General features: G+C 41.8%; 2 protein-coding genes across 2 annotated transcripts in view; both read right to left on the bottom strand.

Moving 5' to 3' along the window:
* The window catches only part of LOC117767784 (ras GTPase-activating protein 1-like), a 27,931-nt gene extending 18,031 nt beyond the window's left edge, over positions 1 to 9,900 (bottom strand). The window contains exon 1 of the mRNA XM_034595640.1: positions 8,657 to 9,900. Within this exon, the coding sequence (XP_034451531.1) occupies positions 8,657 to 9,195 (539 nt within the window). The 5' untranslated portion in view covers positions 9,196 to 9,900. The remainder of the gene's footprint in view (positions 1 to 8,656) is intronic.
* A 33,171-nt stretch (positions 9,901 to 43,071) lies between these two features.
* On the bottom strand, positions 43,072 to 45,619 carry LOC117768396 (cytochrome c oxidase subunit 7C, mitochondrial). The gene is made up of 3 exons (XM_034596701.1): positions 45,442 to 45,619; positions 43,583 to 43,730; positions 43,072 to 43,171 (listed from the first exon to the last, which is right to left on the bottom strand). Exons 1-2 carry the CDS (start codon positions 45,514 to 45,516, stop codon positions 43,614 to 43,616), a joined length of 192 nt encoding a protein of 63 aa, XP_034452592.1. The 5' UTR covers positions 45,517 to 45,619; the 3' UTR covers positions 43,072 to 43,171; positions 43,583 to 43,613.
* Positions 45,620 to 72,089: the final 26,470 nt, after the last annotated feature.

The raw sequence follows: 72,089 nt of genomic DNA on the forward strand, positions 1-72,089 counted from the left end.
TGCCTACGCACAAAACGTTTTGTTTCAATATTTTTAAATACGTGTCTCAAATTCTAGAGCGAATAACAAACACAAAGTAATCTTAAATACTATACATGTCCGAATAATAATAAACACCAACACTAATGAGAAGTTAAAGTGTAAAGTGAGCACAGATCAGCAGGGGCGTGAGGAGAGAGGACATATGGCAGGGTAATACAGCACGGTACAAGGTACCCGGGCTGCTGCTACAAAATGAACATAGCAGAAACCCGACAGGTTGTGAATGCATTGGGGGGAAGCATTACCCAAATTAACTGACATGAGCAAGAGGTTATAAATGTCGGTTTCGATACATTTTCGGTGTCCTTCTGATAACTTCACTGAGCCTGTTTACATCACCAGCCATAATACACACCTCTCGAACACATGAGCCACTGTCCACCACCTGTTACACACACTGAGTGACCTGAGCCTCTTCATGAAGTAGTCTGCTCAGTCTCCTATTATAGACGGCATCGGATTTACCAGAGCAGTCAAGTTTGTTGTTAAGGTGCACCCCAAGGAACTTGTGTGACCTCAGTGCACCCACTTCCTCACCCTGCGTGGTGATAGGTGTATAGGACATTCACACAGGCACCTGCTCTGTAGAGAGGGCGGAGATGCTCTGGAGTCTGACGGCAGCTTAAGAGAATAAACAAGGCTGGAAATATTTGTATTTGTTGTAAATAGTAAATGGATCCATTGATCACAACCAAATGCTGGATTTGAGGGTGCTAGAGGGTATTCTGTTGCAGTTTAGGTTACTGTTAATCTTTAATGCCTGTGGTATTCCTGACTTACTTCATGGCCTTGCACTATAATTTTGTGTTGCCATAGCAACTTTGGCCATGTGGATTTGTTGTAGTATAGTACCTTGAGGTCATCTTTGTAGCCTGGCTGATTTGACTTACACGAAACTTTCTATAGATTTGAGGAAAAACTTAATATTTCATACTATTATTTCACTGCCCATAAGGAAATGGGATGTGATTGGGTCAACAAGACTGAAAGGGTGCTCTGATAAACAGACTGTGAGCTTAAACCATGACAGTAGTGACAGGATACAGTTCTAGTATCAGCTTGAGGAATGTCCCATCATGTCAGTACATGAACAGCGAGCAGCCCACTGACATCTTGCTTCCCTCTACTGACGCTCATCTCAAAATAAGGCATTTCTTCCTCTGCCTACAGTTCCCTCACAATCAAATAAAACAAGCCAACTCATAGAAACTGCAATACATGTCCTTACTCACATAGCTGATCACTATTCTTACAACCAAGTCATAACTAACCTGTATGTGACACCACACAACACCCACAGTGTCATCCTTTCACCAGCCCAATGCCCACATCCTGAGTTTCATTTTCACACAAGTCAACCATTTATTCACTTCATCATGAGACAAAGGGCGAATACAATCCTTTCTCACAACTCATGATTTGAGGCATTTTAGACAGCGCCTGAAGCAAGCCATACCGGTACAAGCACGTTGAATACTCGAGGCAGGAGATATTAGGCAACTACCTATAAATAGATAAAGAAAATGACAGACAATAACATAAACAGATTAATCTGAGTTTAAAAAAAATAATTTCTATAAAAGCTGTATGGAAAATGAAGGAATCAAAAAATCTCCAGGGTGAAACGCATCACCCCAAAGTGGATAAAATATCAAATATATTACAGTTGGAACAAGCTACTGTTTGAAAAAGACCAAGTCTTTGAACAATCGTTCTCTAAATGAGGACACCACATAATCTACTGGCCAAAATCATTAAAGAATAAGCATTTTTACAGGAAATGAAACCCTAACTATATTTGGCAGGACTTAACCATTTAATAAGGTTCAGTTAATGGACTGCTGAAACACTCACAGATCATCCATTCTTAAAAATACTGTGGTGCGGAACATACTTAAATCAACGTTTGATTTCAGGTAGGCAAAGATTCTACGCTTTGTATCTGTGCTTTAATGTTATCATATCCGAGACAAATCTGACAAACCGCTTGCTGTGATGTCTCTCTCAGTCTGTCTATCTCTCATTAAGCTCTTTTGTGAGCTCTCGCTCTCTCCAGCTCATGTCTCTCTTCTTCATTTTCTTTTGTCTTGATGGATGTTGCTGTGCTCATGCATCTCCCCATATGTACTGTCAGTCCACATCAGTATCAAGAAGTAATGAAACATTGCCTTACTGTGCCTTAGCAATACGCCTCAGTCGCACTGCCAACTTTCTATGGGGGGTACTTTTCTACACTGGAATTTAATGCCCAGCAAACACCCCATTGAAATTCTTAAACAGAGCCAATGCACTCCATTCAGTGTCTGGAAATCACATGTACCATGTAGCTAGTATGACCCTTACTGATTTCTTTTATGTGTAAGGTCTGTAAAATATGTGGTCAGAAAATATATTTACCTATTGACAATATATCTATCCATTTGATCTAATAACAACATTGTGCACAATAATATGATTTAAGCAATATTTTTTTTAAATCTACTATCAAATTAAATAGTTGACAAACTGGAATAATCAGCCCACAGTAGAGATGGCAAGGTACTAGTCGTGGGGGGGATTTGATGCCCCACTTACGCCGAGTTCGCCCTCTGCTGCATCTCCCTGTGCCGTGTCCCGTGGTCTCACAAGGTGCACCCACTCCACTGATACAGCTGCTGGCCAAACAAAAACTGTGAGCTTCGATGTGGAAAGTAGAGCAAAGGCAGCTCCAAATCCATACAAGGCATGATGATGTGACCCTGCTGCCGCCCTGGTACAGTCATCTCCCGTCACTAGGATCAACGAGCAATATCCACTGAAGCAAAATGAAGAGGAGGACCCGGAGATGCGGACTGTTACCCCACATGCATTAAGTTGTGCTAACTAATTTGAGGAAAACTGGATGACCATGTTCTATCCTGTCCTGAAGAATTACACAGGTTGATCTCCAAGACTTAGACTGTAGCCCCGTAGTCTTTGCTCCCGCTGCATCCTCTGACTTTCTTCTTCTCTTACTCTGTTCTCTTTCTCTCTCTCATAAACTACGCATCATGAGCATGCTGCCGATTGGTTTTTGAAGCAGTGGGACAGCATGGGTAGGAGTGGCATCTCTGCACACACAGGGACACTCATGTCCCGTGAACACTCAGATACAGACAGACATGCGTTAGTGGAAACAAGCCATGAAACCATGTGACCTTTGAGAGTATACAGTATATGCACCTGGGTTCAACCATGCTTCAAAATCGAAACACAGGGTGACGTCAAGATTGTTCACCCTGAAAGTTTCCATCAGGTTTTTGACCACACAACAGGCAATCTTTAAGCAAATGAACAAACATCACAGCAATTCATGTAAACTGTTTGGGTTTATGTGCCAACCATTTGGCCAAACAAATCTCATGCAAAATTTGTCCCCATAACCATTTACTTATATTTGCATGCTCAAGTTTTCAAAATGGAAAGAAAGTGGACTGGCAGCAGCTGTGGATTGGTTTTGTTTTTGCTTTACACACTATGAACTGCCACAGCTTGTTAGACTCAGCCAGGGTGTTGGAATGGCAGCACAAATGGGCAGAGCTAAACCATATAGATGGAGAGATGGGGAAAGGGCATCCATGCATCTTCAGCCTTGCTCAGTCTGAAAACTAACCAACCACCATTGTTCGTAAGCCCACCCAGGCACACGGGGACCAAAGCAGACATCTCGGCTTTCCTGCTGTGAAAAAGTCTCCCTGAAATAACATCATTACATCAGTGATAATAGGCTTCACTGTCATCTACCCATACAATATTCCTCCTGAATTTTTTATATCTACAAGCATGGTAGTCCAGTTAGGAACATTCACTTCCAGCTGAATTAAAACCATCATTGCATGTCTAACTGTATATGGAGTAATTAATACAAATGTCCAAAGTGTAAAACTAGTTGTTTTGTTATAAGTAACAATGAAGCAACAGCCCTCTTAAAAGAAAGACCTTTATTATACTTGCTGTGTCTGAGGTTATGTCTGAAGTGCTATAACACTAAAGCCTAACACTCAAACACTTCCTGTGCAAAGTCAACTCAATCAGCACACCTAACTAATGTGAAAAGTCATTCATCATCTTAAATCCCTGGTATTGTCAAACAACTGAAATGCTTCTGAGGATTCCGTTAATGCCACAGTGAGTGGCTCAGAAGTCTTGAAAACAGGATGTAGGAGAGAAAAGGGCAGTGTGGGTATTGGAAGGGCATGACAGGACATTGCATAACACAATGAAAATGCATGGAAACCATAGGCTTTCCCTTATCAATGCACAACACAGATCTTACACTAATAAAAGCGACTGGTGGGACATTCAATGGGTCCAGTAAACCAACAATAATAGGGTTGGGCACCAATAAGGTAATATGGTAACTCAGGATATTTGAAAAAGGCAAAAGTTTCAGTTTCCTCGCTATTATTTAACAATCCTGCTATATAATGTGCTTATGATAAAAACTTATTTATTTATGCAGTCAGACTATTGTGGCGGCCCACAATAGTCTTATTTGTCCCACTACAAGTTTCATGTCAGTGCCCTGTCAAAATGATCCATTAAGTTTTTACATCTTTGGACAGAATTCGTCATTGCTGTGCACATACTGCTTTTGCTGTGTGTGTTCCCACGACAAGCATTCAGTTCTAAGCAGGCTGACAGACCTGCCCTCGCTATGCATCAGGTGTAGCTTTCCAGCAAAGTATACTGCAGTAATTAAAAAAAGATGACAGGAAATCACAGGTTTATTACTTATTGTTGGGCTCACCAGTCCTTAAAGAATTGTGTAATTCAATCCCACTAATCAAAACCTGCTTTGTTATAAAAGTGTTGTAACTGGTATGAACAACCTTCATCATAGTTAAGCTATGCAACATCATCCACGTGCCCCTTCAGAATTCCATTGTATCTGCCACCCAACACAAAGTGAAATTGGGTAGTGTGGGTGCTCAATTAACACTGCCGTTACAGCAACGTTTCCACAGCCAACTGCTAAATCTGGTAAACTCATTCACACAGCCACTGATCTTCAAATCCAAGTTTTCCTTCCCCCTTTTCTCTTTTCCTCCTAAGGGAAACTCTTTATGACTTGAAATCCTCTCTAATCTTCGTGGAAACTCAAAATCAACGACTCATTTCCCAACAAGCTGTTTGTTTAAGCTCAGGCGCTGGGCCGGAGGCTTCTAAAGGCAGCAGGAACGCTCACTGCATGGGGCCCAGTAGATATCTTTGCGCTTGCCTCATTGAGCTATCATCTGTGTCAACTTCTTATCGCATTTCTGCATTGTTTATGAATGGCACCCTGGTGTACAGAGGTGTGAATGAATGTCACTGCTGTTTGTGTCTCTCCCACTTGCACAGACATTTTCACTGTACTGCACATGTGCCGTGTTTAGCTTTCACAATTACTGTGCAACCCACACTGGGACCACTCAATAGTGTGGAAGATTTCCACTATCACTCTTCAGATATGCACTTAACAGGCTGCTAACATAACTCAAAGGAATACAAGATCAGTCTTGGAGCCCGATTACAGAAGGCATACACAGCTGAGGGGGCAGGGGGAGATTCAGAATCACTCAGACGAGTGTGGGTAGTCAGCTGTGAATGCAACACCCATTGCTGCCAATGCTACATTTGCCAGTGGCAAATGCTATTATAGGCAGAGTGAAAAGAAGTCAAAAAACAAATGTATACGTCTTGTATTACACATACAAGAGACGGGATGTTCGCATAAGAGTCACAAAGTGTGACACAAGAGAAGTGGATTTTATGCCATTAAATTTGGCCATTAGGTTCACTATATTGCCTGCAGGCAAAAACTTCAGCTATGTCTATGACTGTGATTCATTTTGCCTCAATCCTTGTATACCAGATTAGGCACCTACTACAGGACAGCACCGCTGGATGAGACCTAACAGCGCCGTCTATCACAGTGCATCAGTAAAAACATTGTAGAGTGACATACCCTTGTTTAAACTGGGTCATCATTTTTTCACTGTGAAAGAAAAGGCAGCACCTTATAACTTGTCTGTTATAGAGAGTGGTGCACTGCCAGAAAAGAGGATGAATTAGGCTGTGTACCTAACTCTGTCTAGCCTTGCTTATATATAGTGGCAGGTGTGGCGACGATAAGCACACGAATATACAACATGGAGCATTTGACCTCAATCTTTCTTTAAAGCAGAAGTTCGCAGTGTACATTTCTATGATAAAAGTAATTTCATATTTCATCGCTCATTTTAGCAATCAATAAAAAGTGCCAGTATCGCTCAACACTTTTAATTCAGTGTCATAAGGGTAGGTCTCTTTTTGAAAGAACAGGGTCATAATAACCAGAAAAATTTGCATTAAGTCAATGTAAGAGAATATAGCTTGTGTTGTGTATGTGTCTTGATCAATTTAGTCAAATAACGCATCTCAGGATAGGCCAGATAGTCAGTGACTAGATTTACTTTGACTATCAACAGTGTGAAGAAGTTATGCGTTCGTGAATGTGATGATACACAGTTGACTACAAGTCACTCATTGTGAAACAAGCAAGACCAAAGAAAATCAATGTCATTCATGCACAAGTGACAACTGTTACACTGCCTCGCTGCCAATCCTGCAAGTTGATAAACTGGAATGCAAGGACCCCCCAAAGAAGTCCATATTTCCTTAGCAAAAAGTCTACTAACAGTACAGGAGTGCTCTGTAAGAATTTGGAGCAAATTCCATTTAGGGTTTTTCGTTCCCAGTACAGGCAAGACTGGTGAATTGCTGGCCTTCAGCTTTCCCAGTAATCTGACAGGGAGATATAGGGTGGCTTCTAAAATAAGAGCTGAATCCACACTCCAGGCCCAGTCACTTCCATATTTCACAGTATGAGGGCAAGAAATGACAAAGCTCAGCAGTTCTCTAATGAGACTGTAACAAATGGGAGGGCTGTATTTGGGTTATTACAACAGCAGCACACGCACACAGGTTTGGAGACGTGCTTGTTAGCATGCTTGATAAATTCATATAAATGCCTATAATTATAGATACGGGTCATAAATACTATGAATAGGATGCACTTGCCATGCTTTGATCAAAAAAGGTACAAATACTCATTCAGGCATGTCTCACCTTAATCTCAAAGAAAACCTACTTCTAACATATTGTGCCCATGAGGTCAAAGGACTGTAAATTAGCTGCAAGTATGCAACTGTGCGTCGAAACAGAACTATTGGATTTCTATTCTTCATGTTGCATGATAGAGCACAATCCATAACTGACAATAATCTGGCTAATATTGCAGTGACATACACATGAACAGGTATTTTATGGGGCTGAACAGTGACACTGTACCAATCACACCAGCTATAAATGTACCTTACTGTAGATTTGAGATGTAAAGGGGCTAATTGCTCAACCATTAATAAAAAACGCATTTAACACATTAAGAATATAAAGTAGTTGGAAGGGCAGTATTCAGTGCAGTATTTCCCAGCATCTTGAGTCGAGCTAAGCTTCATACAGTCACGAGCAATTGAGATGAAAGCCAATGATGTAGGTATGACAAATGGATAAAAATGTTGTGACTGAATATTTGTATGTATGTTACTTATTGAGTTAAGCTACAACCACATAAATATGTTTTGGTTTTAAAACGACAACAAACAAAACATTGATACTCTAAAACGATTGAAAACGCATCACATGACCATTCACGTACAGGGGTCATGAGCATGCTGGTGTAAACAGGAAGTAGATTGTCCACTCTGCAGTTTGTTGCTTGGTAGAAGAAAATCCTACAAACGAGAGCCATGAGTGGTGGAAAGTTCTGAGCAAGAAGCTTTTCAAGAATCTCAGTTTTAGGGGCTCAAAAACTGCAGAGCGGTATGGACACCAGGCATAAATGTAGAAAACACTAGGCATTTCAAAACTAAAATGTATTACTGTGGACTCAGCCTTAGGCTCTGTTTTGAGTGCCATGTATCACTGGTATTCCCTCATTTATATAGTCGAAACAAACTTGCAAGTTATGCACAATTATTGCAGTGCTTCTTTTTTAATTTTGTCAAACAGGTGTGTTATGACGATGGGATAAAGAGCAGAGGAGGGAATGGTTGTTTGATGGAGTTGTTTTGCGTATTCATTGTTGATTCGTCAAATCAAGTGCTTAAGTTTATTTTTACATACAGCTTCCGCAAAAGATTACAATGCACTTCAGAACATTCAATACACTTATTGAATCTATTTAATCAATGTCAGTTCAGTAATGAGATGTATAATCCAGCATTCTGCTATAAACAAACCAAATCTAGTCGATTTGAGTAATTGTATTTCGGGCATTATAATTTTTCAAATGTCAAAGAGAACAATTTGGTCAAACTGGGATTTCATGACCACAACTGGGTTATTAAAACTCCACAGTACATGGAGCAGTGATAATGGTCTGTAAATGTAGATGATAACTGATGATGAGTAGCACAAGTTACTGATGAACATGCATGAGTCAACGTTAAGTCACATTCAGAGTCCAGGGATACCGCAGCAGAGGAAGGTTGGGAACCAGCAGAAAGTGCGGGATGCTTCATAAATGTTGCTTTCTGGGTTTAGATCATTTTCTTACTGGTAGTATACTTACTGGTTGGTGGGAGGTGCAGACAGGGGGAACACCACCTCCTCTTCCTCATACTCCGGTCCATCCTGCAGGTCGCTCTCATCCGTAGTGCCGCCGAGCCCCCCGTAGCCCGGAGGAGGGGGAGGAGGTGGTGGCAGCGGGGGGAAAGCGGAGGGCCCATCCGGCCCGGTTGATGTGGGTGAAACCCGACTAGCCGGACCCTCCGAGGTGGGAGAGCCACACACGCTGCCCGCGGTCCCTGAGCTTGTTCCTTGGGAAACTGAATGCCCACCTCCTGCTCCGCCACTCCCTGTTGCGGTCAGCACCGGTCCGGTCAGATCCCCACCAGGCACGGGATAGACCATGCTCATGTCGGGGAGTGAGTCCGGCGATGTGTTCGAATGTTGCCGGACCGCTGGTGCGGGTCCCAAATCAGGGACTCTCACTCTGGCCGGCTTGGGATAGTAGGGGAAAGCTGCCGTCTCCGGGCCTCCTCCGCCTGCCACCCCTGTCCCTGTCGTGACCGAGCCCGTATCCTCACTGCTGACCTCCGCAGCCATCATTTTGGGGAAATGCGTAGAGGGGAAAAAGTCCAGAAGGGAACCTGCCCTTCCCCTCCGTTCTCACAACACTCCTTCCGTGTTTGGGCTCCGGGGAAACAACACCAAAAGTTTCTCAAAAACGCGTTTAGCTAGCGTTAGCCAAAGAGCTAACTTAGCCTACTTAGCTGCACTAGCGGGCGTTAGCTTCACCGCGCATTCGCTCCCTGTGAGTTAGCCACGCTAACGCTAGCGGGACGGCTAGCAGCGTCGAAACACTTGATGAGTCCTCGCTCGCTATGTCTTCATTGTTTCCTGAGTTTAAAGTTCACATAGAGACGCTGTCTGCAAAGTAACATTCAACACGTTCCAGGTAGAACATCAAGTCACCGGGGTTTCCTGTTGCTTTTCCTCGGACTTCACCCTCCGCAGACACACCACTTGTCGGGGAGTGTTGTTTTATTGTCACTGTTGTGTGTAATCCTCGTCTTTTCTTCCAGTGTTGTTGTTGTTTTCTTTCCTTCTGAGTTTCCAGCCGCCTCCGGTGGACTCCACAGCCGACCCAGCCTCCCCGCCTACATCCCCGGAGAGGGATATCCCCCCGTGCGAGCTGCCATGTCTTTAACCAAAGTAAAACACGTTTACCAGCGAAGTTCGCCTCTTTTTTTTCTGGGTTTGCGAGCTGGTGGCTGCTCGCTGCTCTCTCTCTCTCTCCCCTCCCTCTCTCCCACTCCTCACCCAGCAGACGCATCCAAGTGAGCACCGAGCGGCTCAGCTTCAATCCATGACATCTTCACTCAGCACTCCGAGACATGGGATCTGGATCCCAGATTCAATATGACAGGGTTCACGTTCATTAAATATCAGTTCCTAACTATTATACTCAGGGAACTACAATTTTTTTTAATTACTATAACTACAATTCATCAAACTATCCAAAGATAGAAAACAAGAAGAAATATTTATGTATGTTTTGTACCTATATTTGTATCAATATATGTAGCACATACAATTTAATACAAATGTTTATACTGTGTAGTTCACCTCCCTTATAAGGCATAATAGTGTATATGCATATGTGTGGTTCTATTTCAGTATCTCCTAATACATAATGCACAAATACAGCACACATCCTCGTTGAATCATCCGGTGCCACTGCACTTTAAGTTTGTCTCACTACATTTGTAGTAAAATGTGTATATTATGTACATATTCTCTGTATTTTCTGTTCAATTTTATTTTAAATGTCTATTTTATTCGTTTTTGTACTTTCACTTGTTCTCATGTCTACCGTATTCTGACTATCAGCTGCTGAAACAAGTGAGTTTCCCCGGCGTTGGATTAAAAAAAACATCTTATCAGAAATATAATTTGATCCAACCACTTGCCTTTACTTATTTATTTATATGCAACATTTTCAAATAAATAAAACAATGCAGACTATTCATTCTTGTAAATTGTATACTTCTAATTTGGAAAAATGTATCTCCTCCAACTTTTAACTTGCTCTTAGACCAAATTTGGAAACACTGAACTTCAGAGGGGTTAACTCCTACAACAGTGGACATGTTTTTGAGGAAATATGACTTCCTTTATTGTCTTGTTTGAGAACTTGTTTAAACATGATCAGTGAGGGAAGAGATCATATTCACGTGGTGGCATTTTCCGTTTGACATCACACTCAGGGTGGGAGGCTCAAATGCTGTTATGTTATGTCGTACTGTGATCCATGTTAATAGGTTATATAAACAGAGAATCTGTCAAACTGATGAAGGATTCCCTCATGTTCAATGTACATACGATTTGTTAGTCTACTGGATTCACATCAGTCAGTTTATGTAATATTCATTCTTTGCTTGTGACTGAAGGAAATATGCATATGCTCTAGTGGGAGTTTTTAATTACCGCTGTGACACGCTGCTGAAGACGCTCTGAACGCAGCTCTGGCTCTGTGACAGAAAGTCTGTCTGCTCATTTAAGCTATGCTGGGAATTTCATTTTAATATAAGTCTTGTGGTCGGGACATCCTACGCACTTCTTGCAGTCAGAAAACATTATGGGACAGTGATGGGTTTTGGATTGTTTGGGGTGTTTAGAGTGTTGTGATTTCATTTTGTGTGAACACTATGGGGCCATACTAATTTGCATTTATAATTGTCTAATTTTAGGACGATGATCCTAAACATGCAGCCACAAGGCAATCAAGCAGTCGAATGCTTGACTGGCCAAGTCAGACAAATGACCACAAAACAACTAACAACCAGACTGAGGACGAAAACACAACCTGAAACAAGCAAGGAAGGATGGTAACAAATGTCTGCTGAGGTTTGTTGTGAGTAGACTTGGTTTCAGGGACCACAAATAAAGTGTAGAGTAAAATCATTTTAATTTCCTTTCTTTTTTGGGCTTCGAAACTCACTATGAATTGCAGATATGCTTATACTCTGTAAGGATGCATAAATTGTAAATGTGCTTTTTGAGCTACCTAAAGCTTTACGTCATATTTCATACAGGCAATATTCAGCATAAGATTTGAATGGCAATTGCCAGCTGTTTAAGGTATTCACATTTAATTTTATGCACAATGTATTTAACATATTTCCTTTAGGGCACTGTTTAAACTAGCCCTCAAAAAGAAAATGGAAGGGATAACAAAGTGAAAAGTGAAAGGGCATTTTTAACAAGGTATACATCAAACTCAGCTCACATAACTCAAACTCATTGGCATCTGGAGGGAGCGGAGTGAAATTGCCTTTTTGTAAATTCTGATGGCTCAGCTTTAAAGATCCCTTTAAACATCCATCTGCTGTTTGCAGGCAGGGAACTTGATTTGTCATCTCCAGTAAGTCAGCCACGGTCTAACCTTGACCCAACTGTCGAGCAGCTACAGTGGTGTGGAGGCCACAGTTGTTCTCCGCCTAAACCATCGAAAACCCTGCCCTCAGAGAGAGAGAGATAGATAGATAGATAGGTAGGTAGGTAGGTAGGTAGATTAGATGGATGGATGCATGGTTGGATGCATGGATGGATAGATGAGATAGATATTTGACATCTGCTTATCCAAACCTTTCCTGATTCGCATTGACCTCAGATCTAATTTGAGCCCATCAGTTCCCTCTCCTCCTCCACTCATACCACTGGAGTGCTCCTCTCCTGACAAATGGCTTCTGACGTGCGCGATGACAGAGGCGGACAGGCCCGGGTGTGAAAATACTATCCTGCCACTCAGGAGGAGGCCCCCCCACCTTGCTGTCCCGTGGGTCACTCAGGGAGCTGATGCCTGTGTCCCCCACTAAAGCACAGGCTCCCCCCTAAGTCCTGTGACACAGAAGATCAGTGAACTATGAAATCTCAGCGCTGACACTGACTTGACATGCAGCCATAAGAACCACTCCACATGAAACACACAAGTACCCAGTTGTAAACACGCAGACAAACATGTACCACAAGCTGTAGTTATATTCTCAAGCATGCCCATTACGTAGGACACTCGAGTGTAAGCAGGCTCTATTACAGCCGGTTCCTTTTTTCATCACAACATCATAACCTGTGTGTTTGTTTGTTAGTCAGCATTATCACACAAAATCTACTGGACAGATTATCATGAAACTTGGTGGAAGACTGTGGAATGGGTCAGGGAAGAACCCATTCAATTATATTTTACATTTTTGCAACATTTCCATTGATTTCTCAGAGTATATTCCATGGATCTTGATGAAAAAAGTACAGCATGTCTAAAATGCAAATCCAAATAAAAATCCAGACCTAGGGAATTCAAATGTGGTTTAATGAGGGGACTGTCAGGCTTTGTATGTGCTCTCTCCAATTGTCCTTGTAGTTGCAACTGCATTTCCTGTAAGGCCAGGCTGTTAGCTTCAAGGCTACTATGGGTCCTTTAGTCTCAAGTCCTCGTTTGGCCTTATATGGTGCAGTAATCTTCAGGGTCAGCCTCTGTCCAGCGGATCCTCTCGGACTGAGTTTAATGAGATTCCAGACAGGATATGGCTATAATTGTCTCTCCCAGGCAGATAGCACATATGAGATGGTAAGTTTCACACCTGCTAAGAGATGGAGTGACCATTCTCCACCATGTTTGATTTAAAACACTGACTCTGTGCGTTTGTGTAACAGAGGATGAAAATGGAGATTTCAAAGCTGCAGAGGTGGTAAATGATCCATTCCAAAAATCGACAAAATGTGTGTCGAATTCATTGTGCACACCTTCACGTCTTTGTCTCCATCGCTGTATCTCTGCAAGAGTGTCACAGGAGGTGGTCGGTTGGGGGGGGTTGCTGGTGCTGACAGGCTGCTGAGGGGAGGAAGAGTGTATGATGGGGAATGGCGGAGCAGCCTGGCTGTTCTGCTCCGTTTCACCATAACTGTGTTGTCAGATATGAGGATGGGCACTGATTTGAGTACCATGGGAGCCTGACTGGGTGTCAGCTAAGGGCTCTCATCCATATTCATTGTCATAGTATCGTAACACTTCATTGCCTTCAAAGACAGCACGTGGAAAGACCTCCACCCTCCTACGCTATTGAAGACAATTATGGATTCTTTGCTTATTGCTGATGTGTTTCTTGTGTGAGGCTGTTGCGGAATGTCTTTAAATGTAATTACCTCAGCAAGCAGGTTATGTTTTCATAACATGTTGGTTTGTTGGTTTGCAGGATTATGCAAAAACTACCACTACTGAGGGGTGGGAGGATCTACCCATCCATCCATCCATCCAAATCTTTTGTCATAGTCTCCAAAACTTGAACTCTTAACAGAATGTTTAAAGGGGACATAGCATGCCCATTTTACCACAAGTTGATATGGTTCCTTGGGGTCTTAATGAAATGTCTGTAACATACTTTGGTCAAAATACCACAAGGATCATATAAAACAGCACCCTTTTTACCCTGTATAAAACAGCCCTCCACAGAGCGACCTGTTTTGAGTGCCTGTTCCTTTAAATGCTAATGAGCCAGCTCCCCCCTCCCCCCTCTCCCCCCATGATTTTAAACGATATAAATTACATATTTTATATGATATAAATTATCAAATATGCATCCCATACTTTGTATTCCCCTTGTTGTCCTGGAGTTTTAATTTTCCCAATCACATAATTAAATGTCCCCCTCTGCCCATCCACTACAAGCACACAAGCAGACAGACAGAGAGAGAAAGAGAGGGGTGGGGGTGCTATGAAGACCATCATTTACCCCTGAACCCCGACATTCAACGGGTACAACAACAAGCGGAGAAAGCAGAATCGCGGGCTGACCTTATATATACAGTCTATGGGGCTGACCAGCGCGGAGAAATGCACGTCCCGTGTGAACAGCCAGGCGGCTGCGCGCTGGAGAACGGCGCTGCGCTGCCTCGCAGCTGCGCTTCCGCGTCCGGTGTACCCCGGCGTAACTACTGTAACCCGGCGTAACTACTGTACCCCGGCGTAACTACTGTAACCCGGCGTACAGTAGAGCTGAACACTGCGGAAGTCTTCCACACAGCTGGCAGTGTGGAAGACCGCTGCGAGGCAGCGCAGCGCCGTTCTCAAGCGCGCAGCCGCCTGGCTGTTCACACGGGACGAGCATTTCTCCGCTGGTCAGCCCCATAGACTGTATATATAAGGTCAGCCCGCGTAGGGAGACTTCCAGTTCCTTGTTACGAAACAATACCCAGGAAGCGCAATCGAGTCGCTCAAGCATGACGTTTCTGACTTAGAGGAACTATAACAAAACGCGCGAGTGTTTTTTCCCCAGAGTTTTTGGGTTGGTAGACATGCCAGATACCCACATTAACCTGTAGAAGCACTAACAAAGTGGAATTTGCATGCTATGTCCCCTTTAAAACAAATGTCAGGGTGCTCTGAAATCATGAAACTTAAAAGATGAATCATACAAAACATATTCCCGAACATAGCCTATAATCATCCCAGTGTCTTGTGTGTGTGAGTTTGAGTCTTAATTCACAAAATTGATTTCAATTTGAGCTAATGTGTGCGTATGAACAGCAAACACTGCAGTACATCCTGGCACGATCTGAGACATAATCCCTGAAACCCGCTGCAGTTATCTTTTCAGATGGCTGCTTAAAGTTTCATATCACATCTCTCATATTCACATGTGACATTAAACTTTAAGCGTCTGGTTAACAGTGGACATGGCATAGAGGGGACGTTTCATAAATCCCATGAAAGCAGTGTTGCAAAAACCAGGCCCTCACTCTTGAGGACCTTTGCTCACGCAATCCATCCATGTGTCACTCACTCCCGTTTTTAAACTTTCATGTTAATCCGGTGAATTATTCACACATGTCCTGGTGTGCCTACGAGTATCCTCTGTATGTGTTAATGTGTGTACCTCCCCTCGAACTCCAATAAGAGGGGTTTGTTGCTGGGTGCACATCATGACGTTTTTGCTGAAGAAGATGTGTATGATTGTGTGTGTGTGTGTGTGTGTGTGTGTGTGTGTGTGTGTGTGTGTGTGTGTGTGCGTGTGTGTGTGTGTGTGTGTGTGAGTGGACTGTGTGTGAATGTGAGAAGGTTCAGGGAGAGAGAGACTAGAAGAGGAAGTCTGTGTGCATATAGCTTGTCAAACTCACTAACGTGTTACAGTTTGTATGACTTTAGATATAAATATATATATATATATAGAGATAGATAGATAGATAGATAGATAGATAGATAGATAGATAGATAGATAGATAGATAGATAGATAGATAGATAGACAGATAGATTGATTAGATTCTGTTTGTGTGTGTGTGGGTGTATGAGGTGACATTTGACAGAGTGTTGTGGTGCATGTAAAACAGTGTAAAGGAAACAGAAGTACATGAGGCCTGCTGCATATTTGTGTCTCTGTGTGCAGCACACTCTTAGAGGTTTGTTTGCCTGCCCGCCTCGTTGCCTTGTAATATTCTAATTGGTGCTGGATGAGACTTCCGCTGCCGTTGCCTCAGTGTGTGTGATGTGCGCCTGCCCGCCCGCCTGCCCAGCCTCTCTCTCTGTGTCAGTGAGTTACTAATGTGTTGTGCAGGCTACGGCACAGTCTGCTGCTCTACACCTCCTGCAGTTCCCAAAGGGAGTTGGAGAGGGCAGATGGGATGGCCACTGTGCTGCTTTATTTGTGGATGATTGCAGGTTGTGCGTGTGTTGATGTGTGCACAAAACACGCGCACGTGATTAATGCCTTGACTTAATTTCAAAACAGTGTGAAATTCGAAATAAAGAGACTCTCCACCCTTACAATGACATGCATCTGAGTAAATGACTAGTTTAGTGGCACTAAAAGCCTTTTTCTCCGGCTTTTCTTTTTGTTTTCTTTTTGTCTCTGCACTCTCACTCCCTCACTCACTCATTCATTCACAGTGGCAGCCAGACACAGACCGACTGGGAGAAAGCTCTCCTACTTTCGCTGTGGTGTAGAGGGCTGTTTTTCACTTTCTTTCTTTCTTTTTTTTCAGAGGGCAAGCGGGGGAGTTTGCAGCTGCCACTCGAATGCACATATGGGCAGAGTGGTGGTGAGATGAGGATGGAGGGGGTGAGGGGTGGGCAGACAGCACATGGTCCCCTCAGTCACTTTTTAAAGAAAGGAAGCTCTCTGCATGCTCTATACTTTTGAATTCATGTGAGTATAATTTGCAATGTTCCTGCATTATTCACCTTATATACTATACAGAGGTAGCAGTGTATTCTACGTAAATGTATTATTTACACAAAACGGCACCAGTACAAAAAGTTTTAAAAAACACATACTTAACGAAGATGCAACAGATAAATTAGCATTGTCTATTTCTCTGTGCTCAGGAAGACGTACCTATACTGTCTCTTTATATCCAGACACATACACACACACAATGAACACACACAGAAAACATGAGGATGCAAACTGAGGGATAAAAAAATCAGCTTTTAGCTCATGGATTTCTTACACACACACACACATACAAGAGAGTAATTTTATCAGCGAGCTGATTTGGAAACTCTATTAGCCATTGTTTCCCACTGCAGCCTCCAGACTGTACTTTATTCAATTAGAGGTTATGTTTTCATCCCAGTCTGTTTGTTTGCTGGTTGGTCTGTTTGTTAGCAAGATTATACAAAAACAAGCAAATGGATTTCCATGGAACTTGGTGGAGGGATGTGCCAAAGGAGGAGCCCATTAGATGTTGGTGTGGATCAGTATCAGGGGGCAGAGCCAGGAATCTTTTTTCACTTTCTTTAACATTGCAAGATTTTTTAACATTCCCCTTGATTTCTCAGAGAATAATTTATGGCTCTTGATGAAAAGGTATGTTTAGGGGACTGATGATTAGTTTGTGCAATTTGGTGCAGATCCAAATACAAATCTGGTGAATCAAAATGTGGTTTCTTGAGGGGACTGTTGGGTCTTGGCAGAGGTATATACTCTAATAAGTGCCATTCTAGTTTCTTAATGATTGTTGGTTGGAAGAGGGAAAAAAAGGTTAAGTTGTGCATGTCACTGGTGCAGTGATCACAAATCCACTGCAATTCACTTTTAGATGATTTTAGACTTTATCTTTTTACTTATTTTGCACGCTGTATTGATCCATGTTACCGAAATTCTTCATGTAAATGCACTTACATGTCGTTTACTCTCTACTCAATACTAAGTATGTTGCAAGATATTTGGTAATCGGGATGTTGATTCAGGATTAATTGAAAAGATGGCGTTCATGTCCACCATTCGTGGTGCTTGCCTCTGAATTTCCAACTGCCTTGTCATTTGGTGAAGATGCTTGTCCAGATGGGCTCTGGAGGGAATTAAGAGCACTCAAGCACAAGTAGAATGACAACTGATACTCCACAGACGGACTACTATTACCACTAATGGACTGCATCAATAAGAGTAGATACATTCAGCTCGAGGTTGGAAAAAAAAAAGGTTTTACTGATTCAAGTTAATACGCTTAATTTACTTGGCTCCCGCTCAGATGTATAACGCCCACAACTTCCCATTTTATATGACAAGCTAATTTCCCTTGTTCTGCAGGATCAATATTTGCAGGGAAAGAAAAAAAAATCCATGTATATAAAAAGAGGAAAGTGAAGGATGAAGAGCTTCCACTATATGAAAATGCACTGCGTGGCTCAGCGCCCATGTTTGAGGTTGATGATCAGATGATATCACCCTGGCACCGACGGGCTGGGCGGTTCCTTTCCCGTCTGGGGTTGCCACAAGAGATGGACAGCAGCTCCCTGGGGGCCAATGAAAGGGGTTGTCGTTAGGAGCACTTCCTGTAAAAAGTTACTTACAAATATCAGACTCATAAAACACATTTCGTGTGTGTGTGTGTGTGGTCCAGTTATTACTGATGTTGTTGGGACCTAAGTCTAAACAGTCACATAATGGGGACTTGTCTTCCTTAAGGGGACAAAAAGTAAGTCCACATAATGTAACTCATTGAATTTGAAGGCAAAGGCATGTTTTAAGGTTTAGGTTTAGGTTTAGGTTCGGGTTCAGGTTCAGGTTCAGGTTCAGGTTCAGGTTCAGGTTCAGTTTGAGGTTAAGGTTAGGGAGAGTAAGTGTCCAGGAAATGAATGCAAGTCAATGTAATGTCCTCTGAAGTGATACAGACAGGACTGTGTGTGTGTGTGTGTGTGTGTGTGTGTGTGTGTGTGTGTGTGTGTGTGTGTGTGTGTGTGTGTGTGTGTGTGTGTGTGTGTGTGTGTGTGTGTGTTTGTGTGTGTATATGTGTCTGTGTGTGTGTGTGTGTGATTATAATTAATTCTGATGAGTTGATCCTGCATGGTAACATTTATGTGAGTATAAAAATTCAACATGCACACAGTCCAATAACCGCATTGGTTTAAATATGTGCAGGGAATTAATCATCACATTTTAACATGCATATCTTTGACCCCAATAGCCATTTGTCAAATCTTTATCACTTTACTGAAACAATAAGCGCATTATCGTCTGAGACTTAATGGCCACAGCCACTGTCGGTGTATTAGTTTGCAGGTGATGAGTCACAGTCTAAATGAGGTTATCCCGTTCGTCTGGACATGCAGACATGCTGACACCAGAAGCTGCTCACTGCCCGGCCTATCTGAGCAACAGCTGAGACATCACACACCCCACTAACCGTCCACTGAATGCATGACATCATCTTCACTCCTGTGTTTTATATGCATCAGGAAGGGATTAATGTCTCTCTGGCTAAATTAAGACCGCTGTTTCTCTTTGAGCTATTCCCTCTTCTTCTTTCGGTCTAATTACAACCTCCTGCGAGTATTTTTTCCAATCCTGTTTGCTGTTTTCTTACTCTTTCCTTGTCGCACCTTCGCTCTACTTCCTTACCAAAGTATTTTTTCCTCTACCATCTCATCTCTGCGTGTCCCATCCTCCCTGCCTCACCTCTCTCGGGCCCCTCAGGCCGCCGCAATATGTGCGCGGCAATCTGCAGCCCAAGCGCTCTGCTGTCTCCTCAGGCCTCCCCATCACCCTGTACCCTCCCTTGTGCTTTTAGGCTCCTCTGATTAATTCATGAGCTTCCTGTGGCTCCTGTCATGTCTCATCGGGGCCACATGAAGGCACATTGTAAATAATGGAGCATCCCCAAAGACATGTTCAGTGCTGTCACAGCAGCGTGCCACGTTCTCCCATTCAGAGGAGAGGACAACAGTCTGTGTTCCCGCGCCTCTCCGACACATATGTTGTGCTCATAACATTATTCTTACACATATGGGGGAGAGAAAGTGTGGCTACAGCCGTGCTACTGGCACATGTAAGCACAGACTGTGTTTGTGGGCCACATTTCACATATCAGTCATTTTGTACTTTGTGCAAAAGCCTATTTGCATACAATTCAAAGAAATAAACGTATAAAGAAAATTCTTCTGGAGCTTTCTACATATGTAAACATAGGTTATACCATCCTTATTCCACTTATGTCTGTCTGTGAAACGCATATCTCGAGAACAGTTCATCTTATCTTGTTGATAATGGTCCAGGAAACTGCAGTACTGAGTTTGGTGAGATTTGGACATGCGATACGTTCAATATTGATAAAATTGGAATAAACAGGCAACCAGCGCTCTGTGGCAGTGAGTGGGGGCAGGGCAGCGTTCTAACTGTCAGTCTGTGTTGAACTGAGTTGAACATATCTTCTTCTATGACCTCAGCAGCGGTCAACAACTGGGTCAAACTGGGTCAAACAATCGCCGCCTGATCATTTTGATGATCTGATTATATTTACGTCACCATATTGGACTGACACAGACTTTCACTGTCGCTGATCTTTGTCATGGCAACAACATTCATAGAATAACATCCCCTTTAGCAAGTTGTCTTCATAGTAAAAGCACAGTATGCATGGCATTGCTGTAATGCTTTATATCTAGCTGAATTACAGAGCTCTTATTTAGAAAAGCTGGGAGCTTTAACAAACCTCTGAAATAGCCGACATGTAATGTATGAAAAAATATCAGCTGCTCAGTAAATCATTCAAATTTATATAAAAGCCACACAAGGGCACAGTAATAAAGCAAATTCAGTTTCATTTAAAGACAAATATTGACTTCAAAATCTTCATTGTAGATAAACCAGGTAGGATGAACTCAAAGTTTTCTTACTACCCTTTGCACCATAGACTGTTTGTACAAAGCTTTGCACAAAATCTCCAGCACACAAACGACACAAAAAGTGACAGTATATGTTTGAAGAGGGCTCAATAATGACAAGGAATAATTCCAAAGTAGCTCTGGAGCATTAACACAGGCTAAACAAACAGCCCATTCCAAGCAGGCAGGTTAAGAGCAGGCACTGCACTAGTATTAAATACACATTTACATTTACTTTGTCCTCAATCTGCACTTGTTTTATTTCAGTTTCCTACTATATTTCTCAAATAAACAAGCCGAGGTTCATTTATCAAACCAGCGTAACGCTCTCCCACCGCTAAAATCTCTGCCATCGATCATTCTCAAAGGCGTATTATTGACATCATGTGCCGCAGGGGTGGTCAAAGCAACATCCTATCAGCTAACTTCACAGAAATCCTTCCTTAAACCCCCACAGCAGGATGCGCGGATCAATATTGTTGAGAGACAAAATGAGAAATCAGTGCAGTGGTATGAGGAGGCTAAGGCCCTCACCTAAATCTCACAGGGTGTAGTCTTAAGAGGCAGGACTCTACGATGATCTGCTTGTTAAACATGAACCGACCAATTCCTCCAACACAAGGAGGATTCCTATGTTCTCCTCAGATATACACCTTTAAGACATTTGCTCTGTGCTAATCAATAAAGAATGGATCAGTGCAGGGGACTCAACCTGGATAGGATAGTAAAGCTCCAGCAGCCATTGTCCTTGTAATTTGTCGTATTTTCTTAACATCATCACTCACCCTGCAGGTATTCTTCATTGTCAATCTTCTGGACATCAGGCGTGTTTACGACTCAGAAACAAGGAAGTAGTGTTAAAAGGAAGGGAGATCAACACTGTGATGTACAGATATAAACCGAACTCAAGCCGACCACAGCTTTTTTACAAGCACCTTTCAATATCTGCAGGGGCCAAATGTTTCGTATTTAAAAAACAGACTGAGAGTGTGTGGTCCAGGTATTAATCAGGTTGTGGGGACCTAAATGTGTTTGTGCAGTCACATTATGGGGACATGTCTTCCTTATTAGGACAAATAAGCAAGTCCCTATCACCCAAGTCTTTAGGGTTAGGGTTAGGGTGAATACATGTTTTAAGGTTAGATTAAGGTTAGGTTTAGGTCAAGGTTAGGGTGAGGTTAAGTTTAGCTTAAGGTTCAGGTTAGGCAAGTAGTAAATAGATGAGAGTCTCCAGGAAATCAATTTAAGTCAATGTAATGTCCTCTAAAGTCAGAGACATGACTGTGTGCGTGTGTGTGTGTGTGTGTGTGTGTGTGTGTGTGTGTGTGTGTGTGTGTGTGTGTGTGTGTGTGTGTGTGTGTGTGTGTGTGTGTGTGTGTGTATGAGGTTATTTTTACCATCTCACTCATACACTCGAAGCAGACGAGCTTCTGCCACAATTTAAGGCAATAAAGCTTCCTCATATCTCCACACAGAGCCGTAATGAGTACATATCAGAATTTAGTGGCATATTTGCATGGACATATCTATATATCTACATATCTATCTATATATGTATGGGCCCATTTGTCTCCATATTTGTCGAGTGAAGAGTGACAGCGATGAGACAGAAATGTAAATGTCATGGCAGTTTAATCAGATCAGCACAGGAAACCTCTTGTGGCCAACACACCGGCTGCACACACACCATGTCTTTATTGATCTGTGCTATGTTCAGCAAATCCATCACTTAGGCTCACGGTGTTTTACAATCACCTGGGTAACCTGCCCACGGTTCAACACTGAGGTGTAATGCTGTTTAATTCTGCTTGATCTGGCGCCCCGCAGCTGCTGTGTACATAGTAGAATGTGTGTGTGTGTGTGTGTGTGTGTGTGTGTGTGTGGGGGGGGGAATTTATTTCCATCTCATGTGATGCTTTTCATGATACACTGTTTTTTTGTTTGTCCATTTTTTTTTCAAAAAGAAGATCTAGTCTACTGATGTTGTTCTTTAGGACATTTTGAGACACATTTAGAAATTCAACCTCCTGGTTAGTGGACGACCCGCTCTACCTCCTGAGCCACAGCTGCACACAATAATGGTAACTTTTTATTTTCTGCCTTTCATTAATAAGTCTGTGTAGATAATAAACAAATGTTTGTTAGTGGACCTGAAGACCCCAAGGCCTCTTCACTACAACTCTAACACCCTAGACTACATAAAATTGTTCATTCACCTTGATACTCCATGACTTTTCCAATTTCTATTAATTTAAAATCAGATTTTAACTGATGACACATTTTATAAAACAAATGAAACATTAGTTTTGAGGTCTCAGAGACCCCAGCTGTAAAATAATGGTTAAATACACAGGTTTTTCACTTGCTCTGGATCTGTGATATTGATGTCAATATTTTTACACAGCACTGCTTCCAAACTCTAAATACTGTAAGTCTGTTTGGATGTCGGTTACAAGAGATCTACAGCGGTTGATAAGAGTCTTTACAAGGACTTTGACCTCACTGGCGCTCAAGTGCCCTTAAATTAAATGTAATGATGGATAACATACTCCTTCCTTTGCTTGTGAATGACGTCTTGGCAAACGGAAGGAATATAAACAGAATTTAGTATATAGAATGAAAAATGTCCTTATTTTGTTTACAATTTCCCATTTCTGTTATTACTGTCATTAAATGTAAATGGTCAATCTTCTAGTCTGTTTTTCTAGACCAGCCACTCAATGCGCTTTACAGTACAGTTTTGACATTCACCCACTCACACACACACACACGCACACGCACACGCACACACACACACGCACGCACGCACACACACACACACACACACACACACACACACACACACACACACACACACACACACACACACACACACACACACACACACACAGGTTCCTACAGTGTAGTATCTTGCCCAAAGACACTTGCATGCATAATGGAGGAGCTGCCAACTTTCTGGTTAGCTTTACCTCCTGAGCCACAGCCGCCCAAATGTTCTGCTCTGTTCAGTGGCAAAGGGAAGCGTTGCCTCACGCTTACTTTTCTACATATTGGGCTGGAAGTGCAGAGGGAAAGAGAAAAATAACTTTTCAATATCTATTGTGATTTTTTACTGATACAGTTGTGGGACCACATACAATATGAGAGTGAAGGTAAACAAAACACAAGGGTTAAATTATTTGGCATAAAAAGAGTGGCAATAAAATAATATGTGTAAGTGAAACAAAAATTAACACCTCATTCCTAAAATAAAGCTCAGTCTTTGCACTTGTGCCTCATATTTCCCCAAAGCTGCAGTGGCAGGATGTGGGTGGAGGCCAGTGTGAGATCAAGCGACCGGTTCATGCCAGGAGATGCAGTTTACACAGCTGCTTGTGACATTACGACAGTAGCTGCTGATAACATAGACACCGACTCTCAGTCTGGCAACAGGATTTTCTCTGATCCCTTCAGCAGCGGCGGTTTATCACAAACTGATTATACCACTCTGGTTTCTTCGTGAAGCTCTTGATATCATTCAGTGGCTTGATAATCAGCGAATTATCCCTCAGAAAAAAAGGTACATTCTCACATGAATAATGCAGCTCAAATTCAAATAGATTGTATTATAAATCAGCAGTGTGCTCGGAGGCTAGAGAGGTGCAGCGCCTGCTATCTTTTTTGACATAATCCTCTCCCTGGAATGGATGTCGTGGAAAGTGTTTTACTCACAATGCGATGAAGTCAGGCCTCAGCAGAGCAACTCCCATGGGCCGCCTGGAGTAACACTGCAGGAAGCTTTGTTTTGTGTTAAGTGGGAGAGCAATGGTGGATGCGACACCACGGTGGAAAATAAGGGCACTGCAGGTGGGGAAATCTAGGACAAGCCATTAGAAGCAGTAAGATATTCATCTTCTGCACTTAACCCAGCAGTTTCCAGCAGAAACAGGCACGAAATATCACTTTTATTCAACATGTAGCAGCTCCCACTGCTTTTCTGTTCATCTTACAACTTGCTTTTGGCTTCACTGACCCAAATAGTAGACATAACACATACCTACGCCAAGGCCCAACAGTTCCCCAAGAATGTCAGATCTTTTTTTTCATGTCTCATCAAACCCTGGAAAATAGGCAAAAAATATCAAAAAATGCCAATGTTCAACAAATCTGGGATCCGCCTCTTTGTCTGGTTCAGTGCCAAATGTAATATTTTCTTTCCTGGCCCACGTCCCATCATTCTACCAGTCTCCAGAAATCCGTAGTTTTTGCATAATCCTCCTGACAAACAAAATACAAACAAAAAACAAACAAACTAGAATGGTATTCAGAGAGTGCATATACCTCCACCAAGGCACAACAGCCCCCTTATGAAACCACATTTAAAGTCTCTAGATCCAGATTATTTTTTTTTCACACACTTGTAAATGTCAAACCCCTAAACATGCCTGTTTTTATTTGTATTATATTTAATATTTCTTTTAAACCAAGATCCATGAATTATTCTCTTAAAATTGAAAGAAAGTGAAAAAAGTATTCATCCCTTTGTTTGGATCCACTCTAAAATTCAATGGGTTCTTTCTTGGTCCATGTCCCATTGATTCTCCAAGTTTTGTGAAAATGTGTGCTTTGGATTTTGTGTAATCCTGCTGACAATCACACAAACCAAACAACAAATGCACCAGTGGACAGGGGCAAAAAACATAACCTCCTTGCTAGAGGTAATTACTCTGCCATTATAAAAAATATGCTAAATAGACTAGAGTATAGTACTTTTTAGTAATTGAGCGCTGTACCTTAATCTCTGGCCTCTGGCACTCCCTGTTAAAATCCTGATACCGATGTTCAGAGAGATTTCAGTTTGAAAAGGCCCTGCAGCAAGGCGCTTGTATTTTCACCGGCGGCAATCTTCTCTGGGACTCTCGACAAACAGCAGTCATGCTTTTTTTTTTTTTGCTAGAGGGCAAAACTCACTCTGCAATTAATTAAAGAGCGTTTTATCCTCTGCTTTTACAAGCTAATGTTCTTACCACCTTTCACACAGACGCACACACATGAACGCACACCGCCGACCTCCGTCCTCCAGCTGCAGAGCTGCTGAGCCTGTAATCCCAATATAGAATTTATTCACAGCACTTGAATTAAGTTTCACTGTGCTGCTACTTCTGTTGGTCCTGGCTTACCTTGGCATTCAGAGATCAAAAAGAAGAGTTTGAGACAATGCAAAGAAGTGCTTCCTGTCCACTCGAGCTGTGTGTTTTGTGCATTATTGAACAGGCGGCGAGTTCTTGATGTTGCTCTTGGCTCCTTGTCCTCAGAGGAGATGAAAGTCAGCTTCCACATCAGCAGGTATGGTTTTATCATTACTGGCCAGACAGGAACTATTTTTATCCATCCTTTCCTCCGCTGTCTTCCAAAAAACACTGTGAAGCCTGCAGCAGCCGTACAGTGAGTGAGGTGGTGTTGGGCCATTCATCCTTCTCTCTCTCACTTTCCACAACAATGGCAGCTTATGAATTTATAATCCAGACATAAGTGCAGAGTTTAAACTGTAGCACTTTTATTTCAGACCTGTGCTGCTTTTAGGGAACCACATAGGAAGTTAGTTCCCTTTTACATTTATGTTTCGTTTGAAGTTAAAGTCTGATAAATAGACAGATAGACAGACAGACAGACAGATAGATAGATAGATAGATAGATAGATAGATAGATAGATAGATAGATAGATAGATAGATAGATAGGTAGGTAGGTAGGTAGGTAGATAGATAGATAGAAAGACTGACAAATTGTAGTTATAATCTTTTTTCTTTAATTCTTTCTTTGTTTCTTTCATTCTTTCTGTCTTTCTGTCTTTCTGTCTTTCTTTCTACTTTTCTACTTTTCCTCCACGCACCTCCCCGGGCCGGCGGCGTCCAACAGACTCTTTATGAGGACCATAATAAGAAGTGAAGCTCCGCATTCAGTCCCGCTGCCTCAGGGGCCTGTTGCATTTCTGAGCTTATATGTCCTATTCCATTCAAAAGGGTTGAGGAAAGGGCATTAGGCCCTAACAAACAAACAGAAACAGCAAACAGCAGTATATTCTCAGGAGGCCGACACACAGATTCTGTGTGTCAACAACAATGTGAGTAAGGTGGCAGTAGTTGGTTGACAGATCCGCAGCTTGAAATGTCTTTACAAGAAGCCTTTACTGACACAGAAGCACTTTTCAGAGACATCTGATTTCAATCACATATGCATCATGAATTGATTTGAGTTTATCTGAGATAGCGAGCCCGGGAAATCTGACAGAAAGGTATTGTGACATGTTGTTCTCAGTGCTGTGGCTCACCACAGTCAGAGGAAACGTGTGGGTAAAGCTCCCTCTACTGGTCAGATGTTGCAGCTCTAAAACAAGAGATGTTTTGTGTGACTGAAGCAGAGAACAGAAAGTGACAACTGGAAATATTGAAAGAAAGAAGAAATTGTTGCCAATGACAGATACTGCACTTAAAACACTTTTTGTTGTTGATCCTTCAGTGCATGTAATGTGAGGCATTTTTAAAATGACACATCTGCGGTGATGTTGCGTGTACAGTGGTGAAGAGAGCTCAACTCACTGCAAATACAAAAAACAAGTGCAAATTGAAAAAAAAACTACAGCTGGGTTCATCACTTTTTTGGAAACATTTCCGTTGTTGTTTTCTCTATTTGCGTGTGTTTTCTTAGTTTGCAGTGCGTTGAACTTTCTCTGCCCCCGCATGTGTGGCCTACCTGTGCCGATCATACTGATACTCATCATTCTCTAAGTTACGACAGAGCTAAGAGTCACATTGCCACTGTGACTATGAGTATATGAGTCTGCAACAGAGTCATGACCACAGACTGTAAATGAAAAAAATTGACATAAGTGCAATACCATGGAGAACAGGCTGGGATTTACTCCCCAAAACACTATCTGGCTCCATAGACTGCCATTCAAAAAAACTTCAAATTCTCAAGTAATTGTTTCCACAGGTCATTGTGGTGTCATTAGCTAAATTCACTCCTTCTCATCAGTGTTGTGGTGGTCCATCTGAAAATAATTAATCAGATATTAGGGCTCAAAGAGCAGCATGATTTGGGACGTGTGTGTTTAATGTCACCAGTTGTTCGGGAGGACTCAGGGTTTGACATGGAGATGTAAACAGTCGTCAGAAAGAGCCTCTGTTGTTTTCAAAGAAGATATATTTTCTTTGTAAGCATCCAGCAAAACCTGGACTTCAACCAGACTGGCCAGTAGATGGCACTGTAACATCAACGCTAAGGCAAGTGTCCTTTGTGTTGTTTTATGAAAGAAGCAAGAAAAACACAAAATACAGTCCATCACCATTAAAGGCCACGACAGACTCACATTTCCTCTCGAATGAGGAAACACAGTGGTGAAGATGAAACATGTGTATTAAGAAAACAGAAAAAAACTGCATCTGCATGAATCTACATGTGTTAAACTGGCCATCCCCAAACTATGGCTATGACATAATCCTTTACCAACTATAATTAATATCCCCACACAATGAGACCTGATTTGCAGTAAATGTAAATATGCAGCTCTACCAAACAAAAGCGTGTAGCTCTACATACTCGGGCGTGTTGTTCTCATATCTTGGGAACAATGAGAGGTAAAGGACAGAAATTACGACCCCTCTGTTTGGCTCACACAGCCGCCATTTCCCCGTTGCCTGCTTCATGCGGCTGTAAATAAAGGTAATTGTACAAAAGCGTAATTAAATGACATAAATCCTGTTTACAGCGTCTGGGCTTTACCGAGCCACTGAATCGTGGGAGGAATGAATGCTGCATGTGTGTGCATGCGTGTGTGTATGTGTGTGTGTACAGTTTCTCTCCTTTTCCTATACAATCCCACCCCCACTACCCACCACACTCACACACACACACACACAATTTATGCAGAGAGCAGGGCCTAATGTCCTGTCCCTTCCCTTCCCCCTGTGTGGGTTTGAGGTACAGCTTTATTGTGGCTAATGTCACTCTCTGTGAAACTCCGGACAGTCGGAGCAATGATTCATCCGTTTCATTAGAGCTGAGTGTGAGGGCTGGGAAGCGTGTGCTAAGTCCGACCGGGCTCCTCCGGTATTCCACTCCGCAGACGGCTCAACCCGGCGCCCGTGACCCCTGTGACCCGATGAGAGGATATTTAATGAGCGCAGGTCGGTGGATGGAGCACACGGACAAGGACGTCCCCGGTTTGAGGAACAAGTACATATATTTATGGAAGGTCAAATAGAGTTCATAGCTGTGTGCTCATAGGGAGCTAGTTGTAAAAACATAATGCAAAAGCAGGGCTGAGGGGGACGTTCAGTCAGCTCCTCACTCAGCTCACATTTGTCACTATGTAGAATTTATAGCGTCTATGACTGGGACTGAAGCGGCCGGCTGTTGTTTCAGCACCACCGAGAGTGAGAGCTGCAGATTACGGCCCTGATTGCAATTCAATTTTTAATGGAAAGTGCCAGAAAATCCAGCGCTCTCTCTGGCGGAGTTCACGCCGAGTGTTTTGTGCCATTAGCAAGACAAATTGGAAGCATTACCAGCTGCCTAATGTTCATTTATTATTTGTAATAATAAAGTGGCATGTATTTGTACTCTCCTGAAATTGATTGTGTTGCACGGTGCACCGTTCGCGGAGGATGATGATGTTTTCTCCACAACCTCATAAGTCATTTCAGTCTTGGTGGCAGTTATTAATGCGTCCGCGTGTTGAGATGCCACTGAATCAACCGGGGCCCTCTCCTGTTGGATCCAGTGGAACATGCAGTAAGACGTGATCCCTCTGTATGTGCGGTAATAGCCGGCCGCCTCCTGCCAAGTCAGCTGTTGCCCATTAGGTCTACATTCAGAGCGTGGCTGATAGGGATTCCTCCGCACGCCGAATGGATGTGCATGGCGGGGATGGCGATTAGAGATGATGCATTAGCAGCACACAGGTGAGGGGCTGTGGGGTCGGGCAGAAGTGGATGAACCATTTAGAGCAGACTGCATCCATTCATCCAGGGTGTCTGAGCCAAAATGGTGAAGAAGAAAAGTGGCAAAAGAATGAGAGGAAAAGAGTGGCATGTTGCTAATGCTTAAGATGACTAGAATGGCCCTCAACAGAGAAGGCTCCATATCTCTCAATGTCAAAGAAAGTGATGAAGCAGAAAAAAAAAAAAAATTCACCACTTTGTCCAGATTTGCCACACAATTTCTTAAAAGCATACTCCTTATAAAAAGACATTTGTATTCAATAAATCCAGATTCTTATTTGGATCTACACACTCATAGAGGAGTCCCCGACCATGATCCATGAATTATTCCCTGGGAAAGTTGTGAAAATGTGATACGCAATATCACGCAATGTTAAAGAAAGGGATAAAAAAAATTCCTGGATCCACCTCTTTGAGCCAAACTTTAATGGGGTTCTTTCCATTTAATTCTTTTTTAAATCTTGCTGACAAACAAACAAACAGGCGACTTTGAACAGAGTGTCTAGGCCCAACAGTCCCTTTAAATCCAATCAAGCTGCACCAAATTTCACACACTCATAGATATGAGTCCCCTAAATAGTCCTGATTGTTTTCATCAAGATCCATGAATTCTTCCCTGGGGAAGTGATGAAAATGAAACAAAATTAAATGTAATGAGTTTTCTCTTGACCCATATCCGATCCTTCCACTGATCTCACCATATTAAACAAAATGAAAAGAAATTCCGGATCTGCACTAAGTTTTAATGGCTTCTCTCCGGACCCATAACGTATCCTTCCACTAAGTTTTGTGGAAATCCAGTATGCTGTGTGTAATGCTGCTAACTAACAGACAAGCAAACGCTGATGAACACTGACAGTCAGTTACCTGTTTATAAAAATGCAACATTTTTTAACACTGAACTCGAAGTTGGACCCACGGAAAAAGTTTGAGAGCACTCGTGTTGACTGTTTGAAATTATAGGTGAAAGTGAATTAAGCAATCCAGAGGAAGACCTAAATCATTTCTGCAGTAATGCTGGAGATGAATAATTCACCAGCTGGAATGGTAGGCTACTGTTTAGCACCGATACATCTTCAGTTTTCTCTCCGGCAGACTATAGTCAAGCAGACCATAATTGTTCAGGGCTTGAAGTAGTACTTAAAGTCCTGAACGATGTAGATCAGGGTGCAGAGCACACTACAGTGACAGGCACCAGCGGTTACTAGTCCATCATGCTAGCCTCTTTACTGTAGCAGATGACAAAGTTAAGGGCCCATAATGCTGCGACGCTGCGTGCACATCACCACAGGCTATATCCTGCATGTTCTGTACGGCACAAAGTGCAGAGAAGAGATTTTTGAATCAAAGGAGGAGACTTATGGCACTAGTTAGAATTTAATGAAGGCCCATAAAATGGAAATCTCACCGTTCGAGACTTCAATTAACTGCTGGGAGGGAAGAAGTTACCCTGAAGCCCCGGAAGGAAGATTTTTCTTCTTTTTTTTTTTTTTTTGATCCGGCGGGAAGAAATGTAAACATATCTGAGCATTCACTCGGCACACAGTGACTTTTCAACTGGAATCCTCACAGTGAGGAATCAAACGCCAACCAACGCGCACTTCTCTGTGAGTGAAACCCACAATATTCTAGTCGCCACCCCCCCTGGTGGATTATTCCTGTACATAGCCATTCACTGAAAGGTCAAGCAAAGCGATTTGTCTCTCCGCCACTCTATACTGTCTCTCACTCCAAATCCCCACGGTGTCTGGATGGAGATGACAGAGCAAGTCTATTCTTTCGCTCCCAGACTCCCTGACCCCCTCTCTCCCTCCACCCCTCCATCTGTTTCTGCCTCAGTTGGTCATTCCCTCCCTCGATCTCTCAAGCAGCCATTTGGTCATCTTCGAGAGAGAGCACAGTTCTTAAAAGCATTGTGTGATACAATTTCATAGAGTTTAGGTTGTTGCATTTCCCTCATGATAATGTCATCCTGGCTACACGTCATGCATGTTTTATAACAGCTCACCGTGTGATGGAAAAAAATGTTAGGCAAATATTTGAGCCTTTTGTCTTGCAGGGGGGGGGAGAGCTCCACAGAGAAACCTTGGCATTTATGCATTCTTTTCTCATTATGTCATAAGCAGGTCTTCTCTCCCACTTTATTCTTTTATTTATTTTGCTCCCGTGCCACCACATCTCACTTCTCTTACCTCATGCAGCTGATAATGCAGATTTGATTCAGATTTTCCCATCCCATCGTTGCTTATTCTCTTTGCTTCACTCACGCACGGTCACTGAGGAGGCTCCATGAGAAACTGGGTACTGGATACTGAACATTAATATGCACAGTATTTACCTTTACACAACCTCTGAATATATGATGGAACTGTACTATTCAAATTTGACCTGCACGTCGTCACACTTAAAGACACAATTCCCTGTATTGATACTGAAGGGGTCCATGCTGCTATCATGTTGGGTCTAGGAATGGAAGTCAGCTTATGTACCATCACTCACAGTCTGGAATGCTTTCTTGATTGGCAGCATATGAACGCGTCTCTGTTTCACTGCTGAGCAGGATGGAACGGTTATATTTGATATGAGAAAGATTTCTTCACTACATTATTTGATGGCCCTTGAGGACAAATCCATGGAGTATCCCCTCTATATATATACTCTCTTAAACACTCACACACATATGCATCTGCTGCTTTGTCCCATTGAAACACAGCCTCTCTGGTTCTTTTATTTTAGAGAATTTTGATTTCCTCTTTTTTCTAGTTTATGTCTTAGTCCTCTGTTTCAAGCTGTATGTGTGTATTGTCAGTCCTTCCTTGTTTTATAGTAGGTCAGTTTTCTGTCCTTTTATGCTCTCCTTAAATTCAATAAAAAGTAAATTCACCTGCTGTAAACAGAGCACTTTGCTTTATCCATCCATCCGTCCGTCCATACGTCCGTCCATCCGTCCGTCCATCCATTCGAGGGTAATTGGCGCTGGCTGGAGGTTAAGAGGCAGGTTCACCCTGGAAAGGTCACCAACGTATCACAGGCCCAACATACAGAAACAAACAACCCACTATGTTTAATTAATTTTAGTGTATTTTAAAGATATCAATACTTGTACATTCATTTACTGATGTATAGAAGATGTATAGTGCTGTCATGTTCTAAAATATGTATGTCCTACAAGGGGGACTTCATGGATTTCAAATTTTAGTTTCTAATCTCCTTTTGATTTAACTTGAACAGTTCTATGTAAATAAAAGAGGACGACGTGTTTGACTGTAGTTCTTATAATTACATTATAGTGTTTAAGACATATTTAATTGTGTCACTTTTCCAGACTGTAATAACCTTAATGTGATAACCCTATGTTAAGAGTGAGACTCTTGTGGTGGACTGACCCGTATATATATATATTTTTTTTAAATGTAAGTGTCCTTGCATAAATGGAGTATAAATCAAACCTGATCCATGTGAGGAACTCATTAAAAGAAGAGGTCAGAGGTCAGCTAACGAGGTGGGGGACCGAGTTTAATTAGACCATCTTTTCTTACTCTGAGAGTCGAGCCATTCACCTTAACTTTGGGATCTAATGAACCATTGATATTTTCAGCCACAGTGAGAGCGGGTCCTTTAATGTGAAATTCAATGAGAACATAGGACCTGTCCTGTAACACCGAGCAAAGAAAATATTATCAATACTAAAAGATCTAATTTCATTTGCCATGTGTATAGACTTCTGCTCTAACCCAGATTCCACTGAGCTAAAAATACAAACGTATCATTTTCACCTTGCAGTGAGGTGTATGACAATGGGCCCTGTGAGTAGAGATATAAGACGGGTGTCATAAATGTTCATTTTATTCTGCTGATCAACACCAGCAGAAAATGTAATTAACTTCTAAGAATAGACGTTCGGAACAAAGAAACTCCAGGACAAAAAAAAAAATCACATTTAAAGTCAAAGAACTGAGGCTTAATTGTGTTACCAGACTTTGAAGGTACGTGAAATTCAATTTCAAACTCTAAAGGACCATAGCTGCATCGAATTAAGCCAAAGACACTTGGCTCAGTTTATTCTGGTGGAAATTACACCGAAGTAATGAAATATTATGATATAGCCATAAGGGGATAGATGAAAACATCTATTCAGAACGGGGGCGCTCTATGATATGATATGATGCCACTGCATCAAGATAATACTGCTGTGAGTGGCTTCTTTAGGAGCTTATAATGATACATCACATCAACACTGGAAATGATGAAACAACGGTGAAATTCTGGTAATGTGTGGCCAAACTTTTTTTTTTTTTTTACTTTATTAAACAAATACTGTTTCAAACTTTCTTAAATCACTTTATCACCTGTGGTTCCTAAAGTTATCATTACTTATTACATATTTTTTCCACTTCTTCACCTTCTTTGTTTCGAATATTTTTTTTTGTCTTTTCTCCACTTTTGAAATGCACCATTCAGGAACACTCTGGAGTCTCGAAGCCCCCCAGGAGCCGAAGGGCTACATGTTCTATTCAGAGTCACTTTTTCTCAAAGTTCAAATAAAAAAAAGGAGGCCGCCTGCCGTCAGTTTGGATTCATAAACCGAAGTTTGAAAGAAGTGATGGAGATAGCGGGATGCAGGGTGAGTGAGGAGGAAAAAAATAAAATAATGAAGAAAGAGAGCAGGCGGGAATATTTCTCAGCCGACTGAGGCAAAACTGCTGTCAGCATGTCGGTATGTGAATTTAGGAACAGTGGATGTGCTCAGGCATCTTCCAGGGCTGCTTGTCAGGGTGGAGACTGGTTTTCAGTCCCAATGCTGGGGTGTGTGTATACTTCATTTGGCAAATATCACTTCTGCGAGCTCAGAAATCTGACTTGGCGAGTGGAGAGTCAGCCGCTCCCTGGGGGTAGAGGAGTGACGGTTTTTGATTGTGTGTTTATGTGGGTGCTATGAAATAGAAAGTGCTACGTGTCACATCAGAAACGCATTCACGTCATGACCCGGGCAGAGGAATTCCATCTTGTAAAACCTGCGACGGACCTGTTCAAACTGATTTTTGGATTTACAGAGGATCAGTATTGTGGAATGTTTTGCCATCTCATATTTTAAATTTGGAACCTGCACGATTTTGGAAACCTGAATGATCTTTGTAACACTTTTAATCTAGTCATCCTAGTTGGATTTAGATATGTTATGTACTGGCATATATACATCATATCTAGTGTGGACATTTCTTTTGTTTTTTATTTTAATGATCTAAACAAGCAGTTCCATTGGAGCGGGCCCTGAAGGCAGCTCCCCATCACATTTATAACAATTTCTACCTCTAATATATCAATCAAAATCTAAATCAAACTTTCCTGTGGTACAGGTTCAACAACTGTTTTTGTTTCATTCCTAATTTACTATGCAAGCTGAGCTGTCAGGGGACCGCAGTCTTCTCTCAGTCCTTATCACGCTTCCTCTCATCCATCCCTTCTCCTTCACCTCGATTTCCCTAAGTGGCGACCTGCTCCCCCGACTTTGTTCACCAAATTAACCAACACACCTACTGGGATTGGACCAGCCGGTGGAGCGTCCACCTCAACCTCTCCGGTTAATTGGATATCTTGACCTCTTCGTTCAGAGGGAAAAGGCCACGGAGCGGTGGGATAGATTTGTTTGTGTAGATCAGCACAAACTAAAACAACAGTGAAGAGGCTGTTTTATCCTGTATCTTGTGTCTTTACAGGGGCAAAGATGTAAAGGGGAAATGAGTGATTTTCACTCATTTAGTGATTATATGGACAGCCATATTCCAATATTAACCCGATCAAGAACATTTTAGACTAAGACACTAACATCTAAACAACATTTTCTGATTACTCTAAACAGAATGTCATACTCAGAATAAGAGGGGCGCTCTGGATCGCCTCCAAAATTGAATGGATTCCTTACTGGGTCATGCCCCACCCCTTCAAAAAATTATCTATCTGAGTAGTTTTTGCGTAATCATGCTAACTAACTTCTCACAGCATTTTGCGACATCAACACGTACAGCAGTTACAAACTGCTAAACATCATAATCAGACTATGCTTAACAAGAATATTCCATTAGCAACTAATTATTATCAAAATAATGGTTTAATCCGAATTAGGTTAATAGTCTGAAATGTGTCGTCCATGTAAACCTCACTGTGATGAATACCGTCGGAACTTAGACGCCGTCTTTATCCTGTGAAAGGTAATTAAATGTGTCTATCTTTGATTCATCTTTGTCATTACATGTTTTTAGTTTAAACTTTTCTTCCTCACCAAACAAAACATTTTCTGAAGGACGTTATCAAAGATTATTTGCTGGAAGTACCAGAGGGATTAATCAGCATGTCATTCAGCCATGAATTCAAAAATATCTTCCAATTTGTACAACAAATCCTTTTTCCTTTATAGGATCCAAAAGAATAAAGAACATATTTGATCCTGTTGTGTTTGAAGTGTGGAGTTAGTGTGGTGAGGCTGTGCGGCTGTGTGGCTGAGGTCCTGGGCACCATGTGGTTCAGCAGTGGCTTTGAAAGGCACCATTCACAGACCCGACTGAACCCAGGCCAACCTGAACTGTGCCTGCTCGTTTTCATCCAAACATCTGTGATGCCCAACGAACGTCCTGAAAGAGACACAGTCCACAGGGAAACAAAGCATTTAGAGCGCCCTGTGCCTTCCTCTGGCCCGCTCCTCCCTCCCTGTCTCTGCGAGGCACAAGCCTTTCAGTCATGTTCCCCCTGAACAGTCGGCGCTGCCTTTGTGACTTGTATTGTGTCTCTGTTGGCGCTCTGTTCCCGCGTTCAGAGGAAACAATTATTGCTGCATCCCGCACTCTGAGCAAACACTCTGACAAAAACTAAGTGAGATCAAATTGTGTTTGTATGGATTCTCACTGTGCTGCTGCTCTGAGCTTTATAGAATGACTTTGTCAAAGTTTGACCTGCCCAGAGTTATTTATCACTGATATGAATCTGTGACAAACAAAGAAAACGCGTTAGTAGAGGAAAACCACTGAAAAGTTGTGTAAATAACATGAATAAAGCGGAAACTCCAGCAGAGCAGTTTTGTCTTTAAGCAGCTGCTGTAACCTTGGACCTGACAAGCATTTCAAGTCTGCGTGACTTCATTCCATGTTACAGCCTGATGCTTTCACCTGGTCCAGATGGGGGAGCTATCAGGCTGCCGAGCAGCAGCAGCACAACAGTGCACCACTGCACAGCATCTCTACCTCCGTACCTCGGGATCTCTGTCCTGGGAGACCACTGCAGATCTACATTAGAAATCATGGTAAACAAAGCTGCAAACACTATAGAAGTGCTGACTCCCAGATTTCAGGACAGTTTTTGTTCCCAATGGGGAACAATGGTGGAGACACGTTTCCTGCTCTGTACTGTACATCCATCGATATGTCTCCGTTTGTCCTCAGTCCAGCTGTCTGCAGAGGTAGAGTCAGTACAAGTATATAAATATACGTATTTGTGTATGTGCAAAATGAAGATGGACGACCTTGCAGACAAGGCGTGCAGAGCTGCTGATGATTGCACAACAGTAGAATTTATTCCGCTCAGTTTTCTCTCTTAATTTATGCAACTTTACCTAAGACAGCTGCTGTCTCAGAAACCGAGTTTGTCTGAACCTTTAAACAAGAATATGAAATATTCTAAGACACGGCTTGTTTGCACTCATGGATTTGTGTGGGTGTGTGTCTGTGTGTGACTGCGTGCTTGTATAAGTACTGTATACATATTTCAGTGGTGTTCCCCTGGATTTGTACTTGAACAATATTTGTGCATCTGTTTTGGGGATTACGTGTGTGTGTGTGTGTGTGTTTGTGTGTAAATGTGCGTGTGAATATGCAGGTTTGTGTGCGGATGGCTCTCAGTGTGTGAAATGCCATGGGTTGAATCTCTACAGAGAGAGAGAGCGAGACCACTGAAGAGCAACACACACGCTCTCTGGCCCAGAAAAGGTTCAAATATTTTCTCTCCGCGGGGGAGAAGAAAACCCACGGCAAGAGAAAACAACAACAAATGATCAACTGCACCTCCTTTTATTTCTTTGCTGCCATCCCTCTCACTTTCCATCTTTAGTAGTTTCACATTGTCACACTGTATTCCCACTCTACATTTTCACTGTACCGACGCCTTTAAAAGATGCTTCATTAGAGAGAAAGATCTTTCACGGTTAGTTTCTCATGTCTATTTAGATCACACGGAACCCAGCCAACACAGCCCTGGTGACACTGGGAGAGGTTTGTTTCAGTGAATAAACCCACTGACATGTATATGTAGTATCTATGTGGATGTTATTGTCATGAAAAACCTGACTAATGAGTTTTAAGAAGGGCCGGAGACAGCAGGCCATAAATTAGCTAGTTCTGGTTCGTGAAAATCCATCCATCCTCCCATTATCTATAGCGCTTGTCTTTTTGAGGGTCACGGGGGGGGAGCTGGAGCCAATAGCTGACATTGGGCAAGATGCAGGCTATCATAGATCCAGCATATCACAGGGCCACAGGCACAAACAACCATTCACTCTCTCCATTCACACCTACGATTCATTTAGTCTCTTCTTGCTGGGAGGAATCGGAATTGATTTCAGGAGGCTCGCAAAGCAAACAACACACACTCACAGATTTTAAACTTCTCTAAACATCTTTATTTAGATGGTTGTGTTTTTTTATGCCAAGAAGTAATTTATAAAAAGACAGCTGGTGAAACGGAAGATGAAAATATATGCTCTTCATTGAGTGGGCACAGAGCTAAGTTTTAAAACGCGCTGCATATTGTATGAGGCGAGAGAGGAAAAAAATGCACATGCATCCACATCCAATCTCTCAAGGTGCATTAACATAAGGCTGGGAGTGGGGGAGGCATGGACTGGAGTGGGTATGATTATTTTAAAATGAAAACTTTTTCACCCTGAAACTTGCTGCTATTAACTCCGGCAGTGAGTCGTGTTACATTATTGAACTGAAGACATGCTCCGGGCTCTGGAGTGGGCAGGAGGGGGATGTAGAGATTATGCCAGTTTTCAGATCTTGTCCGGGGTCCCTACCAGGTCTCATATCAAACTGAATGTGCAAAAACCCTAAAGTGACACATGACAGGTTTTTTTTTTTTTCCTACTCTGGCTTCACAACCTCTTTGTGATCTGCTACAGATGGAAAAGAGAAGGCAGGTGGATAAGAGCATGCATTTTTGCCCTAGCAAAGGTTTTGCAACATTGATGAATCATAATTGACTGATCATATGATATCCTGTCATAAGATGGGATTCTGACTCCGTGGCTTTTAATATATTTGAATTAAGAGGTGGAGGAAGAGCTCAAACATTTTTGTTAAGTAACAGTACAAATAAATAGACAAAAATGTACTCAAGTATCCTATATGCAATGCTCTACTACATCATTATAGCAGTGGTCGCTCCTGAATTTTGAATGTCCTCTACGAAGGATCAATAAAGGTACATCTGATCTTATCTGAACCTATTTATCCATTTCAGGTGTTTCTTCACCCGTGCTGCTGCAGGTTTGATTTGCTGGTATATGAAATGGAGTAAAAGTGAAAAATATCAGAGGATAAATCTACTTTAGTAAAGTACAGATACATGAAATATGTACAGTAATGAAGTACTTTGTTGCATCCCACCACTGCTTGACAGTACATTTTCCAAGGCCATCAAATGTTAAAGTCTCTCTTGCTGCACTTCTTTGGTTCCCCCTGCGACAAACAAAAATGCACACATACACACATGCATGAGCCGAGTTGGTATCCTGCAAGCATTCATCTCCTATGAGCAGCCACCCCCTGGAGGTTCCTGGACTAATTGTGCAGAGTTCCTGGCTGAGGCAGTCGAGCCCTGCTCTGACGAAGTGGGAGGTGCACGTACACTTCATCTTCCTGCATTGACAGTTCCGCACTTCTCCACAAGTCAGCATCTTTGAGGTAGCGTGCGGTAAACAGAGAAGGTATAGACGGGGCGGGGGGGGGAGGAGATACCAGGCTTAGCAGGAAACTTGGGAGCTGCGGCGTGTCCTTGAAACTTTACTGACTGACAGTTTGAGTGCAGTGTCAGGGACTGGACACATCTGCTTTCACCTCTTGTTGACATCACACGGTCACGATGGGCCGTTGCCCTGTTATTGGACGCAAAACAATGATTGGGTGGCACGGGGGGAAATGTGGCTGCACGCAAAGTGCACATTTAGAGTTCATCCAACTCCTCCAGAGGGGTAATTTAGTCTGTATTTGTCAGGAACCATTCTCATTCAGAGGAAGTTAATGTTTATATAACCATCAATCAACGGCAAGTCCACTCACACAACGGTTACAGACATAATTGTTCGACTGTTATATATTTTCGCTGGATGCGAGTTGTGGCTCTTACTGAGGGGATTAAATGAAATAGTCTTTTTATTAGATGGCTGTGCATGCTTTACACCAAGCTAAGCCTGAGATCTTTTCCTCTGAAGTGCAAATGAGTCTATAATTAGATTCCACACGTGAGATGCAGAAAAGTCTATTATTGAGCAGCCTACAGAGGGCTGCACTGAACGGCCACAAATACTGCAACTAAGGTGATTTGCATATCTGAAAGATCATATAAAACGATTTTACTTTGTCGGATAAAAGGGGCAAATAAAAGTGATTTTATTATATAGTTAAAAAAAAAAAGGCTTTTACCTTTTTTATAGCTGTGTGTAACTCAGTAATTGTGGGTAACCTATTCATTCTATATCTGCATGGACTTAAGCAATCACTGAACGGTGATAAGCTGGTATAGAATTGATCTTTAATGACTTCACTTTGTTTTAATTAGGGACATGTGCACCAGGGGATGTAAAGGAAGACAATAAGAATAATGAATTTACCAGATATTGTCTATAATGAAAGTATAAGCTGAGGAAAAACCACATACACACGCCATAGCACTCCCTCCCCCTCTCTCTCACGCCCTCCACCTCCAGCATGACGAACTCCTGCAGTAGACTTGACATGCCGGGTGCGTAATCCTCCTGTAATGTATTCCTCTTCTGTCTCCCCCTCTGCTTCGCTCCTGCAACCGCTCAAAGTCCCACACAGCAGACGACGGCATTTGACGACCCCATCTTAAAATATGTGATGTAGCCCCACTGTGGGCACACTCTACCCTTATGTACTTTTTTAAAGTACTGCACTGCAGCTTGGTCCTTGTCCAGATAACACCGCTTCCATCTAATTGGTCCTCACTGCTGGAGCTTAGCATCAACCAGGACCCTTAAAAGCCCCATTTAGAGTGCATTATGGCAAAGAATAGATCAAACATTTATGGTAACATAAAGTACCCACTGCTTAGTGCGTGTTTCTTACACTCGGATTCCCAGATAATGTGACACTCCTCTCAGAACTGATCTCTCAAAGTGTCAATCTATGTCTAAATCTGTGCTCTCAGGGCAAAGAAAATGTCTTTTTATAATACCCTTTTCTTTTTTGCAAAAAAAAGAGATACTTAAATTAGCACTCTGAGTGCTGCAGCGTACTGTAGCACCCAAGTGAACCATTTATGAAAATGTAAAGGAGCTGCTGGTGGTTCTGCTCGATCGGCACCATGCTGTTAGGAGTTCAGAGCCCAAAAGTGGAGCTTTCACATTTTTATTACTACTGCAACAAAGTGGAACCAAAGTAACCTACAGGACAGAGTTATGTGCTTCTTAAGGACAAAAAAATAATTAAAGCCGGGGGCAAGTGTTTGATATTCAAAAGATGGACTTGGAGTATCCACTTCAACAAAGCCTATTTGTCTCTAGCGGCACTCAAGAGGACGTTCTTTCACTGCAAACAGGGGGAAAGTGATGTTTGAGACGCGCCCAGAGGAGTCATCATGAAGTATAGCTCATGTCAGGAGCTGGAGGACATCAACTAACACAGGCCTGCACACTTCATCGCAATTGTTGGACCATTCAGAGAAAGAATTATTATTCAGGGGGGGGCGTGGGACTGAGCATTTTCCCTTGATAAACAGAAAACCTACTCAGATATCAGAATGAGCAGAATGACAATGACGTGCATCACCGAATGATGCATGCTTTCTCATTCCCCCACCTACACATGATGCTACACCTGACCTTGTGTCTTGAGTTGCACACCTTAAGGCGTCTGTTAAAGAGGAAAGTCTATATGTGCTAATGAGACTTCTATATTAGTCAGTGATGTATGTTTGTGTGCAGAGTCCTAAAGTCAAGAAAGCTGTGGTAGCTTGGTGTTACCCCCCCCTCTACCCTTGAGCCACCCACAAAGGTCGACTTATTCTAAGTGCGCTCAATTTCAACACAACTATGAAATATCGGCTCCCACTTGTTGACCCCATTAAACGTCTCATAACTTCATCACCACCTGGCAAGAGCTGCACGACCCGAATGCTCCTCCATCCAGGGAGCCCAGAGGCGCAGACGGTGTAACATCATTACAAATGCAAGGGAACACAAAAGCACCTGGCAGGTTTACAAGTCACCAAGTGTTGTGTGTGTGGAAATCAGAGTGGGGGGGTCACAAAGGGGGGTACACCAGGTTATATCTCATACCTCTACAACGTGTCCCCATGTGCCTCTCTGTAAGTCTTTGGCCCAACCAGGCACCCTTTTTTTTTCTGCTATACAAAAAGAGAAAATGGAAACTATCCTTATCAGACTTCTAAAAATGACTCCAGGCGCGAGGCAGACCTGAAAAGAAGTGAAGCTCTTAACTTTTATATTACCCTTCCTCAACAACTGTGCAGCCACACCTCCCTTTTTTAATACTTTGTCCTTGGATAATTATACCCAGAAGCACAGGGTTAATTGAACTGAAAAAAAGGTTATTGAGGAGAGTTCAGCAGAAGAGCAGAGCTGGAATGGGTGAACAATAACCATCAGAAGAGTTAAAAGAGCAAGGACTGGATTCTTCAATACAAGCCCTCTCACACACCGACTTTCAATTTCCATTTCATTCATTCGCTTCTGCTGCTGAAAACAGATGGTTTAAATGTATCTATTTAAATCTCCAACTTAACCTACTGCTTTACAATACATAAAAAAAAACAAAAACAGGCCAACCATTTATCTACATATTTTGTGAATCTTTGGGGAGCTACTACCTAATTGAATAAGGGCGCAGTTAGAGGTTTTTTTTGGATAAAGTGAAAGCGTTTAGAAATCTGGGGCATCATAATTTATGGACATAAAGTCACATTGAATACGATGGCCCATATTCAGCCCATAGTTAAACACTGAAAGACTGGCTGCAATAAAAAGATGCTCTTCTGCTTCATCTGCACCTCAAAATGCCGCTATCGTGCAAGGAATCCAAACAGACGTGTCCATATTTGAGGAAACTTTATTTACAAAGAAAAATAAGAGATTCCCATTCTTCGGCAGGGACAGAACTCTTGATGGATAAATATGTTTTCCGGGTGACGACCTGCAGCGAGAACAAGAAAATAGGACAAAAAGTGATTAAATGATTTGCACACGTCTGATGACAGAAAAGCAATTTCAGAGTAAACACCGGTGAAGATAAATGTGACAACAACTCTGACCTGCTCCCACCTGATACAGATCAATATCTGCACTAAACTGTCACATCAACTTGCGAAAGCACGTGCTTATCTAAACACACCAGCAATATGAACCCATATGACATTTTACGGCATCGCCACGGGACATACAGGTAATTTATTTAAAGATACGCCACTGGAAGAAATCTGAAGAGGCGGAGAGCAGGACTGTCATCGTTTGAGGTTTTCAAAAATTAAGGCTGAAGTAAATGCCACATCACCCTGTCATTTTAATGAAAGTAGATATGCTAGATCAACATGGCAGTTATAATTACCTTGTGGGCAGAATCACAGGACTGGGCCATTTTACTTCTTCAGGATCTGGTGTCTGACAACAATGAAGGGGAATGCAAAGCCGCTGCCGAAGAACAGCACCATCATGCCAAGCAGACGCCACTTATTGTCCACAGAAAATGGAAGGTTCTGTGAAGAGAAAAGTGTTATGATGAAGTGAAGCTCCAAGAAATTTAATGAGAATCCATTTGAGTGAACCACTCACGACTAAACAACTTTTTTTTAATACAAGGAAAAAAGGTAGAAAACACTTAACTCTGACATTAGGTAAACATTTCTGCCTGGCAATGAACAGGTTATTTAGCAATTTACATAAGAAGTCTCAGCACAATTTCAGTTGTAAATGATCAAGGGGCTTAGGGTAAAAATTACATTTAACATCAAGCAAATATCTGATAAGTTTAAAATGAGTTCTTTTTTACGTTATATGTCCCCATTTTTTGTTTCTTTTAATTTCTTGATTCATACATTTTGTGTGATTGGAGATGTTTTGCATTAGACACTGAGGCTACTTTCACTCTACAACTTTTGTTTAGATCCAGTATTTTAAAACAAAAACGCTCTCCAGGACAAGCATTTTAGCTGCGGATCAGAAGTATGGTCCTCCCTGTGCTGGTGTTCAGCAGGTTAAATATTTGCACTTTGTTGCAGAAAATAGTAAATGATGAAAATGTGAAGTATTACAGTTTTTGGACCCATGATGAGATGGAGCCGTTACTTACAACTAGTGTACTGACTGATAGAAAACCAAGCAGATAAGGGAGTAGAAGTGGGTGACTGTGTAAAAGTCCATTTCTGCTCTTACAGACTAAAAAGGTAACCCTGGTGTTTTCAAACTAACACAGGTCCAGCTGTGTGACTCTGTTTAAAAGGGGTCAAAAACAATTGAGTAGTGTGGTCACCCGGAATAAAACATAGAAAAACTAATGCACTTTAGAACTAAAAGGAGTTAGTGTGGACACAGCCTAAGTTTCCTAAACGAGTTTGTTGGGAATTTTAAGTGTGCATGCTTGAAATTTTATCCAGAGAAAGAAAGCTGCAATCAAAGTTAATTCTATGAATATAGTTATTAAAAATAAACACTGAGAACATTGGTAGTTCCTTGTAGAATTGAAACTTTCACAATATTAACACTAGACCCCACTTTATAATCACGGCTTGAGAAGATGAACCATATTTTGTGTTGCTATCAATGTCAATTCATGTTTTTTTATTTCATCAGATATAGCCACAGCAACATTAACTGTTATTTTAGATGCAATTCTGGTGGAAAAACAGTGCAGTGTGTAAATGATGAGCATAAAGAAGTTGGAGGTCATGTACTCTTAATAATCTCAAAACGTCCTGAAGACCCGAGTGTGACCTGAAATTACACCCGGAAGTCCAAAACAACTCAGTTGTGGGATAAACGTGCGCATTACTGTAATAACCTTTGAATGCATTTGAGCCTTACAAAGTGTATACAGCCCATTTAATGTACGTGCGCATGTCAGACAGCCTTATCTGACATATTTGTGTTTTGTAAAGTTGCATGTTGTGAAGCCAAGAGATAACTACTGAGCTACGATGCTAATGCTAAGCAACACGTCGCCTCCCCAGTCGAACAGATGAGCTGAGATCAGTCAAATGTCTCTCCTCTCTTTAAACGTGTCGTTGTCGTGCAGCAGAAGCAGTTACACGCGTCAGCTAACGGTGCTAGCCTTGGAATAACACTCATGTCAAATGACGGGCATGACCTCCAAGGGAAGCTAGCTAGCGTCAGGCTGTGGACACAGACCAGGCCGCGCGGGTAAAACATCTCCATTTAAGTAATAACTCCGCCTGAAACCCACCACCTCACCTTCCCTGGTCCTTCACCATAGTGTGACGCCCGAACAGCGGACGTGGTGAATCGTCTCACGGCTTGTCCCAGCATGGTTGACAGTGTGTTTCTCCTGTGCCTCAGTGTAGAGCTACTGTGTGAGCGACCTTCTTGTTAGCTGTGAGCGGTGGGACGGCGCGGGGGATTGTGGGAAAGAGGAGTGAGGCTACAGCGTCTGGGAAATGTAGTTCAAACATCCCAGAGGCGTCTCTCGTCATTATTTCCTGATATATGGTGATTATAGACTCCCAGTAGTTGATTTAAGTGAGTTTATTTGAAATCATGAATATCTAATGTGCATGCGAGTGCTGCGCGTGGATAAGAAACAAGTTTGTAGCATGCACTGTAAAAGACGTGTGTCTATATTTAGACGATTTATCACCTTAGAGATCATTCATCACAGGAAGAGAACCGACTCAGCCTCTGTGCTGAGTCATATTCACACATCTGTCAATTCAAAGCTGTTTTATTCTTGACAGATTAACTCAGAGGAACTGAAAGCTCCCCCTCAATCTAAGAAGAGCATAAATTAACCAAACATTCTGAAAGAAGTGGAGACATAATGGGGTGTGTATTGCTTTTAAAAGTGTTCCGAATAAGCAACATCTTTTTATTTAATTTGAAAATACAGATGGGAAGAGATCAGGGTTTAGTCTTGGTATGTGTGTGTGTGTGTGTGTGTGTGTGTGTGTGTGTGTGTGTGTGTGTGTGTGCACTTGTTTTTCTTACCTGTTTAAGACCTTTACCATTAAGGTTAAGGTTAGAGTTAAAGGTCCAGTGTGTAGAATTTAGTGACATCTAGTGGTGAAGTTGCATGTTGCAGCTGAATACCCCAGGCAAAATTAAATAAATAAACAGGTAAATAGATAAATAAATATGGCCATGAAATAAACCCTGAAATAAAAATAGCAATTTGACTCCATGGTGGTAGCCTTCAGTTGTCTTAAAAACTCAAAAGATGTTTAGTTTGTCCAGCCTGAGCTACTGTAGAGAGGACCCACTCCCGATGTAAATATAAAGTATTTAAATATAAAGGGCCCATTCTAGTTTAAAGAAAAAAAAACTATTCGTACACTTTAAATCATTAGACCTGTGAAAACATCACTAGGATTAATTTATATTCAATTTCTGCAAATAGATCCCTTTCACCTAAATCTTACACACTGAACCTTAAAGGTTTTGGTCAGGCTATGAATTGAAGTTAATGGAAATCCTCATAAGCATAACTGTGCAAAACTGTGTGTGTGTGTGTGTGTGTGTGTGTGTGTGTGTGTGTGTGTGTGTGTGTGTGTGTGTGTGTGTGTGTGTGTGTGTGTGTGTGTGTGTGTGTGTGTGTGTGTGAATTGTGGTTGGGTTATGGTTAAGGTTAGACATGAATTGGTCACGGTTAACGTTAGGATAAGGTTTTAGTTAAGCTGTCCACGATGAATGGAAGTCAATGCAAAATCCGTATAAGGCTAAGCTGTGTGTGTGTGTGTGTGTGTGTGTGTGTGTGTGTGTGTGTGTGTGTGTGTGTGTGTGTGTGTGTGTGTATGTGTGTGTGTCCTCCTGGGCTAAAACAGTATCATTTCTCAAGTTTTTCTGCATTTTCCAGCCTCAGTCACAAATATATCACTGTTGTGGAAATAGGGAGAGCAGACATATTGACTGATGGTGTGACCCTCCTTAAGTACTGCTGCTGCTGCCTTTTCATTGATTAATGCTCATGTGTGCAGACTGGGCTTTACACCGTGTCACTAAAGACGTGCTTAATTTATTCATTTGTGATGCAGGGTTCTGTTTATTCAGAATTCATGCAGATTAATACCAGTTCGCAAATTTCATCATCATGAAAAAGTTTTCCAAAGGAGTGGAGCTCCAGCTAGAAATTCATTACAATTTCCCAATTAGGTGTGTGTGTGTGTGTGTGTGTGTGTGTGTGTGTGTGTGTGTGTGTGTGTGTGTGTGTGTGTGTGTGTGTGTGTGTGAGAGTGAGAGTGTGAGTGTGTGTGCATTGATTTATTTGACAGGCTACGTCTGTGACTCATGACTTGTTTCTCGTTTGTCATGTCCTGTTGCTTTTAATTTTTTTTTATCACATCTCATAATTTGTGAATGGTGTTCTCTCCATTGGTTTGCATTTGCGGTGATTGTTGCTTTGAAACGAGAGGAATGAAGTTGTGTCTTGTAATCTTCCGGGTCAAAGAAGAGTTTAATAAAACCTCCCGTTCCTGGTTTGGAGCTCTGCCACTCATCAGATCATCAGCAGCAACATTGGTTTGACATGTCGGGTTGTCTGACACCTCTTTTGTCTGATGTTTTCATTAATGAGTTCACAGATGTCAAGGGAAGTGACCCGTTTTTGCGAGAGCCAGGTGGATTTTGGCAAAATGGATTTCCCAAGCAGTATGGATTTGTACACACATAAGGCAACACGTTAAGTAAAAGCCGGAGAAAGGGTGATGATTCAGAGAAAGGATATTTACTGTGACAACATGGGTAGAGTATCTTTACCTGAGATTGTTTTGCAGTGACCTGAAGGATAAGCACCTGAAAAGAGCAGCAGGGCTCAGTTTACCACTTAAAGCTAAATATAGAAAAATCTGATGAGTTATTTTCTTGCTGAGAGTAACATGAGGGGACCACTCTTCTTAAATAACTTGGTGAAAATGTGAGTAAGCATGTTTCTCTTTCTCATTGTATACATAAGTTTTCATCGATTATCATTACAGCATTTATTACTTTCTTAATTCATGTTTAACAAAATCTAAGTTGAAGTCCACTCACAGCGCCACCTAGCGTTCAACAGCATTTTTTTTTACAGTGTTCTTCAATGAAAGGATCTGCATGGCTCTGGTGTTGGAACTCAGTCACATGACAGCAGATATGTGGTGTGATCAACCCCTTTCTCAAATCCTGGACATCCTGTCAATGACAGTCAATGTTGTGACCTGCTCTAGTGTTGTGTTCATTGATGTTGTCATTATGTCTTTAGTGGATTGCCTGGGATCCTTACTGTTCCATTAACTGTCCAATACTGTGGAAAGTGAGATTTCAATGTCTCTTCTGATTACAGTAGGTCTACTGTATGTTCTATATAAATTCCTGTAAAAGATCAAAACGCTTAGTCCAGTGAGAAATTCACGTTGCCTGTATTTAGAATCTATGCCTCAAATCGATTGTCAGGACTTCCATAATTTTTTCATGTCACAGCTTTACAGTCTCGGAAATGCTCCACAATCGTAGGATGTCAGAAAACCGATGTATCATTTCACAGACTTTCAAAGGGTAGAAATGTTAGAAACCAGATGCCGAATTCATTTTACTAAATTATTAACCTTAAACCTCAAATACATATCTTATTACGGATGTTAATACACCAGGAAACTGTAAAATAAAGAACCTTTAAAGAACTTCTATGTTTTGTCATAGATTTTGTTCCCAAAAGAACTTCAGTAGTTATTATTTTTTAAATCACATTGGCAATTAATCATAATAGTGTTAGTACAAATCAGTATCTGTTAAATGTTGAATCACATAGTGATTTAGGAAATAGGGACTAAAGGGATGTAATGGAAAACAAATGTTTTTCGTCTGCTACCTTTTCAAATATGAGCTACGGGAAAGGAGTTTATGCATGAATAATTTAAATTATTTTCCATATCTGATAGCCTGAAAACATGCTGTAAATGCAGACACAAATTGCAAAAAGAGCGGTGGAATACTCTGTTATAAATGAGCTGGAAAAATCCATGACTCAAGCAACAATATTTCTTCACTGAATTAAATCCTTTGAGTTAATTTCCATTTGGGAGGTCCACCTTGGGAGGACTTACAAATGTGCTATTTTTTTGACAAGGGAGTGAAGTAGGTCTGTGATGCATGAAAGTGCTCTCATTTAAGGTGAATACAAATATTTCTATAAACCCAATATATCCATATATAGATTATGTACAACATAGAGAGTGTGATACCTGCAGTATAGATCATGTCTCAGTACAAGGTGAGTGTTTTGCTGTGTTGTCAGCAGGTAGAATGCTGTTGGGGGGGTTGGACTGACATTGCCTGTGATGTGCACCACCATGGAGAGGTGGTTACCCTTTGTCATGGCTGCCACATCCATCAGCGGAGGGTCAGCACCTGGTCTGCGGCCACATGCTCGTGCTCTGATTGGCTCACGATCTGTTAAAAAGGAACAAAAGAGTGGCAGCCATCCAGGCGCCGGGTGCCCGCCACAAACAATGTCATCAGACCCTGCCATAAATATTGATGTTATTACTTGCCATGAGGTTGGTGGCGCAATCCTGAAATCCATCCTGCTTCACGGCCTCAGATTCACCCGTCCTGGCCGTCCGCTGTTTGCCTATTTTTTTTTAGGGGGGGGACTGTCTTAATTTCTTGCTGTTGACTTTCCCTGGCTTGCGAGAAAGGCAGTTTTTTCCCCAGAGTGCTCTGTCAACAGTCATGTGAAAATTGTTGGTGGGAAAAAAGTGGAGTGCAAACACAGTGTGTACACGAATACACAAAGCTGCCATCTTAAATTATAACCCGCATTCTCATTTAAGTCTGCCAATTAGGATTCAGTGAAACCCCGGCCCAGTCATATCTGTAAACAAACCTTTAATCAATCACGCACATGACTTTGCATAATAATATAACTTGCACTCTGCATGATGGCAGTACAGGGTAACATTATAAGTAACTTGATTCAGTCACTGCAAACAAACTGTGGCCATATGTAATATATATCTGACTCAAGGATTTTTCTTTTTTTGATAAGTTTATAAATAGATGCTATTTACAGAAACCCACCAATCTGCTGATGAATGACAGGTTGGACTGCCAAGGTAAACAGCATCCGTCTCCCTGTCTCGATCTGCAATAGTGCTCCACAAAGGAGTGGAGAGGAAATGGATAATGTTAATCAATGAGGACAGTTCATTTTGGCAGCGGCGCTCTCGAGGTATCTTGCATCACTGCCGCTGACAAGAGCTGATTTGCACCGTACAGTGCTTTGTGGGATCTGTGAGAGATTAGTGAATTCTTTTTTTTTTTTACCTGTGTCGACTGCCAGCGACATAAGACAGCAATTCTTTAAACCTCTGTTACACTGGTCAAAAACCCACTAACACCCACTAACATCTGGATTTTGTTTGTCTGGGAATGACACATTCGGCATTCACTCCCGGGTTACTTTTCTCTGCAGTAAACAAAGCTTTTCATTGGCCCTGGCTCTGATTGGCAGTAATGCAAACTAGCACCCGGGTGAACGTGCAAATTTGTTCTTCTTCTTTATTTTGACAGGCGCTGATGCTGAACTTTTTCTGCACGATGTTTTGACACGCATTGAACTTCCATGTGTTGCTGCGTAAACTAACTTTTGTCTACCAGCGAGTTGGGAGAGCTTCTCAGTTTCTGTCATGTTCGACGTCGCATACACGAAAACAGAAACTCCTCTTTTGGCAAATGGGAAAGGAGACAATTGCCTTTTTTGCGGGTTTAACCACGTTTAAATAACCCACGTATACCCACTAATTTTGGTTTAAAATAGGCATTCATCACCTCCACCAAGGAGGTTACGTTTTTGACTGTGTTAATTTGTCTGTTTCTCATCAGGATTCCGCAAAAATTCGAATACTAAGTGGATTTCAATGACATTTTGTGGAAGGATGGGACATGGGCCGAGAAAGCACCCATACAATTTTGGCAGATCTGTAACAAAGGGTATTCTTTTTCAATTTAGTTAACATGGTGAGATTTTCACCAAATTCCTATAGGGAACAATACATGGAATGGATCTTAAAGATTCTATCTGGTTAGGTTCTGGGTTTGGTTTTGCTCGTCCTGCGTGGGCCCAAACGGAAGGATTGACTTAACTTCCTTCCATTTCTATGGTCAGCTGTTTATTTCTCTAAATCCGTGCCCCTGTCAGTCTGGTTTACGGTCAGAACGTGTCCTGGGATTTCACTCAGTGTGGAAGTGGGAATCATATATGTATGCACACACACACACACACACACACACACACACACACACACACACACACAGCCTCCAGCTAAGTCACTATGGGAGTTCATGGCATGCACATATAGTGGCATGATTTGACATTAATCTTTAAAGTGGATTATGGGTAAATTGCATGGACTTGTAGCTGACTCAGCCCACTCGGGATGACTAACATATGCCCTTGAACATTGAGGGTTAGGCCTCTTAAATAACAAGCATCCTTACAGAGATTTGTCCTCATGTGAGACCCCTGTTCCCTCCAAAGCCTGTGGTATTTTAAACAGTTTCATGAATGGGCTCTCACTTCCTCCCTCACACTCTTTGCCATCACTGTCCCTCTGAAGTACAATGGGCGCTGATGATTGGATTCTACATTAAACCTGCTGGGCTGGAAAGAGAATTAGAATTAGAGAATTATTCTGGAGACCAGAGGTAAACATGACACTTTTGAGTTATTCCTTCTTTTTTCCCCTCTGCTCCCAGCATGCACCATGTCTGGTCATAGCGAGATTTTTACGAGGTTCATTCCTGAGGATTATGTGAGGTGTGTAACACCCTCCCGTCTTGGAATTTCCAATTTTTAGCTATTTATTTATTGTTCGTTCATTGAAACTGAATTTATTTATTATATGTATAATAACATAATATATTACACTTTTTTGTTGCCATTCGAGGGTTTATATGGTGTATATATGTGAAGAAAAGCCTACTGTAGTAGAATCTCTTCGGTCCACATCCCAGATGATAACATTGTTGACCCACTGTTTCATCTACATCAGTGGTTTGTTTGAGATATTTCAAGTCTTATTGTCAGGAATGTTTTGATCCAAAAATCAACAATGGTTTCCATTCTATACTTGGGGCAGATCAAAGCCATATAAGTCAGGTGCAAAGCCTCAGATTTTTTAGGTCAAAGACAGAAACCCAGGGTTTCTATTACATTCTGTTATGCCAATTTCAGCTGACATGGGCTTTTTGAAATAAACTCACAAAGTTATGCAAAGGATGATTCTATTACACAGAGACTCCAATAGTCAAAGTAAAAATAAGTTTCTTTACAAGGTCAAGCTTTTTCACCGTGTGGCTACATTCACACTTTTTGTCACTCGGTTTCGCTCTTTTTCTTTCTCAAATTATTTGCCTGCACAGGATTCTCATTGACTGTATTACTTGCAAGTCCCATTTCATCTCACCCTTGAGGCACTGAAAAAACTTCAAAAGGTGTGTGGGAAAAATTTATTTAACTTTCATTCACCTCAACAGAACTTTTGTGCCTCTGGCATTGATTTCTTTTGGGAAAGTGAGAACTGAACCTTTGAGCTTTGTGCCGTAACAAATGACAATAGCGACAGTAAAAAAGGTAAATGTGACTCCAAAGTAAACTTGCTTTGATTGTGTGTGTGTGTGGTGTGCACTTGCATTTCAGTGTGCACACATATCTGAATCTGTCAATGCTCTCTAACGTTGCTTCATAAACATAAATAAAAGAAATTCTTTTGTAGTCACAAGCAATCATCTGTTCAGGCAGATATTGTGCTAGAAATATTTTGCGTACCAATGCAAATGTCTACAAATCATCCACTTTGAATTCAAGTGAATGTTTGTCTCCCTCTCCTCTTTTATCTCTCTTCTTTATCTCTATATTGTTCTTTTACCCTATCTGGAAAACCTACAGGATTCATTAATTATACTCTGCAGTATTCATGCCTGTGAAATATCTGGCGTCCTTGGCAATCCCAGCAGTCCATTGAAGATGAGCTCCTGCTTTGCCACCCCGTCAACCATGAGACAGAGTGCCACAAAGCCACCTGTCAGCGGGCCGTTAAGCGCAGCTCCGGGCTGACCAAGGACTGACCGGGAGCATCTGTGCCACTGTTTGTGTCTAATACGCTAATGAGAGCTGTCAAGCTGTCGAATTCACTCCCGCTGCCCTCTGGCACTAACAATGGCACCTTCAGTTTGGCTGTCTTGAGTGACATTAACAAACACAGCCACAAAGAGAACAGACGTGTGCCCGCGACAACCACACTCTGACATGGTCGCAAACACACACACACTCACACACACACACACACACTACAACTCCAACCGCTCATACAGAGGTGGAAAACAAGAGGCAGAGAGATTTGTCGGCTTATTTCGATGTCAGTTAACTCTCTTCCCTCTTGCTGCCTATGGAGTCCAGTGTTGCTCAGTCACCGTGATGTAAGTTCACCTCTGCTACAGCAGCATTAAAGAAAAATAGAAAGATCCAACAATGCGTTTATGTCAGAATAAAAGCCCTGAGGGAAAAACAAGTCATCTCCCGCTGTATCGCTAATTTCACATGAGCATTCTTGATTGATGCCGTGTGCCAGGCTGTGCGACCTTTCGCCACCTCACGAAAAGACCAGTGCACGCCAGTCAATGGCCGACAGCGCGAGTGTGAGAGGTCTTATGGCGCTCCACTCTCAGGCTACCGCACATCCATCAAACGCACTCTGCCTCCTCCGAGCTCTCTTCACATGTTCCCCCTGCAGTATTCTGGGAGCTGACCTTGTTCCACAACAACAAAGACTTCCTGTTAAAAAAATAATATAGATAAATACAAAACAGACAGACACACACACACACACACACACACACACACACACACACACACACACACACACACACACACACACACACACACACACACAAACAACTAGTTGGGAAAACAGAGGTCCACATGGGGATGCTGGCTGAAATGTTGCTGCTCTCACAGGAAACAGGAAATGAGTTGATCATGAAAGGCTGTCAGCACTGTCTGTGCACAGAGGCACTGGAACTGCACTTTTTTTTATGTTAGAAAAAGAATATCACAAAACCATACAAATTGCTACTTATTGTAGCCTACAGTTCAGAGGCACTTTGCACACAAATGATGCGTATTAACAGCACTGCATCAGTCACTTGAGTGAACTTAGACACCAACGTTAAAAACCCCATCTCAACCCAACCGTTCTGCAGTTTCCTTTTTACATATGAGGAACGCAGCAGGAGATTAGCAAGGGCCAAATGAGTTTTCTCCGTCGAGTGGCTGGAATCAGCCTCAGAGATAGGGTGAGGAAGTCAGACATCCGGAGTAGAACTGCTGCTCCTTCATGCCGAAAGGGGACAGTTGAGATGGTATGGGCTTCTAGGGAGGAGGACCTATGGGCACCTTCCTTTGAAGGTATATCTGGCACGCCCAACCGGTAGGAGGGGGGTAGACCCAGAGCTCGCTGGAAGGTTTCCATATCCCATCTGGCCTGGAACACCTCGTGATCCCCCAGGAAGTGCTGGAAAGCGTGGAAAGGGAGAGGGACGTCTGGGATACCCTAGGCTACCTCCACGACCAGAGACCGGATAAGTGGAATACAATGGATGGATGGGTTCAGGCAAGGGGGGGTGCCAGAGCAGAACATGCAGGAGGCATCACAATATGTCTCATTCTGCTGCAGAGATCACATGTTCTTGATGGCACATCAACTATTGCGTCTGCCTTTTTCGCCGAAACCTCTTGAATCTTGTTGTCGTTCTTAAGTTTCCGTCTTCTACGTGGCACCTCTGTTTTATCCTGAGATCCAGACATTTTACTTCTGTACTTTTGCATCACATTTTACAGACATTTTATGAAGAGGTGGCAGGAAAACTTGAGGAAAATGTCCAGACTTTAGTGTATTTGGTTCACACTGCTCCTCTAATTGACAACTCTCACAATAAAGTGGGATGCAAAGGATGTACTCAAGAAACAAGTAGGAGGAATCTAATCTCAATTTGTTGACTTTACTGTGGGAAAATGCCTGACTCGATGATCTTTAAATCATTACCCAGTAAAATTAAGAAATAGTACAGTATAGTATATTTTAGTATGTGCTATTTCATGTCACAAAGAGGTATGTGATGAAAACCTCTCAAAGAGGTCACTGCGTTTGTATTTTCAAATACTTACTATAGGATCAGGCTTCAGTACAGAGTTTAAGGTCAGGGCTCTGTGTATAGTGCTGACCTACAGTGCAGGTATAAAAAGAACAGTGTAGAGCTCCGGTCTCATGATGCCATGAGGATGTTACTGTACGTGCCAGGATTTCATAAAACTCATCATCTATTCGTCAGCGTAAATGCTCCCACATGTCAGGCGGTGATAAGACATCTTATATATAATGCATATGCAGATGTGATGTGCACACATGGTGGAGATGCATTTTAATTTGACCCGATGAGAATCTGATGATGATGATGGTGATGATGATGATGATGATGATGATGATGGTGATGATGGTGATGATGATGATGATGATGATGATGATGATGATGATGATGATGATGATGATGATGATGAGTTTGTAATTGCAATTCTTTTGTTGCCATGATTTGCTCGCATTTGTTGTTTATGTTGTGTAACATGTATGTGTGTGCACGAGTTTGTTTACCAGCTTTTTCAACCTGCTTGATTATTTTTAGAGTTTATTCTTTTTAAATCCTCAGGTTTCCCCTGTTTTGTAAATACTGTAAGTATACAGCATACAGTATGTTGCGTTTACCTTTCTGTTCCCCATGTACATCTCAAGTCAATTAATTAAACATCACACACATATCCTGCAGTGGTTTTGAAACGTATATGGCTCACAGAGAGATTCTCAATATGAATTAAACTGTTTGATGTGATGAATTAAAAGGAAGGGTTCATCCAGGCCTTATTAAAAAGTTGCCTCCCATCACAGCCAAGGTCACACAAGGTCATGCTGCTTTTTCTCCACTTTGAACAGTTTTTTGCAGATTTCTCTTCTGCACAGTGTGCAACCTCGTAAAGCCTGGTCATTAGTCTTCAATGGATTTTTACAGTTCCACTTAAACATAGACATCATGCAAGCTATCAAGTTTCCTTTAGTACATATACAAATCTTGTTATTTTCAGTGAGCAATGCACAGGGGGAAAAAAACAAACGCAAAAATCTGCATAGTAATGGTATGAAAATTAATTCATACTCTTAGAACATCAACTTATACAATCACCTAAAAAAACAAATACGGCATTTGCATGTGACAAAAGAATAAAGGCGAAGATAGCACATGTCGACACATTTTTTTTTGATGGCACCTCATCTCTAAAGCTTATGACTTCTCGACGAGAGCTGAAAGCGGAAAATATGTAAATCCTGCTCAAATCTAGGCTCAAAACTAACTGTCACCAACTGGCTTACTTCTGCTCCATCTGATATGCTTGAAACCCCCCCCCCCCCCCCCCCCCCCCCCCACAACCCTCCCTTCTGTCTGCATCACCTGGGGAGAGCAGGTGGGTGATTCTTCGGAGAGCTCCAGCCTGCCAGGAGCTGACAGATCCTTTTTATCCTGCCAGAGATCAGACTCTTTATCTGGGCATGAGAAAAAGAGGAGCGAGCGCCAGGTGAAACACAGGTGCAACTGTCACACACCTGCTTTGGCACCCGTGATTTTGATCTGTTTGCCTTGTTCGGCTCCGTTTGGAGCAGTTGGAGCACTTGACATACGGCGGGGACAGGTGCATCAGAGGCGACGCAGGTGAAAAAGCATCTGCGCGGGGGCTCTCCTTTGCCCCTCTAATGATTCTCGCTTGACATTCAAAACCCATCCGTGGAGGTTATTAGCGTCGTCGGCCATTATGACTCACGGGCTGCTAATGGTGTAATGTTTTCTCCCAAACCCAGTTAAGCCCCCAGTTCAGTTTCACTAAACGAAAGTCAAAGCCAATCCCCAAATTCTCTCTCTCGTACACGTGTAAGCAGAGCGGGCAATTAAGCTCCTTTTGCTGCAATTTGTTAACAGGGATACTGACAAATATGAGCAAATAATTTAAAAAAAACCTCACCGACATGCATATTTAATAGTTGATCCATGTTTATCTGCTCAGTGTAAAGGACTGAGACACAAGGCAAATGATTTCCAGCTGCAGCAGCGCACTTCAAAGAGTTCAGGATGGTTGTAATTAAAGCAGGCATAGGATTCATTATTATGCTCATAAATCTCCCCTTGATTTCCCCTTGCTCGACATAAACTGGCGCAGTTGTTGCTCCGTTGCCTCGGCGGAAAAGTTCTGTTGGCTCCCGGTTAAATATCGAGCCATATGCAGTTTAGCTCATCTGTCACTGTAATTGTGAGATGATAGAGAAGAAGGCTATGAATAGTCAGACAAGTGGATTTGGATGTCTCCCCCCCCCCATCCCCTCCTCACCTATTGAAATTGCCTCATTGTGGTTATTTTGGCTGTTCATAGTGTTCCCATAGAATACAAGGGAGGAACAGGGAGATGTCTATTTTGTTTTTATATAGCTTTCCAATAATGTAAAAAATTATTGATGTCCACTCCATGTTGACCAGGTACCTGTTGGACTGGTGTTAAAGGAGGGCAGGGGGTGGATGAACCCGGTTAAAGTAGCTGTCCGCATATGGGACTTTAACCCTAACCCTCAAAGACATAAAGCAAACACACCCACAATGAAAGGTTGGACAATTTCATTTGTCTGCACTGCACCTGGCATTCTATTATCTGGGGAATTTTGACAAACGTGTTGCATAAAAAAGTCCAAACGCAGGAAAGAAAATCCAAGAGCAAATCTGAAGGTGAAATTAATAAGTCTTGCTCTCAAATTGAAATACTAAGCTCTTGAGTAAAGATTTTCTTTAAAAACCTAATAGATTTACAGATTCATGATGATGCTCTTGTAAGAACTCGTTGTAGAGAGTGAGTAAGTGGCCCATTAATCTTAAACTGGAAATGTTTGACAAATATATCTGGGCAAATCAGAGTAATTTCTGTATCGCACTTTCTTTCAGTTATCCTCAGCTAACAACATGAGGATTGTCCGTGTTTTGCAAAGTTAGTTAAATTTGGTCCAGGTAGTTATATCAGTGTGCTACTCCATGGCTTATTCCAGCTTATTATTCTTCCATCCATCTTCTATGATAGCCTCTATAGGTAGACAGTATTGATGTTGCAAAGAAAACATTTTGTCAGCGTTTATTTTGGGGATTTATGTTCATCTGCTTCATACATTCATCATTTTAAATGTTCATTCAGTGGCCTGGGCTTCTCTCCATCCTCAGGGCCCTGATGGATTGTTGACCTTCATCAGTGACACTCTGTCACTGCAGATGTCTGCAGCATCCATTCAGCGCAGCACAATCTTTCTGAGAGGGGACACGGGGGCACCGAGTCACTCAGCCAGTGTAAGCACAGCGTTGCTTGACTGGGAGAGACACAAATATTTGATGAGTCCCCCAGCTAGCACTGCATTAAAGATGCAGCACAGAGTCCAACACAAACTGTGCAGCAGCTTAAAGGAGCAGTTTACTCTGTCTTGGCTGTGATCAGTGATCTCTAAAACAGAATACGGGAGCAAAGAAAAAAAATTAACAATTCATATGCGACGCAAGAGCGGGAGAAGTGTGAGTTCATCTGCTGGACTAGGCATTATAAAATCAGCCATGGAAAGTTCACGAAGTGGAAACTTTCTACTCTGTGCACATATATAGACAGAGATAGATGTGTGAAATTTTCTTATTTGTTGCTCAGTCGGTGTGAAAGGACAAAGTGGGCCATGAAACCACAGGCCTGGGGCAACATATGACTGCCCATACCATGAAATGTAAGTCCCCCTATCGCTGACCCTAACTGCCTCGTATATATGTACAGTAAAGGTTGATTAGTGAGGCATAAAATTGCGGCAGTCATGCAGTAAATCTTAGCTGCATTTACTGGCTTCCCTAAAAGATATTTTACTTTGGGTCTTTAAAGTCGCACCATGGCCCCAATCACGGTCTAATGATCTCTAAGTACCAGTCCCCTGCCTCCATACGTGACATGTGTAATCCCATTAAAATCCTGTCCAACCCGCTGTCAAAATCCGGCTTTTGGGTCCGCATTCAGTTATTTGTTTGATATTAGTACAAAAAAGAGGGAAAGGAGAGAAAGAACATATAACTGAAGGCGTATAGAAGTGAACAGTAATTATCTATCAGTAGTTAGGCTGAAGTCAGGCAGTTGCAGTCTGCACTTTCCACAGCATACCCTGCTAAAGCTGATATATTACAGTGTGAAATAATTTAGACTAAGCGGTCTAAAAGCATTTTAAGATGCTATGTGTGTGTGTGTGTGTGTGTGTGTGTGTGTGTGTGTGTGTGTGTGTGTGTGTGTGTGTGTGTGTGTGTGTGTGTGTGTGTGTGTTTGTGTGTGTGTGAGGGGGGGGTTGCTTTGCACAAAGGGAAAGATCAAGACAGCAGCAGGATGAGTCAAAGTCCTTGTCTGCAAATGGGGAGGAGAAAAAGGAGAAAAGAAATTCGCACCCATAATTCCAGCCGGTGCTGTATTTCATTTCACACAATTATGCCCAACCATTCGCCTGCAGTTACATTCATTGAAAATCCATCCCTGCGTTAATGGAATTATAATGATGTAGTGTATGCTGTGGCACCTAATCAAATGGAATTGATTTAAGTTACTTTTTGGCCGAGGGCCATCGCAGCTCAAGGGCTCTGCTTGTGTCTCCTGGTTCTCTGATGGGCCGTGGCTTTGGGGAACAGACTTGATAGACGTGAACCTGCATGTGTGTGTGTGTGTGTGTGTTTATCAAAGAGTGTTAACAACAGAGACAGTTTGTAAACTATTTCTTTTCAATCATCTCCAGTTTGCTGTTGGCTTTGACTTCGTTTAAACTCTGTGTGTGGATGCTGAGAGTTTTGTTGGCTCAGTAGGAAAGTAGGGCTGGCGGATGGCTGAACACAGCAGTTCATGATTGATGCAGATTCACCTTTATCTTTGTATTTATGCAGAGTTTATATAAGCGCTCTCAATAGGGTAATAAAGACAGCTATAGCAGCTCTGAGGCTGCACCGTGCCAACAGTCACCTTGCTCACCTGCTAATGCTGAACAGGTGATGTTTACTAGATTCTGAGTGACCTGCAACAAAGTTGTATAATGGGTAAAAATGCATTTATAGAAATTCACAGGATGACATGTTTAACACATGCGGGGGAAGTGGGTGAGAACTTAAGTCATTTCTTTGTACAAGAATCAGAAATTTGAAATTATGCGCATTATTTTTAACATGTAAATCAGCGTATACGAAGCTTATTCAGCTGCAAAGATATATGTTACTGTGAAACACCACCTTTCACCACTTCACTCCTGCTCAAATGAAGCAGCGAACTAGCTACGACCTCCAAATGGATTACATAGAGACAAAAATATCCAGTACTTTTCCAAAAACACAACTCAAAAAGCAAAATTGAGGATAATGAGGCCATAACCCAGTTGATGTGATTCACTCTGGGTCCAGATTTGACTTGGAGATAATAACAGGTTGCGTGTCGGGTCTGGTACAGAGCTTTGCGGGTGCAGATGCAAGTTTGCAAAAATGGACCATGTTCACCATCTCTGTGTGTGAGCATTTGCAAATTAGCACCAAAGACAAAGTTAAAGTACTTAGTCATCTGTTAATGGCATTGGTAAAAGAATATCTAAATTACAGTGGCTGCAATTTCTCCTCAGGTTGGGATGAATGTCTGTATCAATCCATTCCATTATTGTCTCACTTAGACATTTCACTCCGAACCACAAACGAGACACCTAATGCTGGAGATCAGCGGAGTCAGTAGAATTCATCATCTGCAAATGAAGAATGTCTGTAAATGCGTGGGACTATAGGGCTGACCACAGGATAAGTGACAACTTTGACCTGCTGATGGCGCGAGAGGTTTAAGGAAAAAATCATCAGGTTTCATAGTCTGGTCATGATGGATATTTGGAGTGAATTTCACGGCGGTACATCAGCTCCGAAAATATGAATCTGCAGGTGCCACTAAAGGAAAAGTCAGAAGATGAGCAAAGTTTGTGGGCTTCATCTTGTGGAGAGCACGAGAGTCTGCACAACATTTCTTCCAACTGCTAAGAGATTTAAATCAGGACCCAATTTAGTGGTGGGCTGATGAATCTGACCGAGAGGAAGATGCAGAGCCAAGTCAATAGCATCATTAAAACAAAGTGGCAATTGCAATCTTACATCCTACTCATATATATATATATATATATATATATATATACACAGAATTTATAGGTATATATATATATATATATATATATACCTATAAATTCTGTGTTTCTGAAAACACTCCCCAAACCCAGAAGTGACAAATGAACCTGATGACCGGGCTGCTAACAGAGGTCAGGGCCGTGGAGTCCTGCTCACATTACACTCTTGCAGAGCTGCGCTGGGAATCAGCGCAGCAGGAGGAAATTGAACCATCAAACAGTGAACGTGAGCCGACCACCGTTCACCGCACTGCTCACAAAACTGCTCTGCAAACCAATTTTACATAGCAAAGTTGCAGGTTGCATTAACCATACTGAGTAGTCTTTTGTGAAACGGCTGCATGTCTGACGACTTTTTCACATGGGCAGTTTTTCTGAAAGAGAGACAATTTAAGTCGTCCTGTTAAAGAGACGGCTAGAAATATGTTTATCGATTAGAATCTCATTCAGCGAGGGGAATAGGATCCTCGCAGAGCGGCCACGAGATTAAACTGAATCAGCAAAGCATGCAGGGGGATGAAAGAGAATCTGTTGGTGGAGTATCGAGCAGAAAAGAAAAGGCGAAAAACGGACTGTTTGTGCGCAGGAGTTTTATAAAAAAAGCTCATTCTAGCAATTCTGCAATCAGATTCTCCCTGCAGTGACTAGATGGAATCAAACCTTACACAAAAGCACCAACCTTTTCCCTCTGCTCTCTGAACGCACGCAGCCTATTGTGTTTGACAAATTGAGAGCATTTGGTGTCCTTTGCCAAGCTTGTGCAAAAATTAGTTTCCCTCTCTCTCCTGTCTCCCTAACACGGACACCCGAGTCTCCATTTCCTGCATGCTTGCAAACAAAAAGGGAGAGTAGTGACATTTATTGGGCCCAGGATTATTTGTATTCCATCTCTTCCTTCACTACATGTCGGCTTTTATGAGCTCGCTCAGGCGAAACATTAAAGAAGCTCATTCTTTATTAATCCTCACAATGACAATTCAAAGCTTCCGACACACCGACTTTCCCGTGTGCGCTTGCACTTTCTACTTTAAGAAATCGGGTTGCTGTCATTATTTTTTAAACATCCCGTGGTTGTTGTCGTATGTAAAGTTTTGCACCATCCAGGCTTTTCATTTTGGCAAACGGGACAAATAGGTGGAATTACTGCACATAAAAGTGTTGTAGTAAGTAGTTTCAACTTCTAATGTTTGATAACCTTGCTCCATGTAGCGTTGCATAAGAGAATGCACTCAGCTGGTGAGGGACTTGACCTTGTTATGTCGGGACTCTGAATCATCTGGTTTACCTCATATTTTTTACAAATTTAGCAACGTGGAATTTATTAACAGCCTGGCAAGACTGAAGCTTTTGCCCATCTCAGGACACACTTCATACCTACAGACAAACAACTGACCTGACACAACATTCATAGAGTCACTGTTTCCTTTGCAGCTGCCCTGGGCTCAGCTTTACAGTTCAGCATCTGTGCTAAACAGAGGAGCCACAACCACACATGTCAGATATCACAGCACTAATGTGCCGGGGGACGAATCGACTGAGGTGTCACATTCAGACCATATTCAGATAAACACAGCACGATGGTGTTACTGGGCCACTTGGTGCTGGAGCTGAGGACTCAGTGATGTTCCAAATCAATATGGTGACGGTGATGACAAATGACCGTTTGGAGCGTGATGTAAGACATTCTTTCATGGTGATGGCCTTTTCATTCAGTAGTGTGCAGTAGGAATACACATTAATACACCACACAATAACAACACCTGATGTGCACACTCACAGTTGAATTTCAAAACATTAACGGTGAACTGAGGGTGTAATTAGTTATGGACTATATAGTTTGATCTAAATGGATACTAATATAACTAGGACACATCTCAACATGCTACTAAACATGCAGTGTGTGTGTGTGTGTGTGTGTGTGTGTGTGTGTGTGTGTGTGTGTGTGTGTGTGTGTGTGTGTGTGTGTGTGTGTGTGTGTGATCCCGGTATTTCTCATGTTGTGGAGACGTAAATCTGTTTAAACAGTCAAGTTATTGGAACATCTTCCTAATTGGAACACAGGTCACCATAACGTAAACCATTAAATCTTATTGTGATGACATGTTTTAAGGTTAGGGTAAGGGTTAGGGTTAGGTTAGATTAGTAGTAACTATGTGTGTGTGTTTGTGTGTGTGTGTGTGTGTGCTTGTACTTATATCTTTGTGAGGACCAGTTTGACGTTGTGAGTGCATTTTGGCCGGTTCTCACAACTTCAAATGGCTGCTTGCAGGTTAAGATTTGGTTTTAGGGTTCAGATTAGACTGAGGTTGGGGGACGATGCATTCAATCCCTCGTGAGTGTTGAGTAGGCGCAGGCACAGATTTATATGTGACCCACTGTTATATTACGACCCCTGAGGTTAGGGGAAGTGAACAGGGGATTCGTTTGGTTAGGGTTGGGCATTTAGTTATAATGGTTGATGTTGGGGTAAGGGGCTAGGATGTGCATCACATCTCAAGTATCCTCTCAAAGTACATGTACCTATGTGAGTGTGTTTGGTTGTCAATGTAACTTGTCTCCATAAAAATATGTGTGACAAACAGTGCACTGTAAACCACAGCTCTTCAGCAAGTGAAACAAATGAGCTGAAACAAACTGCATCAATTTCATTTCATATTGTCAAAATAAAGCATATAAGTTATGATAAACAGACACTTCAGGCAACAACATTGTTTTGTTCATGCACGGGTCAATTTTGAGATTTTGCATAACATGTTTTCTTTCAGACTAGTGGAAGCAAAATGTCCAAAAGATACATTCAGGTGTTTATTTTAATGCACTTCAATCTATCATCTGCAGACGTCAAAGTTTGTTTTCTCAAAACAAGACAATTTCTCGTACAATGAGGCAGAAATCTCCTCTTCAGTAGCTCTTACATACAGCAAACCATCCAAATGTATTCATACCTACCGTATATTCAGCAGGTTTTAACAGAAGAGTTAGGGGTCATGTCATGTGTCATATCATGTCATATAATAGCCAGACATTTTCCTTTTAGTCTTAAATCATGGCAAACATTTGAATTTTTATGGGTGTTATACAAAATCATATTCATGGATTTTGAACCAGGCTTTATTTAATGTTCAGATGTATTTTCTGGAAATGTATGCACATTGGTTCATATTAAAATAGATAATATCTCAATTGCATATTTAAACAAAACATTGCAGAAAAGTAAAACTATAAGTTGTCAAGTTAGGAAGTTTCGTGGTGACATCTATGAGTTTAATTAATATGTTACCCTATTTATGTATATGTGTTTTTACATTTTATGAAATTCACAAACCATCGTGACAGAGATGGAGTTTTATTGTTACAGAAGTGAAAAGGAAATTAGACCTAAGGCAACATTTAGTTTTAAATTGTGCTGAGGGAACATTAGACTGAGCGAAGGTGGTGTGGAAAATATTATTTTATGATATCAACTCGAGATGAGGGAGCCGGAGTCTTTAAAAACAGCAGATTTTCTTCTTTGTCCAACATCAAAGTTTATTTTATTATTTTCAGCCTCATTATAAGAGCTCGATTTAAGACTTAACTGTGAAATGACTGACACCTTTTACCTTTTGCGAACACTCGTCAGTCATCACATTCATCACAGTTAAGATGTTGTGTTTCCAGGAGGTTTTCATCCCTCTGCATTAAATCTTTCTGGGACAAATAAGAGCTCCAGGTTAAAAGAGGAGCAGGTGGACAACGACCCACGGATAAGAACTAGGAGAACATTGTGAAAAAAACATGGTGGTGAAGGCAAAGAGATGTGAGGGAAAAAGAAGAGAGACGCAAGGAAAGGAAAACAGTAACATTTGCTTTTCATGGACAAATCTATGACGAAATCTACTTCATGAACCTTAAACTGATAAGAGTCGCATGTGTGTATTGACGATAAAACACAGGGAAGCGACACTGTACTGAAATGTTCAACAGCATTTAAACTCATTCAAGAAAGTTTCAGCAGCTCTCACCATCAATGACTCTGCTGCTTTTAACGCTTTAACAAAGTTCAGTGATTATTCAATACGCCCAGAATACAGTGAGAGGAGAGGGTGTGGGGGGGTGGGGGGTGGTGGTAGCCACAACTCCAGGACATAATGATGGATTATGACCAAAGCAGACTGCATGTGGAAGTGCACAATCAGCTGAATGTAAGCCAGAGGCAGAGATTTTCATAAATATGTATGGCACCTTACATATTGTTAGGAGGCTGCAGTGAATTACAGATCAGCATTATCAATTCAGAAATACATAATTCTGCTGAGGTACATTGCAGAAGTGGCGCACGTCATGACATGCAAATATGACAGAATAGTCTCAAAGAGCAGGAGAACGCTAAAGTGCCTCCTTTGACTTTCAGGTGCATAAAGGATGAGTTCAAGTGACATTTTGTCCCACTGGCTTTTACCCATCAAAGTACAAAAAAAAAAAGTCTTTCTCCAGGGAGACTTCACTACACCGTGAGCAGAAACTTGAGGGGAAAAGTTAGCAAAGTCCAGTGCTGATTGGAGGGACGCGGGGGTAAGAAGTGCGGAGCAATATCTGCAGCAGCCCCCTCGTACAATCTTGTTTTCAGTTTCTGAAGCAATCACGGGCCAGCAGAGCACAACTGCACCGCAATTAAGCTGTCTGTGATTTTTAATTAAAACTTAGAGGCGTGATCCGTCTAAAACTTTGTTTGCCTTTCAGGCAACACAAGTTATCATCTTCATAATGGATACGATTATAATGCTGTGTGAAATATGATCACATTACTATTCACATTCGCCACTATAGGACAGGCAGAGGGAGACTATTCTCCTGTCCTTGTCATTTGCCATCTAAACATTGTCACAAATTAGGATAATAATTGTAATAGAAACATGAATTATTCAGAGGTGTGAAGCAGCTGTACCCAGTAGGCACAATCAATACGCCGTCTGACACCTTCACCGAGGCAAAGTCCATTACAAGTTCTAATGCATCTGAGTAGCTTCTGAACCAAAAAGCAATTTCATGTTGATTTCTCTGGGGACCGCACGAGAGAACTTGAGAGAGACAAATAAACAGCGCAGCAGTGAGCACACACAACCCATGAGGGATACAAGCCTTTACTGTACAAAACTGTTGACTCTGACTTTCTTATTGACAACCCAAACATCAAATAGGAAGCAGTTTTCAGGTCCAGCCACAGGATGAAAGAGCGAGTGAAGCAGGAGACAGAAGACACAGGTGTACAAACCAGTAAACTCACTCAACTTGGTTTTCTACAATCCCTGGCAGAAAAAAACGTGGTGTATTAACCTCCACAAGTCATATCAGTGCCACAAAGTCCAAAATATATGCATATAATTGATATGCTGATGCCGATATATCGACATCTGTGTTTATGTTTGCTGATATGAAACTTTTATTTGACAGAATAAACACTGCAGAAAATATGTGTATTTTCGTATATATTGGTTGTATTTGTGTTTTTGTTTGATTTGGTCTGTTTGTATTTAGGTAATTTACTGAATTAGCTGCAAACAGATGTGAGAAAACTGAGTAAGAGAAACTCACAGAAAGCTGAACTACTCCTCAAACTCACACAGGTCAAATTAAGCGTTTGGCTGTTATGAATGTGTCCCATTGATTTTTAAAGATTGTTTCTTATTTCAGCTCAAGCTGAATAAATTCATAACATGCAAGGATAATCCAAGGCTAAAGGAAGGTGCTATAGTAAAACATTCCTAGACCCTACATTGATTTCACGCTTACAAGACCAACAGAAATCCTCCCCTCCATAAAAATAAAACCCACAACCAGAAAGTGTCCAGTATCTCCTGGAAACCTAATGTCTGAGGTGCGGTGTTTTTCCCCCCCCTCCAGATCTATTTGGTCGACTTCACCTTCTGAAAGCAACATCTTTGGGAAAAACAAAAACAAAAGTCTGTAATCCTGTTCCTCATAGAAGGGAGTTCTGATTGCCTCGGGGCTGCCGCTGCTGCTCAGACGGGCGAGAGAGGTGGAACGGAGCAGATAGGAACTTACCACGGAGGCAGGTGCTCGACGTTCACACACAGAGGTAATGCTGCTGCTGCTGCTGCTGCTGCTCCAAGTGCAAGTGGGTTTTTATTCACTCTACAACTGCAGGAAAAATACCACTGGCACTCATGGATGTAGTTTTCTATACATATCTGCCCCCGGCTATTGTATTCTGCAGATGATGACCTAACTAGTTATCTGGAAAGTGCCCCGTGGTTTGTGATATTTACAGTAGACTTTCATTATGACTGATTCCACACCACGGTCACAAATCAACAGCACATTCAATGCAGTTTGTATTAGCTTATGTCAGCAAACGACTTCCATTTGCTCCAAAACACCCCGAGATCGATTTACTGTGCAGAGAGGAATAACCCCGGCTGAAATATTCTAATGCAACTTCTGCCCCGGAGTTAAAACTATCAAACAGACGTATTACTCTGTGCTACCTCTCCGCTCCTGCTTGTTTAAATAGACCTCACTCATTATTCCCTTATAATTCTCCAGGAACGCTCTTCCTTGGGCCTTTAGCTCCACTCAGCTGCCGGTATTAGAAACATGTTAACAAAGAGATGAAATGTAATTCATCAGGGCCGCCACCGAATCTCGAAAATGACAAGGCGTCCTGCAGGATCCGAGACTTTATTGGCCGGGAGATTAATGGACCGGAGGAGTAATTCAAAGTGAAAAATCAGTCCCTGGAGAAATAGATCGCCCTTATTCCAGGCACACTGTGAAAAATTCCTTATAGAGAATAGAAGGCTTTTTTCTTGGCCGCTCTAATTTAGAGTTGGCAGTTAGGTGACACACTATACCTGCAATGTGCTATCCCATTGCTTGGGAACCCGATTGATTTTGAAGGTAGAAAATAACAATGATAATTCCCTTCTCCATAGAGGCAAGTGGCCTGGTCGCCCGCACACGTCTCCCGAGACATTTGAGCCAAAATCTTTAATTAGATAACTGCTAGATTTACACTCTGTGACGTTTGAAGTCAGAGGTGAGTCCATTGCTTGGGACAAATGATTTGAAAACGGCAATTATAAATAACCAAGGCCCGCGACTTGCAGAGAACAAATAGACTTAATCAGTGAGTAGGTGAAGAGGTACTCAACTGAAGTGTTATGAAATGTTAATCTTCTGAAGGTGCATAATAAATTACAGCAAACACTTGAAGGTCTTTCAAGATGCTTTTAAGCCTGTAAACCTCTGGTGAATGAACCCAGATATTTCTTCTTCCTGAATTGTTTCTTAAAATTCATCGTCGCGTCTTAAATATTTCAAATGAATGTGCTTGAATTTATACTTCAGGGAGGAACGCTTTTGATTCTCTTGCCTGTAATTTCTCTGCGTGCGGGCTTCTAGCAGCGAATCACTCCCCGCGTGGGTTTGTACATGACTAAAGTAAAGTCATACAAAGTAACAGGCCGTTTTTATTATGTTACGAATATCCATCACTGTGCTTCTACTTCAGAAACGCACTTAGAAGAGGGAAAAATAGCTCGACAGGAAAAAACACGTCCATCATGTTCCATTATGTGCAATCAAACGCTACTTTTCATACTGTACCCGGCACTCAGTTCTATTTAGCTTTTTAGCAGCAACACACTGAGACAATTTATTTATCATTAATGACGATGAGATTACTTAGTGGTGAGGTTTCACTTTAAAGTGTCACATTTTGCAAAAGTTATGTCTTGATTCATGCTTCAAGAAATGGAGTTGAGAGAGTCAGAGTGAGAGGAAGTCCTCTGGAGTTATTGTGGTTAAAAGTGACTTTTCCACTCTGCATTGATCTGTATTTAGGGTAAATGAGAAACACTTGTATTTTTCTTTTGAGAAGTTTAAAGAGGAAATAACATAAAGTCAGAATTGTATTGTTAAGGGCTCAAATCCAACATTTTAAACTAATGTAAGTTAAAAGTGACTTGATGATGTTGCGATCAGGGCTCTGTGGGAGGCAGACCATGTGCTGCAGGACTCCTTGTTCTTCCTGTCCATCAGAATCAGATGACGGACAAGAACCTAAACATCTAAAGTGCTCAAAACCTGCACAGTTCTGTAAACAGTCATTGTGTAAAAGACACAACGACAACAATATGCTGCATGTCACAGTAAAATTACAGTTATGATGTGAGCAGGATCTTTGTTGTGCAATTGTTTTCCGTTGGGCTCATGATCCACACGCTAAAAATGTCACGTCACGTTTGAACTGAGTTTTGACGGCATGTGACACAATTTAGTCAAACACACTTTGTTTATTTTATAAAAATGTAAATTCCACAAGTCTTAGGCCCCATCAAATGATTCCAAGAGGAATTATTCTAGTTGTCTCCACCAAGGAGGTTATGTTTTCACCTCTGTTCGTTTGTGAGCAAGATTACACAAAAACAACTGAATCTTTATGGAAGGATGAGACCAAGGCCAGGGAAGAAAACGTTCAATTCAATCTGGATCAGGGGGCAGATACAGATTAGTTGTTTTGCTTCCTAAATAGATTTTTCCCTACTGGGAATAATTCTTGTATGTAAATGAATAAATCAGGCATGTTAAAGGGACTGATATTTATGAGTGTGTGAAATATGAATAAAAACCTGGATCTAATGAATTTGCATGTGATTTTATAAAGGGAATGCTGGGGCTTGGTGGAGGTTCACACTTCTTATTGCTGCCCTAGTTTAGAGAGGTGTGTCGGTGACCTGATCACATCTACAGATATACATATATGCTCATGTATATGTAAACGTAAATATATAATTTTTTCATCATCAGTCATTTTCTAAAATCAGTGAGCAGTCAGCATTTGATTTTCAGTGGATATAAAGTGGCGTAAAGGGGAATCAAGAGCAATTGAAAATTGTGATACTTCATTAACATGTTTCATTTCTTTTCAAATTAGAATCAGAGGAATGACTGATCATCATCAGTCCTTATTACTGTGTGACATTTGGGAAGCAGGGAGAACACATCTTAATCCTCAGCACCCTCATGTGCTGTGTCCTTGTCATCACCTTTTCCCTGCAGATAAATGACATGGCATAGGTCTTCAGGTGGGGATGAGTCACCCAGCCAGGCCAGCCAAGTGGGAGAAACATGAAAATGACATTTTTTAAAGACTGGAAATCATCGCTGCCATCTATGCGTTTCTATTTAGCCATTAAACATTGAGAGGCCTGTCCTCTAAACACCCTGACATGTCCTCCAGCGCTCCAGTTAAAGAGCAGGTATCTGTCACCTGTTATAGGGATACAGTGAAAGCTTGTAGGTACACAAAGCTCCTGCTGAGGGGACCTTCTCTTTCTCACGGGTGCTTCCGATTTGTCAATAGTTTTTCACTCTTTCAGTAATTATTCCACAGCCAACGCTCTCTGAAGGCTCTCGTGGAGGTGAACACAACCTTTCTATACTTGGAGAGAAAGACGAAAATGTGGTTTAGTGAAAGTGGTTACAACTGCGAGAGAGAGGGCAAACTTTTATTTGACAGAGATTTTGTTTGCCTATACAAATCATAGACCGTATATAAAGATGGGCAACGTATCTCAGCTTCTTCCTACTATACAGAAATGAAGCCAAAATATCCTGCACATGAACGTTGCCATCTCGCCCAGAAGTCGTCATTTGGAGTGTGATGGTGAACTATCTGAAAGGAAAGAAAACAACAAAAGATTATTTGACGCGTAATCTGACTTTTAATTTGGAGGAGGCAGGGTCTATGACCTAAACTGCTTCCAGCCACCAGGGGGCAATACAGATGCTTTTGGCTTCTCTTTTGGTAAAGCTGTCATGACGTCCATCTTTATATACCATCTGTGGTACAGACAGGTAGATGGTTTATAGAAGAAATTTCTGTCTCCTCTCCTCAGTTTTCTGTTGGAACACACAAACACTTCACTAAACATGACATGCTCAGTCACTTACACGTAGAACACAATATTAATTTTCAATCCACCATTGGATTGGATGTAAAGAATGTGTCAAACCCTATTGGTTAACAAACTGAGATAAAAAAAATAAAAATCACTCCTGCAGTGACCTTGACTTCATTCGTCCAGTGAGACCAACCTGTGGTAAACGCAGTCTCTTTCCCTTTTGTTCTACCTTTGACGTGCAAAACGTATCAAAAATCATCTGTGCTGTCTGAATCATCACTGTCTGTGTCATATCGTATCGGTAATACGCCCCAGGTAAAAATTCTCCCGTCACCTGTATCGCTTGTCAAAAGTCTCCTCGTGAGTAAAAAGGAATTTGCCCAGTTCATGTGGAGTTCAGCTTCTTTTTTAATTAACATCAGCCTTCCTTGTCCTCCTCATCAGAAAACCTCCACATAACCTCTGTTCGTTTCCTACTGTAACAGAGCTGCTGCCAGATCCACAGGTTTGACGAGGAAGAACCTCCCCATGGATCTGTGCAGCAGCCTATTACGACCTGCAGTCCTATTGTTAGGTGATCTATAGTGAGTGTGGTAATTATGGTGGGAACAACGGAGGAAGTCAGGTGACCTAGTATAAAGTGCGACACGTCAGCGTGTAGGAGGAA

This window comes from Hippoglossus hippoglossus, chromosome 9 (genome assembly GCF_009819705.1).
Source record: "Hippoglossus hippoglossus isolate fHipHip1 chromosome 9, fHipHip1.pri, whole genome shotgun sequence".
NCBI lineage: Eukaryota > Metazoa > Chordata > Actinopteri > Pleuronectiformes > Pleuronectidae > Hippoglossus > Hippoglossus hippoglossus.

Bases quoted from the DNA above. Each gene is read 5' to 3' on its own strand.
- LOC117768396 (XM_034596701.1), bottom strand. From the start codon at position 45,516: ATGCTGGGACAAGCCGTGAGACGATTCACCACGTCCGCTGTTCGGGCG. The intron at 43,731-45,441 runs GTGAGGTGGTGG...TTCTCTTCACAG, and splicing joins ATGGTGAAGGACCAGGGAAG to AACCTTCCATTTTCTGTGGA.